Source organism: Phaseolus vulgaris, chromosome 5, assembly GCF_000499845.2.
Source record: "Phaseolus vulgaris cultivar G19833 chromosome 5, P. vulgaris v2.0, whole genome shotgun sequence".
NCBI lineage: Eukaryota > Viridiplantae > Streptophyta > Magnoliopsida > Fabales > Fabaceae > Phaseolus > Phaseolus vulgaris.
In genome coordinates, this window is record NC_023755.2 from 4,094,139 (window position 1) to 4,162,503 (window position 68,365).

At 32.7% G+C, this 68,365-nt stretch overlaps 5 protein-coding genes across 10 annotated transcripts; 1 reads left to right on the forward strand and 4 right to left on the reverse strand.

Annotated features, from left to right (window-relative positions):
• Window positions 1-2,290: 2,290 nt before the first annotated feature.
• Window positions 2,291-2,824, reverse strand: LOC137836152 (uncharacterized). Its single transcript, XM_068645008.1, has one exon. It carries the CDS (start codon window positions 2,822-2,824, stop codon window positions 2,291-2,293), a length of 534 nt encoding a protein of 177 aa, XP_068501109.1.
• Window positions 2,825-9,238: 6,414 nt separating this feature from the next.
• On the reverse strand, window positions 9,239-9,853 carry LOC137836154 (uncharacterized). The gene has a single exon (XM_068645009.1). It carries the CDS (start codon window positions 9,851-9,853, stop codon window positions 9,239-9,241), a length of 615 nt encoding a protein of 204 aa, XP_068501110.1.
• Window positions 9,854-13,211: 3,358 nt separating this feature from the next.
• Window positions 13,212-15,453, reverse strand: LOC137834910 (BTB/POZ domain-containing protein At2g24240-like). The gene has a single exon (XM_068643146.1). It carries the CDS (start codon window positions 14,818-14,820, stop codon window positions 13,486-13,488), a length of 1,335 nt encoding a protein of 444 aa, XP_068499247.1. The 5' UTR covers window positions 14,821-15,453; the 3' UTR covers window positions 13,212-13,485.
• Window positions 15,454-29,613: 14,160 nt separating this feature from the next.
• Window positions 29,614-32,774, forward strand: LOC137834911 (callose synthase 2-like). 3 transcript variants are annotated; one of them, XM_068643147.1, is made up of 7 exons: window positions 29,614-29,840; window positions 30,141-30,192; window positions 30,737-30,972; window positions 31,716-31,816; window positions 32,053-32,171; window positions 32,322-32,415; window positions 32,536-32,774. In XM_068643147.1, exons 3-7 carry the CDS (start codon window positions 30,786-30,788, stop codon window positions 32,644-32,646), a joined length of 612 nt encoding a protein of 203 aa, XP_068499248.1. In that variant the 5' UTR covers window positions 29,614-29,840; window positions 30,141-30,192; window positions 30,737-30,785; the 3' UTR covers window positions 32,647-32,774. The 3 variants fall into 3 exon arrangements, with proteins under 3 accessions (XP_068499248.1, XP_068499250.1, XP_068499249.1); XM_068643149.1 differs by having other exon boundaries at window positions 29,640-29,712; XM_068643148.1 differs by lacking the exon at window positions 29,614-29,840 and having other exon boundaries at window positions 29,901-30,192.
• A 4,375-nt stretch (window positions 32,775-37,149) lies between these two features.
• Window positions 37,150-59,929, reverse strand: LOC137834913 (callose synthase 2-like). 4 transcript variants are annotated; one of them, XM_068643150.1, is made up of 44 exons: window positions 59,667-59,929; window positions 59,315-59,366; window positions 58,538-58,773; window positions 57,695-57,795; window positions 57,309-57,427; window positions 57,065-57,158; window positions 56,834-56,944; window positions 56,331-56,447; window positions 56,152-56,244; window positions 55,963-56,054; window positions 54,761-54,887; window positions 54,055-54,192; window positions 53,880-53,956; window positions 53,702-53,798; window positions 53,137-53,259; window positions 52,927-53,044; window positions 51,997-52,331; window positions 51,697-51,749; window positions 51,543-51,603; window positions 50,761-50,842; window positions 50,634-50,683; window positions 50,462-50,548; window positions 48,765-48,902; window positions 48,362-48,462; window positions 48,125-48,209; window positions 47,872-48,032; window positions 47,659-47,782; window positions 47,478-47,575; window positions 47,269-47,398; window positions 46,975-47,126; window positions 46,610-46,719; window positions 45,563-45,682; window positions 45,369-45,437; window positions 45,089-45,278; window positions 44,859-45,015; window positions 44,399-44,518; window positions 44,195-44,313; window positions 44,007-44,090; window positions 40,900-41,012; window positions 40,573-40,802; window positions 39,700-40,497; window positions 39,535-39,585; window positions 38,487-38,672; window positions 37,150-37,743 (listed from the first exon to the last, which is right to left on the reverse strand). In XM_068643150.1, exons 3-44 carry the CDS (start codon window positions 58,722-58,724, stop codon window positions 37,495-37,497), a joined length of 5,847 nt encoding a protein of 1,948 aa, XP_068499251.1. In that variant the 5' UTR covers window positions 58,725-58,773; window positions 59,315-59,366; window positions 59,667-59,929; the 3' UTR covers window positions 37,150-37,494. The 4 variants fall into 4 exon arrangements, with proteins under 4 accessions (XP_068499251.1, XP_068499252.1, XP_068499253.1 ...); XM_068643151.1 differs by having other exon boundaries at window positions 59,315-59,439; window positions 59,667-59,815; XM_068643152.1 differs by lacking the exon at window positions 59,667-59,929 and adding an exon at window positions 59,526-59,568 and having other exon boundaries at window positions 59,315-59,439.
• Window positions 59,930-68,365: the final 8,436 nt, after the last annotated feature.

Consider the following 68,365-nt stretch of genomic DNA (forward strand, 5'->3'; position numbering starts at 1 on the left):
CGAGGGGATGGACCTTTCCAAGTCCTCAAGAGGATTAATGACAATGCTTATGAGTTAGATATGCCTGATACATTCTTAGGTAGTCATACTTTTAATGTCAGCGATCTAACTCCTTTTTCTGTAGGTCTCCAGAATTCGTGGTCGAATTCTCTCCAACTCGGGGAGTATGATGGAGATCAAGCTCAAGAGAACATGGAGGCCACTCATCAAGCTCAAGAAGAGGTGGAGGCACAAATGGAGGACGCCCATGGAGGTCAAAGTCCACCTCAAAGGATTACAAGAAGCATGTTCAAAGCTTTGGGAGCTAGAGGACATTTATTTTCTCTTTTTGTAGTTTCTTTAGTTGAAGGTGCATAGAGGGAAACTTTAGAAACCTCTTTTGTTATAGCATCTTTTAGGCTTTAGTTAGGAGCTTTAGGGGGGTGTGTTAGTAGATAGGTGTAGAAGTAGAATAGGAGGTGCCAAAGTGAAGGAAGGAGTCACACCTTCCTCATGGCTTGAAATAGGCGCCGGTTTTAGCTAGCTTTGGGAGGGAAATTTGAATTGTTTTAGCTTGCATTTTCAGCACCTTAGGCTATATATAGAGGTGCTCTCTTTGTAAAATTCAGATTGGAATTAATCTAAGAAAACTCTACTCAAATTTTGAGTGACCTTTGGAGAGCTTTTGGAGCCTTTTTCTCTAGTCTTATCTTGATGGATCATTGGAGTCCTCAAGTGGCGGCATCACTCTCATCTAGGAGCATTCCACACTTCTAGTGGCGAGATCATCCAACATTCTTCCATCTTCATGAGCACTCTCTTCTCCTTCCTTTCTTCTCTTTCAATTACTCTTGTTGTCTTGTGTTCTTGAGCATTTTTGGTTCGGCTGTTATTAATTTTCCAGCACCTATGTTTTGTTCTTTGTCTTTTAATTTCATTTTTGTTCGGTTGAAATGTGTTCTTATGCAATTCTGTTCGGTACTCTTTAATTCTTCCTCTTTGTTGATTCAATTTGACAATATTTGGTTCATCCAAATGAGTTTGGGATTTGGTACTAGTAATTGGTGAGTTCTTGTCTTAGAACCATGATCCAACTCTAAGAAAAGTGCCTCTATATTTTCCAGCTCAAGGTGATTCCTAAAAATGTCAAGAATCTTGTTCTATGTGGCTATTGGAATCACATCACAACTCATCTTGTTAAACTTTCATTCTTTTTTCGGCCTTGGAAGCTTTCACTTCAGGTGAAATCCCTCCCGAAAAAATATTTACATAATTCTTTCGGCCTTGGATGCTTTCACTTCAGGTGAAATCCCTCCCGAAAAAATATTTACATAATTCTTTCGGCCTTGGATGCTTTCACTTCAGGTGAAATCCCTCCCGAATAAACATTTATATACTTATTTCGGTCTTCGCAACTTTCAAATTCGATGAAATTCCTCCCGCCAGAATGTCTCATAACGCTCATAAGACGTTTTCATGTCGCATAAAAATCGAAAGGTCCAAAACGTTTAATTATTAAACCTTAAAAATCGCCAAGTCCAAAGCAATAATTTTACAATTAAAAAAACCGAGAGGTAATTAATAAATCAAAAAAAAGTCTCCAATTCCCATGTCATATTTTGATACCATTGCATATTCCAACCACAGTCACATCAATTGCATAAAACTCTTTACAATTCAATCCCAACAATTGCAAAGGTTCAGGTTTTCTTATACTTAACAATTTAAATCAATGTAATTGTACAATAACAATATTGATCTCGTCAATATCAAAGAAGAAAACATAACTTGAATTTATACTTGATGGATTTAAAGATCAAAATTACTTTTACTAGCTAAAACCGAAAACAAATAACAATACGTTAATCACATGATGTTACGCTTTTAAATTCCAATCGAAAGATCCCGGTACCAAGTTTATCAATAAAAGAACGTTTCAAGAAGTTCAAATTAAGTGACCAAAAGGTCAGCACTCGGTTAAAACCGAGAGATCTTTAATATTCATTTATAACCAAAATAAACTTAATTATTCAGACCAAGCAACCGATAGTATCACACTCGGAAAACCGAAAGGCTAATAATTCTCATAATATGATTATAACGGAAAGAAAATTTTCACTAGATAATAATTCGAATGATAAAATCATGATGTTAACCTCAAGCTCATAGTAAGAAGTTCCAAATAAGGAATTACAGCACGAATGCAAACATCAGCTATATTCATTAAACATCAGAGCATCCCAAAACAAATATCCTTCTCAACAAGTAAACCGAGAAGTTATAAACAAAAAGATTAAAAACCTATATCTAATTAGCTTTCGATATTAATTTCTTCAGCATCATTGTCCGGAATCTCATTCGCAGGAACTAATTCACCATTATAGACATCCTTCTTAACATCAAAGTTGCCTTCATCAATACGAATCTTATAAAAATATTTTGCTTGTTGAAGAGCCTTATCAAAGCCAAGTTTATGCTGTTCAAAAATAAAGCTTTCGGCTTCAAAAACATTAACCTTCAGCTGACTTATCTCTTCATCCATAAGTTTGATGGTGTTTTTAGCAGATTCGTCTGCAGAAGATATCTCCGATACCTTTTCATGCAAAAGTTGATTTTCTTTGAGAAGGCGAGCGTTCTCTTTGTCAGATCTTAAGTTTTTACTCTTCAATTCAGAAATTTCCTTTCCGAGATCTTCCTTTTCAACTTCTTGTTCATTTTTCTGCTTCTTCATCTCTTCTAATTGCAAAGATAAAGAACTCATTTTTTCCTTATATTCAACAAGATCATTCTTCAACTTTTCAAACTCAGATAAAGACACACAGTTTCCATTCTTCGCCTTCATCATCTTCCCAATAAAAAGACTTCTACTTGATTATTCAATAATAGAATCCGCCAATGAAGCAGCATCAGTATTTTTCAACATGTTGTAAGATGATTCACAAAAAGAAGTTTGAACAAACTTCACATATTTTGTTGAAGTACCAAAAACTGTTTCAGAAAGAGGTTCAGTCGAAACACTTTCAACATGGCGATGGCGCCGAGAGGAAGAATGTGATCTCTTGCTACTTCTATCTCGTTTCTTTGACTTCTTAGAAGGACCGGCAACATCAGCATTATTTGTAGGTTCAAGCGCTTCAACATGTGCAACTGGTTCCACAACTTCTATTTCCACCACAAGATTCACCACATTCTCACACCGAGGGGTTACATCACCTACCTTGTTCAGCAGCTTTGAAAAATAGGATCGAGCTTTCGGATTCGCGCTTGCCATCAAAGCTGAAAATCAATAAAAAATTTAGCAAAGTTAAAAAACTCATCCTATAAAGCGAGAAAATGTGAAACAACCACGTACCAATGAGATCCTCTCAGGGATTTGATGAAGTGTACAATTGTAGCAAGGCGCGAGTGGGAATCTGGTACGAGAGGTGACTAAAAACTTCGATAACATGGCGATCGGCCACACCCATTGAGTGAAACGATATTGAGTTAAACTTCACGGGATCTCTCGTCCAATACAGGGGAAACTTTGGAGAATCTCCATTAAAAAAATACTCTCTTCCTATTGGCTCTATTAGAATTTTGAAAAATCCTCCCTTAAAATCCTTATATGAGGACGTAAAAGGTTTAAGGAAACAAATATTGGGTTTGCTGATAAGGGATAACCACCCTGGCCGTTTACCAGGCCGAGAGCTGTAATAGTACAAGAAAGAAGCGGGACTAGGAGAAAGTGATATTAATTTACACAAAATACTAAAAGCTTGCATTGAAGCCCAACCATTAGGATGAAGCTGAGTGGGAGCAACATTAAGAAAATGAAGAACGCCCATTTGAAAGTTGTTCAAAGACAGTCGAATATGAAGATCTCTAAAAAAGCAAGCATAAAAATAAAAAAATTCATAGACATCACTGTTAGGATTAACCCAACACGCCGAAAAGAAATAATATCATTTTCAATATCAGAATAATAAATTTGAGAATGGGAGAGAAAACTACGAAGTTCGCTAGCAGAACGATACCGAGAAAAAATCTCTCGGACATTAGGATTAACCCACTGATAACCTGGACGAAGATTTTTCCGAGGCTTAACAATTTCGAGTTCTGAAGGAGCGTTAGCACTAGCAGCCCCATCTGAATCATTCATACAAGAAGGAGTAGAAGACGAAGACTTCGAATCAGGATGATCTTCTTCTCGAACCACTCGGCCAGTTGATTCACCACCCGCGCTTGAAAAATCATCAGTAGCAGAAGAGCTTGAAAGAGACATATTACCTTTACAAGAACCAAATGAGGATTGAAAGTGAACTTCCTTTTTGACAGCAACGAAACTCATACAAAACCATAAAAGGATGAATGAGAAATCTATTTATAACCCAAATAAACCCTAGAATTTGAAACGTTGCAACAATATGAAACCGTTCAAAATATGTCATCTAACGGTTAAAATAGCAAATTCACGTCAAATCATTCAGCCTCAGCAAAATGAAGCACGAAAACCAAGGCATTTAATATCAAATCAAATCAAATTTCAAAATTATTATATTATATTAAGACACAAAAACTTTTCTTTAAAAACTTAAAAAAAATTTATTTCTGTCTCGGGAGCCAGTGTACTGGTAGGTTAAAACCGAGAGGTTTAGGCCGAGAACTAAATACTAAATGCAACCGAGAGGTTTAGGCCGAAAGCTGAAAGGTTATATATAAAAGAATAATACAAAATATAAATATTATTATAATAAGGCCCAATTAAGGTTAAAACCTGCATTAAGGGGTGTGTAAATAATAAAAAAAGGTGTAGAAAGAAAGTCCAGAGGCAAAGCGGAAAGCCCATTAAGGAAACCCTATAAATAGGAGGTCAACATAAGAAAAAGGTAAGAGTGAACATTGTCTGATGATATTTGAAATTATTTTTGACTTTGGTATCAAAGCGCCTTGCAGGTACCCCCAACCTGTGTGAGGGAGAAGCCGAGAGCACCTTGCTGAGGGAGAAGCCGAGAGCACCTAGCTGAGGGAGAAGCCGAAAGCATTTGACCAAGAGGAGTCCAGAACATGAGCCCAAAAAAAAACTAAGAGAATCCGACCCAAGAGTAGAGTATTTGTGTAAAGCCGAGTCTTGTCAACCTAATTTCAGTATTTTCGGTCTTTGTTGTAAAAACATAACTCTACTAAAAAAGACACACATACTAGAAGGTTTATGACTAAATCCAATTATATCTCTTCATAAAAACTTTTCACTTAAAAATAGTCTAATATCTGGATAAGTATTAGATTTTCTGAGTCATAACAAAATACGAAAGTGTGGCTCGTGTTTCTTACGTCTTCTCTTTTACAAGTAGCAAATGAGTGTATGAAATCCTAATAAATCTATAATGGTGACTAAAAAATAATAATAAACAAAGTATCATAGTGATGTAGGGAGTAGTGGTTGTGGGAGAATCTTTTTCTTTAACCTAAATAGTAACTCTGCATTTACAATGCTTTTCATTCATTGTTGGCCAATTTTTTCCTGCTCCATATTTTTTTTAACCCGCACAGTATCATTTTTTCAAATTTTCAAAATTATCTTTATTCCGAATTTAAAAATCCAAAACAGTAAATAAAATTCAAAAATTAAAAATACATTTCACACATAAAAATTTAGAAAAAAAATTAAAAATATATTCTGGATAAAAATTTCCAGAACTCAAAATTGTTTTCCACCAAAAATTGAAATCCAGAATATTTCCAGATAAAAGGTTTCAGAAGTAGTTTTTATCTACATATTTTCGTCATTTAAGAGAGATATTTTTGTCATTCAAAATAACGAGTACGAGGAGAAATTGCCTCATTGTTTTTTTTTTTTTTACATTATATTATATTGTTGGAATTTAAGTATACATTAATAGAAATATTTAGTATGTTTTATAATGAAAAGAGAATGACTTTTATAAAAGCCTTACAATCACCGAAACCGAAATCTACGTAACAGATAACTAAGAAATAAGCACTACTATTAAAATATATAAAATCTGCGGCAGATTTATTTAACTCCTAAAAGCTAGCTTGACTTATTCATCAGACTTTGCCAAATATCCAACATAATTCCTCCCCTTAAACTGATACGTTAAGAGCATTAGTTTAACTTTCCATCCTTCGAACTCTAAGCAAATTCCTGAGCTTCACAAATTGATCCAACTTGATAGGCTTAGTCATGATATCTGCAACTTGATCATTTGTTCCAACAAAAACCAGCTTCATGATTTCTTCATTACACAAGTCTCGCAAGTAGTGATACCTGACATCGATGTGTTTTGTCCTCCGATGCATGACTGGATTTTTAGATAACTTAATCGCCGAGCTATTGTCGCACATGATGTCTATACATTCACCATTTACAGCTCCTAGCTCCTGCAACATCCCTTTTAGCCAAACACAGTGACACACAGAGGAACTTGTTGCAACATATTCAGCTTCGGTTGAGGAGAGAGTGACTATGTCTTGATTTCGAGAACTCCAGCTAACTGTAGCCACATTCAGCAAGAAAACATATCCAGAAGTGTTCTTCCTGTCATCTACATCTCGAGCATAGTCACTATCTGTGTATCCCAACAAATTCATTTTTGACAATCTCCCATAGAACACTCCAAAGTCATGTGTTCCTTTTACGTATCTTAATACTCTTTTGGCAATCAACATATGTTCTTCCTTAGGGTCAGACATAAAACGTGAAATCAAACACACTACAAACATCAAATCAGGTCTTGTTACCGTAAGATACATTAGACAGCCAACAAGTTGCTTGTAAAGCGTTGCATCAGCTCTTTTAATCCCCTCATTTGAAACAGTAGTTCCTGGAACAATTGGATTTTTGACAGAGTTACAGTTCCCCATATTAAAACGCTCCAACACCTTCTTTGCATACTTCTTTTGACATATGTGTATCCCAGCTTCACTTTGATGAACTTCCACTCCAAGGAAAAACTTCATTTTCCCCATGTCCGTCATTTTGAATTCCTTTTGCATTGAGGACTTGAATTCTGCGCACAATATTTTGTCACTTCCAGTAAAATTCAAGTCATCGACATAGAGACTTACTACCAATAAATTTTTTTCTGTTTTCTTGAAGAACAGGGTGTGATAATAGTCACTTTTCTTGAACCCTTCCTTCGTAAAGTAACTCTTAATTCTGCTGAACCATGCTCTTGGCGCCTGTTTTAAGCCATAGAGGGTCTTTTTTAAACGATAGACTTTGCCTTCCTCCCCTACTTTAAGATATCCTTCAGGCTGATCAACATAGACTTCCTCTTTCAATTCACCGTATAGAAAAGCACTTTTGACGTCTAGTTGATAAACACACCAACCTCGTTGAGCAGCTACTGCAAGAATACTCCTAATTGTATCCCATCTGGCCACTGGTGCAAAAACTTTTGTATAATCCACCCCTGTTGTTTGAGAGTAACCTTTCGCCACTAAACGTGCTTTGCATTTTTCGACATTTCCTTCTTCATTCAGCTTTGTTTTGTATATCCATTTGACGCCGATTGTCTTTGCTCCTATTGGCAATTCTGTGAGCTCCCAAGTGTTGTTTCTTTCAATGGATTGAATCTCCAACTTCATTGCTTCATTTCACTTTTCTTCCTTTGCCGCTTCAGAGAAGTTTATCGGATCATCATTGCATATGAAAAAAGCAAAGTTTGCCCAATTATCATCTTCTTCTTCTCCGCTTACAAAATCTTGAATCCATCCAGGTGGCTTTCTTGCTCTTTTTTATTGTTTTTCATGTTCACGCACAGGATTTGCTGCTGTAGTGATCTCTTCTGTTTCTTCTCTCGGAGCATGTATTGCTATAGAATTTTCAGGTCCTTCTTCCTCATATTCGTCCTCATTTTGTTCTTCTTCGAGAACTCCATCATCATCTTCCCATGTGAATATGTTTTGCTCTGGTGTACTCAATGTCCAGTCCCACTACGCTTCTTCTTCGAAAATAACATCTCTACTTATTGTGATTTTCTTCGTGATTGGATCATACAGTCGATAAGCCTTGGGCTCCTCACTAACTCCAAGCTTGATACATTTATGACTTCGATCATCAAGCTTGATTCTCTTTTGTATCGGAACATGAACATGAGCAACTGAACCGAAAACTCTGAAATAGTCAACCTTTGGCTTGATTCCTGTCCATCTCTCTTCAGGCACCTTGTCTTTTATTGCCTTTGTGAAACTTTGATTCAAGACATGAACTATCCATCTAACTGCTTCTGGCCATAGAAATCTTGGCATTTCTTTCTCGGAGAGCAAGCAACGCACCATGTTCATGATAGTGTGGTTTCTCCTCTTTGCTACTCCGTTTTGTTGAGGAGTACATGATGCCGTCAATTGTCGTTTTATGCCATGCTCTCTGCAAAATTCGTTGAATTTGTCTGAGGTGAATTCGCCTCCTCTATCTGTCCTCAGACCACGGATTTCAGTCTTAACTTCTTTTTCAACAGAAATTTTGAACGCTTTGAAAGCCTCAAACGTTTCTGCTTTTTCTGCAAGAAAATGAATCCATGTTTTACAGGAAAAATCATCAACAAGCACGAACAAATACCTTTTTCCACTATGAGACGTTTGGGGTGATTGGACCATATAGATATGCATGAATTAGTTCTAGCTTCTCTGTTGCTCTCCACTTGCTCTTCTTTGGGAATTTTTCTCGTTGTTGTTTTCCCATATTGCATATTGTGCACACCTTAACATCCTCCTTCAAGCTAGGTAACCCTTTCACCATTCCTTTCTTTGCCATAATCTGAATGGACTTATTATTTAAATGTCCAAACCTCCTGTGCCAAAGAGATCCCACGTCTTCTTCTTCCACCTTGAGACATTTCTCAGATGTTGGTTTCTTCTTAGCGTAAACCAAAAACATCTAATTCATCGTCATTTGAGTCTCCATGATCAACCCTCTCTTATAATGATATATCTTGCACACATTATTCTTGATCATAATGGTCAGATTCTTCTCCTGAAGTTGTCAAATGCTCAACAAGTTGTTGGTCAGATTCGGAACATAATAAACATCAGTCAAAACAAGTATTATCCCCTCCACTTCAAATTTGATGTTTCCTTTTCCTTGAACTACCATTTTAGAGTTGTTTCCCAACCGGATAGAATGCTTGAAACCTTCATCTAGATCAACAAACCAAGATTTTTCCCCCGTCATATGGTTTGAGCATCCAGAGTCCAAAAACCATATGCCATTTTCTTTGAGATTGCTCACGTTGACATGCGCCATTAGTAAACATTATTCTTCTTCGTCAAACTCGGCATAGTTGACGTTTCTTTCGTCACTAGTGCACTTGAACTGATAGTGACCTTGTTTTCCACATCGAAAACATTGAATGGTTGCTCTGCGTACAAAGGATCTGCCTCTACCTCTGTAGCTGCTTCTTCCGCGTCCTCGTCCTCTTCCTCTTTGAGCGTTCCTTGACACATTTTCCACTTGCAGAACGTGCTCTTCACTCCTTCTCTCAACCACCTTGCTCTCATGTATTTGTAGTGATGCTTGTAACTCGTCAACAGTAAGGCTATCAATATCCTTTGATTCTTCGATGGAGCAAACCACAAAGTTGAAGTTGTCTGTGAGACTTCTTAAAATCTTTTCAACAATCTTGACATCGTCTAATTCTTCTCCACTATTTCTCATGTCGTTGACGATCTCCATGACTCTTGAAAAATATCCTGTTATTCGTTCTCCAACCCTCATCTCCAAGGTTTCGAAAGTTTTCCTTAGCCTTTGTAGTTGTGCGCGTTTCACTCTAGCATTTCCTTGGTGCTTGATTTTCATGGACTCCCATAGTTGTTTGGATGTCTCCTTCCTAGTGATAGTTTTCAACATGGTTTTGTCAATTGAAACCATATGACGGGGGGAAAATCTTGGTTTGTTGATCTAGATGAAGGTTTCAAGCATCTTGTTCAGTTGGGAAACAACTCTAAAATGGTAGTTCAAGGAAAAGGAAACATCAGATTTGAAGTGGAGGGGATAATACTTGTTTTGACTGATGTTTATTATGTCCTGAATCTGACCAACAACTTGCTGAGCATTGGACAACTTCAGGAGAAGAATATGACTATTATGATCAAGAATAATGTGTGCAAGATATATCATTGTAAGAGAGGGTTGATCATGGAGACTCAAATGACGATGAAACAAGTAGTTTTTGGCTTTGAGATCCTTGAGGATAGCTTCTTCAAGCACCTTTTTCTGAGTCGGAGTAGGTGATTCGATTTTTCTCAGATCGTCAAATCCTGGTTCAATGATGCTCCAGTACTCCTTGGATCGAAGAAGGTTCTCCATGAGCAAACTCCAGTGGTCATAATCTCCATCGAATTTTGGTATGACAGGTGCGGTGAAACTGGTAGTGTTTGCCATTTTTCAGTACTGTGTCTTTCCTCTCACTCTTGTTATGTGTAGCTCTGATACCAGATAATAGAAATATTTAGTATGTTTTATAATGAAAAGAGAATGACTTTTATAAAAGCCTTACAACCACCGAAACCGAAATCTACGTAACAGATAACTAAGAAATAGGCACTACTATTAAAATATATAAAATCTGCAACAAATTATTTGACTCCTAAAAGCTAGCTTGACTTATTCATCAGACTTTGCCAAATATCCAATATAGAGACAAAAAAAGAGAGTAAATACTCAGTTTCATTTGATATAATATTCAACCATAATTCTTTGCAAATCTAAAAGTAGAAGTGTGCAACGATCTTCTATTCACTTCCATAGTTTTTTTCCTGCATCTTTATAAATCTTTTAATTTAAAACTACCCATTTTGACAAATGGTGTATAGTTTATTTATTTTTTTATTTGTTTTTAATTGTTAAAATTTTCTAATTCTAAAAATTCAGAATACAATTTTGTATTTTCAATTTTAGAGTTCAAAATTTTAGAATTCAAAAGAAAGGGACGAAGGATGTTAATAAAAAAGCGTAGAAAAGAACAAAATTATCATTTTACGTTTCTTTAGAGTTCTATGAAGGTGCATGAAGAAATGGCCTCTTTCTATAAAGTAAACAAGGCTGTTTCTACCTGACCCCAACAAATGACTTCCTGCACCCCATGATTTCTAAAAAAGGCCATTTTATCTTTTTTTTAAGTGTCTGTTTGGATCAGGGGGTGCACTGTTCCTGCAGACGGAAGTGAGGGTGCACCCCCTGTTTGGATCCACAAATGGCAGCGTGTGAGAGGGCGCGGAAGGGAGTGAGAGGGGGCTGAGGCTTTCTGCTCAAAGTTGCGGAGAAGTAAGGAGAGAAGAGGGGATGTGATTCTTAAATCTGTAAAATTACCTATATATCCTCATTCTTTCATAATATTTACCATTCACATTCCAATATTTTTAAACTATATTGCACATGTCATAAAACATAAAAAATATTAAATATATTTTATTTCAAATATATTTAAATAATGATAATAAATATTAATTAAAATCATTTAATTTTATTCTAAATAAACTTTAAATATCCAAGAAATATTTAATATATTCATAATAAAAATAAATATATTAAATATGTTTTTAATAAAATGAAAATACCTATATACCTAAAAATATATTTATATATTTATAATAATAAAAATTATTATATTTTAAATTATATATTATAATAATCTAGATTTTGATTTATTAATGTGAATACAAAATTCATTTAAATATTTAACTTCTAACAAGGATTAAAATGTTATTAGTGAGGATGTCTTTTCTTTTTCTAATAAACATTATTATGTTTTTTATTTTTACATAATTTCAAAATTACAAACAAATTAACATGTCTTTGTCTTTTTTCGGATAAAATGTAATGACTTTATATTATATATTTTGACAACTAATTAATGTTCTAAATATCTATTTTTAAAAAATATATATATTTATTGATAATAATGAAAATCATTATTAAAAATAATTATATTTATATAACATAACATAATTTAAAGGATCATAAATAATATTAAAATTATGTAAATAAATTAACTTAAGTAAAAAAATAATTAAATTAATAAAATGTTAAATAATAAAATTATATTTAAATTTTAAATTATAATTCATTATTTCTTTCAATTTTACATTTTTTTGTTTTATTTATAAATTAAACTTTAAATTATTTTAATTAACTAAAATATAAAAAAAATTAATTATTATTTATTCTTCATTTATATAGAAGGATAAATTTGTAATCTTACAACTTTTACTATTCAAAATAATTTATAATATTCTTACAACCATCACATCACTCACCAATTTCAATAAACTTTCTTCACACATCCACTTTAACATACCCCAATCCAAACAACCTCAACTTTCTTCACATTTTCTTCACACTTCTACTCACCCACACTCTCAACTTTCCACTCTCCCACACCCTCTAATCCAAACAAAGCCTAAATGATTTTTGGATTACTCTTTTAAGAATATTTCCGAAACATACTTTCTGGAATACATTTTATGAATTCCAAATTTATCATTCCAGACATTAAAAAAATGTATTCCAGAAAAGATATTCTGGAATGATTTTTTCCCTTCTGGATTTTCTATTCCAAAAACACATTTTACTTACAGAATCCTTATTCTGGAAATACCTTTTGTTATGAAACCTTTATTCCAGAATCATACAGAATTGTCAAAGATAATTCTGTTATTGCATAAAATGTAGGGGTGCAGGAAGAAAAATGTAGGGGTGCATGAAGAAATACCCAAAAAGAAGTCTTGTGGACTGACCAAGAGAGCCCAATCCATCTTGAGTTTTATATTCCCTTCTAGATAATGTCTAAGTTTTATTAAATTAATATTTTGGGACAACCAAAGTATCTATCTAATTGGTGGTTTTATCGTTCACTAACCTCATAGCATTAAGAACTTGGTGGGAGTTATTTATGTGTGGTTTTGAGGAATTTGATGGTGCCGAAAGAGTTGAAGGGATATTTATGTATACTATTTATTGAGAAAGTGACCTAAAAGCGGCATTTCCTGAAGCCATTCTTATTCAAAGCAAATCCACAAGGTGCAGCGGTTACACCTTACAACAACTGCTCACACATGGGAAGGGACTTAACTTGGCATGCTTCCCTTCGTCTTTTTCAGCCTCACTGAAAGAAAAAGGTAAAAACAAAAAGTGTAAGAGAAATGTGTCCTTTAAGAAAGACAAAAGGGGATGCTTCGAAATTAGAATCTGCAAGAGAAGATATCTGAGTGAGGTATGTCACAAAAAATAAACACAAAACAAGCCTTCCATATATCATCTTTCTCTCATTTTTCTATTCAATCATCCCATATAAAACTACATGTATAACATGTTACAAACTACCCATCAATCTCGTATATGTTTAAAACTCAACACTATTATCTAGAGAACCAGAAGCAGTATGGTTTTTATGTGACACTCACACTACTACTGAAACTATGACACCACATGTCAGAATTCAGTATTAATACTTAGTATTCTTAATAGTCATAACAATCAAACCAAGATAAACTAAAACTAAGTCATAGAATTGGTGGTGGTGGAGTCTCCCAAATATCAAACACATTCTCCTCACTATGAAGAGCGAAAAGTCTGTCCCCTCCAATGGAAAAGTCACATATTGAACCCCCGTAGCTTCTTCTGAACCTAGAGGTCACAACCCATTCAGGGCCACAGAACACCGAAATGCAATCATTCATGGAGGAAAACAGCTGTCCCCCATGCAGTGCCAGTTTGGGATAACACGGTTCCTCCGGCATCTTCCCCTTCATCAACCTACTTCTGGAGCTCCACCTAATGCTCGTGGCAGCAGAACTTCTCAAATCCATGAACCCCAAATCCTCAAACTCATTCACCACACAGATGGAACTGTTGTCCTCCATGGCAATAGCATCCCTCACCCGTTTCTCATCCGCGGCAAAAGGAGCCCCCATATCAGACCAACACCACACCATCTTCTTCTCCCTGAAATCCAAAAGACTAATGTAACAGTTGTCCTTCCTAGGAAACATAGTAGCCACCAACAAACAGTTACTCCCCTCCAACCACTGAAGTTTATCAGCATCCCCAAGAGACCACCCCAAAGGCTCGTAGAAAAAATCAATCTGCTTCCCTGTGACCTGGTCCCAAACCCCTACCCCATACTCGTTACTCCTCCCCTTACAACTAGAAAATATCTTGTAATCCGAACTGAAACTCAAAGCCCCAGCAGTGTAACTCTTCACCTGATTTTCATGGCAAACCTGAAACTTATACCTAAGCTCCCCACTGTGTGAACTGAACAGCCCCATCCCACCATCACCCCTCCCGAGGCGTTCGCTCACTCCGACGACAACGTTGTCCGAGTCAACCCACCCAACATCATTAACCCTCTGGTAATCGAGGTTAAGAGGAGGGTGCTCATCCAACATCCAATCATACACATGAACCATGCTGCCATGCGCAACGCAGCAGCCTCCATCAGGGCCTGCTCGAATGGCTGTTCCGTCACCCGGGGCCTGGCCCTGCAGAGACCGCGACAACCTTAACCTGTTGCCGTCGAATGGGCCCCACTTGGCTGCCCTCACGTGGTCCAAGAGGCCGTAGTAGAGGGCCTCCCTGTAGAGGAGCTTCTCCGGGATGTTGGGTGGGATATGGAGTTCCCCGGTTCGGAGCAGATCGAGGAGAATCCCGAAGCAATCCGGGTTGCGATCCAGGAATCTCTCGCCCTCCTTGTTTGATGATAGTAGCAGGTTCCAATTGTCGTCAAACATAGCACCGAACATCGAATTGCTCCCTGCATTGGCGAGGGTCGTTGCGGTCGTTTCCATCACCCTGCCACCCACGTTGAATTTCACACTGTCTTTCTGAACCCCCATGACTCGATTCCTCCCAAGAATGTGGCTTTCGAGAAACCCAGATGGGGAGGGAGATGGGTATTCAATTCAACGCGTCTGCGGGGTTGAATTGAATGGGATGATGGATGAACAGAGAAGAACAGAGAAAAACAGAGAATGGGCAGGAATAAATAGAAATGATTTTGCTGAAGAGAGATGAGATTAGATGAGTGAATGATTACAGTTGAAGAATTGGAATTGAAGCAAAGGGTGTGTGTGTGTGTGTATGACAGGATCAGAGGACAGAGATTAAGCAACCGGAAAATGGTGAGATTGTGGGAAAACTATACATGGGAATGATTACTGTAGTGTGTTGTATTGCAAGAGATGAGGGCTTTTAAAAAAGGGTTTTTTGAAAGTGTGTGTGGGATTTGGTGAAGGAATGAAGATGGGTGGAGCGGTTGGAATTCAAAACCGAATTGACTCAGTTTCATCTCCTTCTACAAGTCAATCTGTTTTTGTTCTCTCTGTTTTCTTGCTTTTCTTTTACTCTTTTTCCTTTTGTCCCTTCGTCCATTTTATTCCTTTGGCTGCGGGACAATAGATAAGGATGGACTGTAATGGAAGTTTATTAATTTTGTCAAATCACCAATCAAATTACTTACGTTAAAAGATTTTACTACATAAAAAGTTGTCATTAAGAAAGCAATTGATAGAACGAGAAAAACACAAACTGTCGTAACCCAAGACTATTTTTCATGCAAACATTAGATTCTCTCGCATAAACTCTGTTTTGGAGAAAAACATATTCATTCGTACTTTAACATTTATATTAAGATTAGACTCCACTAATTAATAATCCACTATAATCAAGTATGTAAGTCACTCTTAATTATTACAAGTAGATAAGTTATTCTTAACTATCTCGTCTTAATATATTTTGAAACTAAGAACTTCAAGTAATATTTATTGTAATTAAGATTAAATATTTTGGATCCATCCCAAATCAATATGAAATAAAATGAAAGTTTCCATACGATATGAAAACCTTGAAGGAAAGGTTCCTTAAAGGTAAGTATTGTCTAAAGCAAGCTTCAAAGTCAAAGAAGATCAAAACATGATGTGAAGTTTCATGCTTAGTTTCCTGGCTAGTATGTGTGGTAAAGGTATGTCTAAATTGAGGTATGTCTCAATTGAGGTACGGGAGGCTATTGCAAGGTGTGTATGCCATATTGCAATGATCCTTAAGGATTTAGGACAAATTCTTGATGAGTTTAATTCAGTAAGAATTGGCAGAAGTTATCTTGGGTTTCTTAGTTGTTGGTAATCTTTGGTTGAAATTTTAGTATTGTATAGCTTGGAGATGGTATTGACATGAGGTGGAAAGTTCTTTGTGTTGTCTATGTGGGAAGGAGGAAGAGTCTCACCGCCATTTATTTTTCGCTTGCAGTTTTGCTTGGCGGGTTTGGTGTTTTTGCTTTAAGTGGTTGGGAGTGTCGTTTGTGTCTCACATTGATCCTTCGTCAAACTTTGTTCAGTTCAAGTTGAGCATGTTTTCTAATTCATTTAATGATGTATGGAGCACAATTTGGGTTGGGGTTGTGGGGGAAATCTGGAATCACAGGAACTCTATCATTTTCAATAGGAGGGTGGCTGACGCGTCAGAAGTGTGTGCATTGGTGCAAGCAAAGGTGTGGTCTTGGATTTCTGCAAAATGTCGTTCTACCTCGTTTTCCTTCTCTAGCTGGTGTTTGGAACCTTTGGAATGTATGAGAATGGTTTCTTGAAGTATGTTAGGTTTTTAGTAAGATTCGTGTTTTGGGTTGGTCAATTTGGTGGCTTTAGGTTAGAAGTTGTTCATTGTATATTTTGTATAAGGGTTGAATCACTCCTGAAGTGGTTCGCATTTATTTAATTTTTATTGCTGATAAAAAAAAATAGAAAAGTTATTGATGATTCTTAGTGAATGGTTGAGAGCTACAAGGATGAAAATTGGGGTTTTGTTGCTTTCTTGAAATGTTTTTTCATGGATTTTGGTGTTGTTGTGGATAGTGAGTCGGGTGAAAAGTATATGTTTTATTTTGGTGGTTCTTGAAAGAATTGAGTGGTGAGAAAGATAAGAGATGAGAGCTTAATAAGAACACAATATAGATGCAAGAAATGGAATGGAAAAATACAATGGAAGATAGTGTACATGGAAAAAAGTAAATAGAATAGGATGATTACCTTACTAGATGTGCACAACACTTAGCTACAAGCCTTGAAAGGTTTCATAAGACAGTTTCTTGATGCTCTAAGAAAGAAAAGAGAAGTTGAGACCACATAAGAAAACTTAACTAAGTAAGCAAAAAATACTTAAGAGAAGAAACACGATAAGACTTTCAAAGCTCTTAAATTGATTTCAATTTCAAAGTTGATTTGTACATGGATGGAGGGACTCCTCGATAAATGAGTCACACCAAGCCTACCTTAAAAGAAGATGTAGGACTCCTTCTTACACATCGACACCTAGGGTTAGCTATTCTAACTCATGACAATTTATACTAACATCAAAACAAAAGAAACCTAAAGAGGATATTCCAATACAAAGTTTATATTTCATGTAAAAATGAGAGTCATTTATTTATTTCACATTTTTATCTTTTTTAAGAGCCCTAAGAGTCTTCTTGACTTGATGAAGCTCATCTGCTAACTTCTTAGCCTTATTTCTTGTTGGAATCCATTTAAAAGTCTCTTGGATTCTTCTCTCCCTTTCTTTGGTTTTAATCATGTTTCTTATAGCTACTTTTTCTTGTGTTGGTGTTTTATGATCCACAATCTCATTAGTTTACTTCACAAGGTGAAAGACATACTCCCCCTTCAAGACATTAAGGGTGTTCCACATTTGTTTTACACATTTTAATTTTGATGCGTGGTATTCTTCTTTGGAAACAACACACATGAGAATGTTTTTGGCTCATGCACTCATTTGGCACCTATGCCTCTATTATTTTGTCCAAACACTCCAAGGTGGTGGATTTTGTTCAACATCTAATGAGATGCAGTTCCCATTCTCCAAGATTTCTAACGTGTCCTTGTGACATGACTTAACAAATACTAATATTATTTGTTTCTAATAGTCATATTCCATTTCTTTAACCATAAGAGCTATGTTGATTGCATGTCCTTCATACTCCATTAGTTTTGTTTAAATATGGCCTATTGTTCTGTTTAAAACTAACCTTGAGAGATTAGCTCTGATACTAACTAAAGGTACATGTAGGCTTTAGAAGAGAGTTTAATAAAGCATACAAGAATATTTCATGTAAACATGGTAGCTGACATGGTTGTCTCTCACCTGGGTAATGTGACTTCTTTCAAAAGTTCATCTTCCTCGTAACCTCAACTGAAACTCTGATACCACTTGTTGGAGAAATGGAATAATTACACAAATAAAATTTGGAAAATAATCAACTCCATTACAAATTATAATTGTTACAAGACATCCAATTTAAACAAACTACCTCTAATACATAACATCCACTTCTCTTTCTTTTTCATTCTTATTGTTATTTTATAAATGATATAGCAAACAATTTACTATATTTTACTTTACGAATGAAAAACCCTCTATTTTCTTTACCTTCTATTTATGCAAAACTAAAAGTTTGATTTACCAATTTAAAAAAGAAAAAAAAATCGCAATTAGTTCTGAAACTTAACACAAACTTCACAATTTGATTGTGATTTGACTCACATATCTTTCGTTATAGGATAATTGATGCAATCTGCAACAATCCCCCTCTCAACAACTGTCCCACTGAAAAATGAAATCCATGACCTTGATAGTAATACCAATAAATGGTTTGAGCATAATTTTTTCAACTTAAGAAGCTAGTAGTCTGAACACTACAATTTGATTGTGACTTTAGTCACCTAATCTACATCACAAAATAATCGATGCAATATGCAATAATCCCACACTAAAAATTAAACTTATGATCAAATGTTTATTATTAAGCCAAAAAGATATTCATATTCTGATAGTTAGAACACAACATTTTCTACGTAAAAGTCCAACAAATAAAGCATCATTATTTAATAACATTTTAAATTTTAAATTTAAAAGTATATGACTTAAAAAATAGAGTAACAGCGAAGTAGTTGGGTTGCATCTGGTTGTTCTTACCGAGTCAACGTCCCTGCGCGGGATATAGAAAGCGCGTCCTAAGACCTCCTATCTCTAAATTTAATGATTTTTCTTTAATTATAGTAAAGCTTCACATTTTATGAGCAACTTATTCTGTTTACTCTTCAATTTTCTAACCAATTCGCCATTCATTTATTCACCAGTAATGTGTCCTCATCATCATTTACTTTACTCCAATGCCTTCTTCCAACCCAAAATCAAGTACCCCAAATTGCACCATTGGTGTGACCCTGAAGTGCTAATTTTTTCACTAATAAAAACAACACACCCCAAAAGGGGTTTTGTAATTGACTCAAATTGCAGTGTTAATCAAGGACTCACTCTTCACCATGATAGACAGACAAACAGATAAGTCTTGAATCAGCATTGGGTTATGCAATGAACATGCATGCATCTAATTTTTTTTTTTCATTTTATTTGTATCTGTTGGAGATCCCATATATCCCATATCGACTAGAGATTAGAATCTTTCATTGTATTAAGTGGGTGCAAACCTCACCCCATGAACCGGTTTTATGAGGTTGAGTTAAGTTTAAAGTCCACTTCGTAATATGGTATTAAAGACATTTTTGAGTTTATGCTAGCATTTGTTAGATTTATCAGGTCACCCGCTATCGACTAGAGATTAGAGTCTTTCATTGTATATAAGTGGGGTGTAAATCTCACCCCCATAAGCTCTGGTTTTATGGGGTTGACTTAAGTTTAAAGTCCACTTCATAATAGTATCTCAATCTTATAAAATAAAGTTTGTATTTTTTTTATCGATAATAAAAAATTAATAAATATAAGTCACTTTAAGGATGATTCAACTCTTGTACATAATGACAACTTTAATCACTCTCAATAGACATACTCCATGTATGACTATACAAAACACTCATAACTTAATTCAGAGAAAGTCACCTTAACCAATGCAATTTGCATGAAACGCAAAACCAAGTCTTTAATTAAACCAATATAAAGTTTACATTTATTTATATATTTTTATTTATATATTATGAGATGTGATTTTTATCTTACTAGATATGAAATATCGATAATAATTAGATAAGTAAAGCATTGTGTGGCAGCCAATTGAATCAAAGGAAGAGGTTGTGAAGAATAATTTAGTTGTTTTTTTGTATGGCATGTCCCACATCGGAGAAGCGGGCCGTAGACGGCAATACTTTCTTTCGAAGTTGATTACTTCAAAGAATTGAGCGTTGCCTTGGACACTTGAAACACCTTTTGAAGTAGTCAATACGTTCCCCTTCCTATTTTCAAATATATTTAATCATTAAATTACTCCTTAGGTATTAATCAATTCAATTTTTAAACTTCTAAAATATCACTTTTACTGTTCAAATTTTATCATTTTAATGTAAACATTTTCTTGCCATATAATGAAAATTTTGGTTCGCTTTAAAAGTTAAAATAAAAAATTTGTATTTTATTATCATGTTAATAAAATTAGTTTTGATTTTACATGTAATGATTTGGTATATAAACTATAACAATGTATATGTTCTCAAAAATATTTTTATTTTTATTTTTTAAAAGTGTAGTTATTATTTTATAAAATGGATCAATTTATAAGTTTATAGCCACTCTAGTCTAAATTCATTTAAGTTATCGGTTAATTAAATTGGACAAAAAAATAACCTAATTTAATTTATACATTTTTTTTAGTTTTAAAGACTATGGAGACCAATGCTAATTAGTTTTAGATAATTTTTAAAAAGAAAAATTGACATGATGTATTTTACATACTTTTTAAACCAACCCGTTAAAAACTAAACTTATTTTAACAATTCTAATTATAAATTTTTCAGGAAAGTTTGTCTATTTTATTCACTTTTAGTTTTTAATATATCTTATTTTTTATAAAAAACTTTATGTTTGACATCACTATACTATTCACATCTATTTCAATAACAACAATTATTTACCATCAGATAAAAAAATATTATAAAAAAATATAAAAACATGAAAGAATTATACCAAAATTCATGCATTAAAAAAACGATAATATTACTATGATTTAGTATTTAATATTCATCTTTTAAAAACACATAAGTAGCTTTTAGACGTAGTTTTTGATATTGAAAACATTTGGTGGGTATTAGATTTTCTTTCATTAATTTTTGAAATTTTGATGACACCGAATGCTTCAGAACAAAGTTTTGGATGATTAAACTTTTTAAGAAGCTTGAAAAATCACATTACATGATTGATTGAATGATTGAAAATTTTCTTAAACTCAAAGGAATCATATAATTATAATTTATATCTTGGTCTTATCATAGTTTTGGTGGGTGCGACCAAACATTTCAAACCAATTAGTGATATGTAGTTTCATTCCATTAAATTTGGCGCAAGCAATGCATCATACTCATATGGTAGTTCAAACGTATGCTGCAATTACTCTTCTTCATTCTTCACACATCTACACTATCTTCCTCTTACTAAAGAACATGCTTTCCATGCATTAATTATAGTAAGGTACAATATACTTTTACTTCTTTCAAATGTTTTAATTCAAGTTTCTATATAACTTTTACTAACATAAAATCATCATTTAATAGCAATTAATTTTAGAGGTAAAAAAATAATTAATTATTATAGTAAGTTAGATACTATGTTATAAATTAGAAAAAAATATTGGTATGTTAAATTATGCTTTTACTTTCTGTTTTAGGTAGGATTGGGCCATCCTTATTGTAAAGGCCCAATCACTTGTTTAGGCAAACCCCAATCACTTGTTTAGGGAAACCCTTTTTCATATATACACACCCTCTGTACAATTAAGTAACAATTTTTTGATTAATGAAGAATTGTATTCTTTTTCTCTGTCACGACTTTTCTTTCCACTCTTTCATTACGTTTTCTTGTACCTAGACTAGGGTTCATCTGATCCTCTTCCATACCCATTGCACAACAATTTCAGGGTGAACCTACATCAAGAATCAAGCATCATCTTGACCATTAAGTGTAAAATGGTATCAGAACTCTTCGCATGAAGAGCTCTGCTGCGCCACTCCGATTCTTTCTCGCACCATTGATTTTCTTGCACTGTTTTCATCTTATAATTGCTCTTTCGTTCTTAGGTCATGGCGAGAGAGCAACCAACGTCATCCTCGTCAGAGTAATCGAAGCATAGTTTCCTCGATCTACACCCTAGCGAGAATCCGGCAGCCTCGTTGGTTTCACCTGTCCTTGATTCCAACAATTATCACTCGTGGAGCCGATCTTTTGCGACAACACTTAGCGCTAAGAATAAATTGGAATTTATTCATGGTTCTCACCCATGTCCGAAAAAGAATGATCCAACGTTCGTGGCTTGCTCACAGTGCAACAATATGGTCGTCTCCTGGTTAGTACACTCGGTATCTGTTTCTATTAGACAAAGCATCATTTGGATGGATGTGGCTTTCGACATATGGAATGATTTAAAGGTTAGATATTCTCAAGGTGATTTTTCTCGTATCTCTGATTTACAATTTGAGGGTTCTTCTTTAAGCCAGGGGGACATGTCTGTAACTGAGTATTTCACAAAGTTGAGAGTTATTTGGGATGAGTTGAAAATTTTCAGACCTAACCCTGTTTGTACCTGTTCTGTAAAATGTTCTTGTTCTGCTAGTTTGGTTATAAATTAACGAAGATGTGAGGACCGTGCCATGCAATTTTTAAGAGGGCTTAATGATCAGTATAAAAACATTTGCTCACATGTTCAGCTCATGGATCCCATTCCCCCTATATCCATAATTTTTTCTTTGGTTGTACAACAAGAACGACAATTATCCGCCACTGTACCTATTTCCAATTTTCATAGCTTGAACAATAGTCATACTGCTCATCCTAGTAATACCCTATGCTCTTTTTGTGGTAAGTCTGGTCACTTTGAAGCTATATGTTTTCGTAAACATGGTTTTCCTGCTACTGATATTAGGACCACAAAAATGTCCTCTAGAAAGCTTTGTACCTTCTGCAATCGCACTGGCCATACTGTAGATATCTGCTATAAAAAGCATGATTTTCCTCCCGGTTACACAATCTGGTTGCTACTAATTCTGTTTATTCTGAGTTTTTGCCTAAAGAGCAGGATATAAAAGGTATCCACCTTACTTCTGAACAATGTCAGTTCTTGACCAACATCTTACGACAATAAAACGCCAGGGATCATATTCCTCAAGCACAAATCAACCAGATTGGGATTGTTTCTGCAAATGTAATCACCAACACTGAACAGTCTTTAACAGGTAAGTCTACTTCCCTTTTATATGCCATTAAAGATTTTTGGATCATTGATTCTGGTGCAACCGATCATGTTTGCCATAACCTAGGTGCTTTTACCACTTGCATTAAAATTAAACCTGTTTTAATAAGTCTGCTTAATGGTCAAACTGTCTATGTTACCTATTCTGGTCTTGTGAAATTTTATGCAAAACTCTACCTTACAAATGTTTTATATGTACCCCAGTTTAAATTGAACTTGATTTTTGTTTCTAAACTTTCTCTTCATCTTAGATGCACCATAACTTTCACCTTTTCTGAATGTGTTATACAGGACAATCTATCCCGCGAGAGGATTGACACAGTTAGTGTTACTGTTGGCCTATATCTGCTTAAACCTTTACCTGTTTTTTCCAATATTACACCACACACACCCATTCCTTTTATTCTCTGCAATATCAAGGATGTGTGGCATTATAGATTAGGGCATCCCTCTCATGAAAGGTTACATATCCTAAGAAAAACTTTTCCTTTTATTACTGTTGATGAATAGCACATTTGTGATACTTGTAATCGTGCAAAACAGAGGAAATTACCTTTCCCGTTTAGTACTTCTACTACTTCAGCTATTTTTGACCTTTTACATATGGATATTTAGGGACTCTGTTCTATTACTTCTATGCAAGGTTTTCGCTATTTTCTAACTATTGTTGATGACTACTCTCGTTATACCTGGATCATCATATTGCATAATAAATCTGAAGTTCGTAACCACATTATCAATTTCTTTTCTTTTGTTGAAAATCATTTTAAAACTGGTGTGAAAACCATTCGGACTAATAATGGTGCAGAATTTGCTATGTCTCACTTTTTTTTGCTTTTAAAGGGATTGTTTATCAAACTACATGTATTGAAACGCCTCAACAAAATGGTGTTGTTGAAAGAAAACATCAGCATATTTTAAATATTACTTGCGCCTTACTTTTTCAAGCAAACCTTCCCCCTACTTTTTGGGAGTTTGCCATTAACCACGCTGTCTTACTAATAAATTATATTCCTACACTCTTACTAAAAATCTGTACTCCTTATGAAAAACTTTTTTGGCAAACCATATGATATATCTTGTTTAAATTTTTTTGGTTGTCTTTGTTATGCAAACACTATCACTGCACATCGGAAAAAACTAGATGATAGATCTGTTAGGGGTATTTTTCTTGGTTTCCCTCATAACACAAAAGGTTATATCTACTTGAATTTAAAGTATCATAGCATTAACATATCCAGGAATGTAATCTTTCATGAAAACTGTTTTCCATACAAATTGGATTGTGGTTTGACTAGGGGCCCTCACACTTTATCTCTACCTATTCATAATGCTTATAACACTGCTTCTGATTTTTTTTTTCTGACACGTTATCAACTGGAGACCATTTCCATCATCCTGAATTCAGCACTCCAACTCACACAGAGCCACTGGAAGTTGCAACAGAGCAATCAGAAGTTACAATAGAGGCACCACACACTGTACCAGTGCCAATGGATGCTGCTCAATCACCAACCTTTCCACCTCGCAGATCCACCCGCTCACATCACCCACCTGCATATCTTGAAGACTTTCATACTACCAACACTACTGTAAGTACACGTTATCCAATAAATAATTACTTGTCCTATCATTCGCTTTCTGCTTCTTTTAAAACCACTATTTCTTCCATTAATTCTGCTCATGAACCCCGTTCTTACAATGAGGCTTCCAAAAGCGCTTGTTGGCAATCTGCCATGCAACCTGAGCTTCAAGCCCTAACCACCAACAACACATGGATTCTTACTCCTCTTCCACTGGAAAAGGAAACCATTGGTTGTAAGTGGGTGCACAAAATTAAACATAATTCTGATGGCACCATTGATCGCCATAAAGCTCATCTTGTGGCAAAGGGTTTTACCCAACTAGAAGGTCTTGATTATCTAGATACTTTTTCTCTTGTTGCAAAACTAACCACTCTTGGTCTGCTTCTTGCTGTTGCTACCACAAAAAACTGGCCTTTAAAACAACTGGATGTTAATAATGCATTCCTTCATGGAGATCTTCATGAAGAAGTCTATTTGGCTCCTCCTCCTGGTCTTCCTCTCCTCCCCGACATGTCTGCAAACTTCAACGCTCTTTATATGGCCTTAAGTAGGCTGGTCGCCAATGGTATGCTAAACTTTCTTCCTTTCTTGTATCTCACAAATATTTCTTTTTTGTTGCTGACCATTCACTTTTTCTTAAATATACTGACAATAAAATTATTGTCATCCTTGTTTATGTAGATGACCTTGTTTTAACTGGTGATGACACGGAGGAAATTGATGCCATCACTACTGCCCTTCATCAAACCTTCAAAATAAAAAACTTAGGTAATCTTACCTATTTTTTGGGTCTTGAAGTTGCACGTAACAGCACTGGCCTTCACCTAAGTCAACGCAAATACACACTTGACCTTCTCCAAGAAACTGGAATGTTGGACTGTGCACCCATGGCTACTCCAATGACCCACACTTCTCGGCTCTCTGCAGATCAAGGAATTCCCCTAGATAATACTGCTGCCTCTGAATACAGGCGCCTCCTAGGCCGTCTCATCTACCTCACAAACACCCGTCCTGATATTACTTTTCTTGTTCACAACCTCAGTCAGTTCATATCTAACCCCACTACCGTTCACCAACAAGCCACCTCCTGTATCCTTCGCTACCTCAAAAGCACTCCTGGTGACAGTCTCTTCTTCCCACATCAGAACAACTTCACACTTTGTGGATTTAGCGACTCTGATTGGGCCAGCTGCCCCACCACTAGAAAATTAGTCACTAGTTATTCTATTTTCATAGGCAACTCCCTTATTTCATGGAAATCGAAGAAGCAACAAACAATATCACGCTACTCCTCTGAAGCAGAGTATCGAGCAATGGCTACCACGACGTGTGAGCTGCAATGGATTGCTTACCTTCTTCACGATCTTCACATCCCGGCTACCCAACCTGCGAATTTATACTGCGACAATCAATCTGCTATTCAGATTGCATCGAACCAAGTTTTCCATGAACGAACGAAGCATATTGAAATTGACTGTCACTTGGTTCGAGAAAAGCTCAACACGGGTTTTTTGAAGCTCCTCCCTATTACCTCTGCCATGCAAGTTGCTGATATCTTCACCAAGCCACTAATCTCTTCATAGTTTTGCATCTTGAAGTCCAAGCTAATGACAAATATTTACTTCCCAGCTTGAGGGGGTGTTAAATTACGCTTTTACTTTCTGTTTTATGTAGGATTGGGTCAGCCTTATTGTAAAGGCCCAATCACTTGTTTAGGCAAACCCTTTTTCATATATACACACCCATTGTACAATTAAGTAACAGTTTTTTTAAATAATGAAGAATTGTATTCTTTTTCTCTGTCTCGACTTTTCTTTCCACTCTCTCATTACGTTTTCTTGTACCTAGACTAGGGTTCATCTGATCCTCTTCCATACCCATTGCACAGTAATTTCAGGGTGAACCTACATCAAGAATCAAGCATCACCACTAAGTGTAAAATCTAAAGTAGTTTTTATTACTAATAAAAATTTATAAAGTTTTTAAATTGGTCACTACAAAAAAAATCATTAAATAAAAAATGAAAAAAAAATAGTTAGTCGGTATATTGACTAAATTAAATTCTATTTTATAGACTAAAAAAAGTTTTATCTAAAGTAGTTTCTATTATTAATAAAATTCATAAACTAGTTTCTAAATTAGTATCTAATTAGCTACTAAGATTTTAGTTCATAATTACTTTAATTCTAAAATTGATAGCTAAAATCTTAATATCTAATTAGATACCAATTTAGAAACTAATTTATAAATTTTATTAATAATAGAAACTATTTTAGATATTAATACTTTTTTTTAGTTTATAAAATACTATCTAATTTAGTTAATATAGTAATTAATTATTTTTTTATCTAAAATTGATTTATATTCAATGATTTTTTTAATGGATATACAACCTATCAAGGTTTTAACTAATAACTATTTTATATTCTTAATTAATATTTTACTTAAAGTTCCCTTTGTAAGCCCTGCTCTCGGAAAGTTCCCTGCCGAGCAATCCTCTCTTGACCTGCAATTAGAATCTTTAATTTATATTATTATGTTATTCTAGTGTAGTTAAAGATTTATTTTATATAACTAATAGTTGCTAGTTACTTTGATTTTATATTTTTATGATGAAATATTTAATTTTGCGTTTGTTTTTCTTTAAAACTATTATTTTAGATAATTTTTATACATAAAGACAGTCAGAATGAATGTAAAACAATTTTTATTTTCAAATTATAAATTAAAAAAATAATTTAATTTTGAAAGATAAAAATAAATTTAACTTAAATTTAAATAACCAAAAACAACATATAAGTTTTGCAACAACAAGAAAATGTATATATCATGAGATAAAAAAAATACATTCAGATTCCTTCTAATTTTTAGATAAGCAACATATTCCTTATATTTTTAGTCAAGTAATAATAAAGTGATGTGCGCCTCTCGTATTTTATTTAAAAATAATAAATTTATTAAAACTTAAATAAAAAAATATGAAAACTAAAATTAAAGTATTTTACAATGTAAAAATTAAATATTTTCCATAAATAAGATAATTAAATTATTTATTCCAATTTTTTAATAATTGGGCTAATAACGATCACAATATTGGAAGTGAGATAATTTATTACCTTGTAAGATGATATTAGAAAAAAAACAGGTTAGTCTGAGAGGGATTAATTGAAATTTTAGTTAAATAATTTAAAGACTTTTTGTTAATGAATGAAGGGTTAGCTTAGCTGTGATTAAATAGATATTTTAAAGAAAAACAGTTTTAGCTAGAAGAAAAACTATTTTTTCCATTATTTTTTAATCTTCCAATTTTTTTTATCAGCTAAAAAATAATAAAATAATAAAAGTATTTTAGGATACTTCAACCTTTATATGGTAGATCATAACAATATCATCAACTTCTACATGTCCAACTTAATAAAACATAAAAAATAAATAACACTTCAAGCATAACCTGCGGATCTAATATTTTATAAGGACATTACATGACATTCAAAACCTTACTCTACATTCCAAATAAAAGGTTCTAAACCGAACCAAAAATAATCTCATACAAAAGCCCAAACCACAAATAGTTCTTATACAACTTCCACTTTTGAATTCCAACAAGGCTCCTTTACTTCATAGTGATTCTTCTCTCCTAGTAGACCAACCTAGGAACTTTGATCCTACAAACACTGCACATCCTTTCCGCTCCAAAGTAATTGACAATATTTTGCACTTAACAAATCAAAGAAAAGAACTTCCTCCAGCCAACAAAACACAAATCAAGAACCTCCCGCATTCAACAACCAGTAAGAAGAAAAACAAACCACGATCTTGTCTACAATAAGCCAAATAATACTACTACATAAGGCACAACAGAAGAAACAACTCAATTACCTTTTCTAATGTATCTCATACATTCCAAAGGTTTCAAACACCAATCTAAATAAGAAAAATCGATTACATATTCCTTTGTTAGTAACCACGACTAAAAACTTTCAATTGTGCGATGGTGAAAATTTCCACATCTATAATTTTTAAAAAATACAATCATTCTTATGTTTCCAAATCTCCCCAATTATTGATATCCAAATACTCTCCCAAACTCTATTGCTCGTAGCATTCAAAAAAAAGAATTTGTTATGCATAAAATGTGATTTCACATCGTAATGACTACCCCCAAGTACACAATTCTTTAATTTTTTCTCAATAAGTGTTCACTTCATTAAAGTATAAAGGATAAAAATAACTATTTTTTTTATTAAATACCACTATATGTTGACAATTTAAAATCTTTCATACAAACATCTAATTTACAAATCATTATATATAGAAATAACTTTGATGACAAAAGTTGTATTTAGAAGTGTTAAAATATGTATTCAATTACTATGCATAAAAATTAAAATTAATTTCATTAATGTAATTTCATATTTAAAGGCACAAACTTTTAAATTTTAGATTTAAAATTATCTTTTATTTTTAAAATTATGTCGAAATATTCAAATATGGGACCACAATGAGACTAAAACTCATAGACTTTTGGAATATGGGGCGAATTAATTGATTGTATTTTTACTACTTGACTCATAGATTGGATCATGATATAATTTACTTTTACACCACTAATTGTATTATATAGAAATATTTATAAGAAGTATATTAAAAAATGATATGGATAGTATTCTTTTTTAAATAACCTAATGAAAATGGCTATAGAAATCAAATATATGCAATTACTAATAGCTCCCCGACACCTTTTAGATTTTCTTTTCCTTGTTTTAAGCAAGGTGTTTTGTTTTGGAAGAAGAAACCACACAGAAACTCAGTGATGACGTGGCCTTCGTTCTTTGGAAGAACATTACCTGCTAAAATGCATTGACTTTAAACAACCATCATGCAGATGATGCCACCAATCCTCGGTTAGCATTGTTCTCTGTCTTTGTTCATTCATTTGTGAGTTGTTGATTGCACTCACTCACCCATTCATTCCAACAACTACTGCTGCACTTTCACTTTCTCTGTCTTTCTCACACTCTCTAACTCCCATGTAAGTTTCTTAACTGGTTTTTCCTTTTCACTTTCTTGTAAAGGCTTTGTTTTTATTTATTTTACTGTCACTTGGACTGGTGCTGATTGCAGACACCCCCCTGTTTTATCTTTTGAAAAATATTACCATGACAATTAAGAGGTGAATTTGATCTTCCTGGTCACACTCCCTTGCACATGCTTAGTTGTTCACAACATGATTCGTGTAAAAGTTGATCCTTTTTTCTGTCCTGCATGATGGGTTGTTCTGAGATTGTGGGGACTGAAAGAAAGTTTATTGCTTGATTTGTGTGTCTTGCAGAAACCAAGATATCACTGCCTCTTCGGCAGAGTTTCATCCATGGCCTTTTGAGGTGTGTTTATTGGCGCTTTCTTGCAATTGGGATTTTGTTTTTTCTTTCAAGTTCTGAATTTGGAAAGCTGGTTTCACTTCTGTTTAGTACTAATCATAGCAATCGTGGTTTTGGGGAATTTTCCTTCCCTGGTAATTCCCTATTCCAATTCGTTTGCATGTAGTTCATGTGGGGTTTCATGGATATTCAACTTTTCAGGGCAAATAGAATAGAATTTTCACTTTGTGATCGATCATAAGAATAGTATAATCACATCCATCCTTGTCTTCTATGCTCCCTCCAATCTTAATATCTCATACACAGAGGAACAGTGAGAGAGAAGGGGTAGTGAGGAAAGAAATTTTTTTGATCTCTTGACTGTGACAAATGACCAAACATCATCTGTTTGCGTTTCCAATTATTGAAAAGTAATTATTATAACAGAATTATGAAGGGTCAGTTTTCTGATTTGATTTGCCATCATTTCCTATAATCGTGATCAATACTTTTTTTCCTGAAGGTATTTGCTATGTACTTCAATGATTCACTTCTTTACTTCTTACAGGAGTGATAACATTTAGAAGTGAAATAGATTGATAAATTGAGGTCTGAAGATGTCTTATAGAAGGGGGTCTGATCAGCCTCCGCAAAGGAAGATACTACGATCTCAGACTGCTGGGAATTTAGGAGCGGACCCAATCTTGGACAGTGAAGTGGTGCCTTCCTCACTTGTTGAGATAGCTCCCATCCTCCGTGTTGCTAATGAAGTAGAGGCTAGCAATAAAAGAGTTGCTTATCTCTGTAAGTTTCTGTACGAGTTGCGCATATGAGCCATGTAATGTGTATGTTATTTGGCAAGTTTGGTTGGATAACTACATGATAAGTTCTTGTTCTGTAAGGGTGTGCAAAAGTTGAAGTCTAATATTGTTTACAACCTTAAGTTTATAAGAAAATGGATAACATGACGCTAATCTCATTGAAAAGGAAAACAAATGTGGTTGTTAGCTCTCATCGATGAATTTGACTTACCAGATTCCTGGTTTGATGGGGAAATGTTTGAGGGATGTTGTAAAAAACGATTTTCTGTATTTTGGGATGGGAAATTCCTCAGTAAGTTCCAAACCAGTCTTTGCATGAATGCTTAAGTTTATTTGCAAAATACTATAGCGCATTATGTTTCTCTTCCTTAAAATTTTTTGCTTGGACAAAACTTTAATGATTGGTAATTTCTGGTATTCAAAACTATTTGATATCTGAGCTTCGTTGCTTCTTTCCTCTATAGTGGTTAAGTCATCAGTTAAATGCTTTTCATATAGCTAATAGTTTTTCAGTTCTTTTTAATTATTGTACGTTTACTTCTTTTGTATCCAAAACTAATATGTTGCAATTTTTCCTTCTTTTGTTATGTTTGCCTTGTTACCCTTCTCTTTTGATTATTCTTTTTGGATATATGCTAGTCTCATAGGATGATACAGCCATGAGATGGTTTCTGAATTTTGATGTGAATGTTGTTTATCTAATGCTTTTGTCTTTATTATCATTAGGTCGGTTTTATGCCTTTGAACTAGCTCACCGACTAGATCCCCAATCTAGTGGACGTGGTGTTCGCCAATTCACAACTGCTCTTCTTCAGCGTCTAGAGAAGGTGAACTTCTGATTTCATTTGTTAAGAATTTGTTCATTCAATTCGTTTAGGATCATTCCTACCTTGACTAATTAATGCCACAATTAAGAGATTTGAAAAGGCTTGCTTAATGATTTCTAGTTAATGGATCGGTATAAAACCAAAAAACAAATGCTTCCTATGTTAGAGTAGAATATATTGATATTCAGTTCTTTGGAAATTTGAAGATATGAAAGTGCTCTTCCATCAAATTACAGGAAAATGTCACAACATATGAGGGAAGAAAAAAGAGTGATGCTCGTGAAATGCAGACTTTTTATATGCAGTACTACCAAAAGTATATTGAAGGGTTACAAAATGCTGCTGATAAGAACCGGTGAGTTTACAATATAATTGAATCAATAATTTGGTCATTGACCTGATTTTATATTACACAATTATCTGAGTTATACTAATATCTCTTAATCTATTTTATTTTTTAATTTTAAAAGAAAAATAGTGTAATTAACTTCATTTGATTCCCCAGTGCTCAGCTGACAAAAGCATATCAAACGGCTGCTGTTTTATTTGAGGTATTGAAGGCAGTTAATCGAACTGAAGATGTTCCAGTATCTGAAGAGGTAAAACTACTTTGTCTATTAGTTCATAAATAAAGTTTACATATAAAGAGAACAATGTATTGATTCTTCGCTGATTGTTTTATTTTGATTATTACATTCTGTTTTTGTATTCAATTGCAGATTATGCAAGCTCATACTAAGGTTGAGGAACAGAAACAATTATATTCCCCTCATAATATTTTGCCACTTGATCCAGAGAGTGGAAAAGAGGCTATAATGAAAATATCATGAGGTCTGTTCTTTATAGTTATGTTTTAATCCCCTTTTCATTTGAGTTATAATTTTCTCATCCCTGTCAGAACCTACTTATGATTACTACTTTTAGCTGATGAATAACCTCTGCTGGCATTTTGTTTTCATTTTGTTTTCTAAGTGTTGATTAGGTTGGATGTGCTTATTTTCTTTTACAGATTGTTTCGAAACTTTTTTTATTTATTTATAAAATATTATCTAATTTAGAGTGATTAATTATTTTTGTATTTAAAATTGAATTATATTTAATGACTTTTTTTAAAGGGTATAGAACCTCAACTATCAAGGTTTTAACTACTAATTACTTCATATTCTAAATTAATCTTTTGTTTAAAATTAGAATCTTTAATTTATATTATTATGTTATTCTATAGTGTAGTTAAAGATTTATTTATATAACTAATAATTGCTAGTTACTTTGATTTTATATTTTTATGATGAAATATTTAATTTTGTGTTTGTTTTTCTTTAAAAGTATTAATTTAGATCATTTTTATACATAAAGACAGTCAGAATGAATGTAAAACCATTTTTATTTTCAAATTATAAATTAAAAAAATAATTTAATTTTGAAGGATAAAAATAAATTCAACTTAAATTTAAATAACCAAAAACAACATATAAGTTTTGTAACAACAAAAAAATTGTATATATCATGAGATAAAAAAAATACATTCAGATTCCTTCTAATATTTAGATAAGCAACATATTCCTTATATTTTTAGTCAAGTAATAATAAAGTGATGTGCGCCTCTCGTATTTTATTTAAAAATAATAAATTTATTAAAACTTAAATAAACAAATATGAAAACTAAAATTAAAGTTTTTTACAGTGTAAAAATTAAATATTTTCCATAAAGAAGATAATTAAATTATTTATTCCAATTTTGTAATATATGGCCTAATAACGATCACAATATTGGAAGTGAGATAATTTATTACCTTGTAAGATTTTAATTAAATAGGTTAAAGACTTTTTGTTAATGAATGAAGGGTTAGCTTTGATTAAATAGATACTTTAAAGAAAAACAGTTTTAGCTAGAAGAAAACTATTTTTTCCATTATTTTTTAATCTTTCCATTTTTTTTATCATCTAAAAAATAATAAAATAATAGAAGTATTTAAGGATACTCCAATCCTTATACAATATATCCTAACAATATCATCTACTTCTACATGTTCAAATTAATAAAACATCATAAATAAATAACACTTCAAGCACAACCTGCAAATCTAATATTTCATAAGGACATTACATGACATTCAAAATCTTACTCTGCATTCCAAATAAAAGGTTCTAAACCGAACCAAAAATAATCTCATACAAAAACCCAAACCACAAATAGTTCTTAAACAACTTCCACTTTTGAATTTCAACAAGGCTCCTTTACTTCATAGTGATTCTTCTCTCCTAGTAGACCAACCCAAGAACTTTGATCCTACAAACACTGCACATCCTTTCCGCTCCAAAGTAATTGACAATATTTTGCAGTTAACAAATCGAAGAAAAGAACTTCCTCCAGCCAACAAAATACAAATCAGGAACCTCCTGCATTCGACAACCTATAAGAAGAAAAACAAACCACGGTCTTGTCTACAACAAGCTAAATAATACTACTACATAAGGCACAACTGAAGAAACAAATCAATTACCTTTTCTAATGTATCTCAAACATTTCAAAGGTTCCAAACACCAATATGAATAAGAAAAATAGATTACATGTTCCTTTGCTAGTAACCACGACTAAAAACTTTCAATTGTGCAATAGTGAAAATTTCCACACAATCTACTCTATCATTTTTAAAAATACAACCATTCTTATGTTTCCAAATCTTCCCAATTATTGATATCCAAATACTCCCCCAAATTATATTGCTCGTAGCATTTAAAAAAAGAAAATTTGTTATGCATAAAATGTAATTTCACATCATAATGATTAACTGTCGACATTCCCAACCAATTAAAACACATCCCCCAAATAAGCCAAGCAATTTTACAAATAAAAAACACATGATTTATAGACTCTTCTTCCACACCACACATAACACACAAATTATTTAATAAAACAACACCACGTCTAGACAAATTATCCTTTGTATCTAAAGTATTTTGTAACACTCTTCAAAGATTAAACTATATTCACCATGTAATTCTTTTCTTAAAATTACATAAGCAAACTTAAAATCCCCCTCCCTCCAAATGTAATTATCAACTTTATCACAATCAACAGCTTCCTTGACCACTTCCTTATTAACTAACAGAGACAACAATTGATCTACTTATCGACTATCAAACAAACAAGTCCCTTTTCTATTCCAACTAACTATTCAATATGAATTCAATTTAAATATGTTACTTATAAAAGAGTTATACCTAATTCTTTAATTATCTAAATTCATTTTAAGTTTTATAAACACAAAAATACAACACACCGTGATTTTGAATCCAATAAGATCTTTTACGACCTGGTGTGAAACCCTATCAAAAGAGAGAACTCTTTTACAATATTTAGTATCATATCAAATGCAATTTACAAAATTAAAAAAAGCTGAATAAATATATATTTAATTAAGCACGTGTTTTTTTAAAATTAATCTATTATGAATTCTTCATTCGTAAGCACTAATAACGGTGTAATTCCTACATAAAACGTAGGATTAAAAAATGTATTTACTGAATATAATTGTATAATTAATATATCTATAAAATTAGTATAAAATTTAGAAAGACAAAAATAATATAAAAAAATTGTTAGGGACGTAATTAATATTTTAGTAATTTTACATCAACAAAACATATTTCACATGTATTTTAATTATCAAAATACACTTAATTATTTTGTGTTTATAATATATAGTTTCGATTTAATTTTTAAAATTAAAGTTTATTTACTCAATCATATAAACTCGTTTACGGGTTGTTACTCCTTGAACTAGAAAAAAATATTTTATATAATTTCGTCTTTTTAATGTTATTAAAATAAAAAAAAAACATAAAATATGTTGAGATCAAAGATTTAAGTAAGTTTGAGTTAATCGACTAGATATTTCCAACCACTTAAATTTGATGATGATGAATGTGTTGAAGAATTGATCTTGAAGTTTAGATAATGCTTAAGTTTAAATTTTAATGTTTTTTCATTTTTATTCTAATTATATTTGATAGAAATAATTTATAAGTGTTAAGAGTCTTCTTTAAAATATTTATATATGGTTTAATTTATTAAAAAGTGTTTCAATCAATTAAAATACTTTTAACTTGCTAAGTTTAGGAACTAGAACATTTTAGTAAACTATAATCAATTAAACATTTTAAGAAATGAAGTTGATTCTATATTATCTAATTAATGTATTTTTAATTGACTTGATTAGAAGTTCAATTTGACGTGATGACTAAAATTTCGTTTGACTCAACTAAAAAGCTATGCAACTTCATAGAGCTTTCTTGACTCTTTCTTCCTACACCTCCATGTCTTCTTGTGCTACCCTCATACTAAATATAAAAATACCATTTTATCTTTTTTTTTTCCACCCCTTTGGATTTGAAATAATAAGCCTATGGATTATGTAATCCGGATATATTCCGGATTACATAATTTGAAAGTCAATTTCATATTTAGAAAAAACTTCCGAATTATGTAATGCAGAAGCTAATAACACATCTGAAAAAAAGGCTTTTGGATTACAGAAGCTAATCTTATGTATAGAAAAGACTTCCGGATTATGTAATCCGGAAGCTAATCACAAAAGACTTTTGGATTACATAATCCGGAAGCTAATTCTGAATCTAGAAAAAGACTTCTGGATTATGTAATCCGGAATATTGAAAAGGGTATTTTTGGAATACGAAAATTTATGGAGGTGGCACAAGAAGGTATGAAGGTGTAGGAAGAAGCAACCAGCTTTCTTTGGGTAATTAAAAGCGATTTTAATTGACTAAAATTATCAAATCTGGAAAGTTAAGCTACTTTTCTTTTACAGAAAAGATCAAATTGATTCAAAGTTGAATGCACGTGAAATCTTTCTATACACTTTGGATGAGAGCTTTGTATTATGAAAAATAATTTTTTTTACATTATTTATCAAGAATAATTCAATCAAGATTCTAGTTTAATCGTCTTACTTGAAAATCACCATTCTTTGTTCTCTACTTGGTTCGAGATCAAAGGGTGATGATCATGTTAGGTTATCATTCTTTCATTGAAATTTGGTAATTAGAAAGTGAAATGGTGTGTCATTTGCAAGTGATGTCAATAATTAGATATCCCACAGAATTTTGACTCAATTTCCATGAACTCAACATTGTTGCATTGTTCCCCAAGTTGGTTTTCCTTAATCAAAAGATTTTTGGTAAAGTCCTATGCTTCTGTTTAGGTTGAGTTGCTAGAACATGGATGTTTTAGAAGTTGGTAATTACATTCTTTCTTTTTCTGTGACATATTTATGATACTTTTCTCTTTTATCATTTTCCTGTAAACAAAATGAAAAGAAAGAGAGAAAGAATGAGACATTATATGTGGGTATACAAATTACAAAACCTAGTACAATTTACAGACTAGAGAGCCTTGTTTTTTCTGATACAACTTTCAAACTGTACAATGTTCGACATCTGAAGAGGTAGTAAAACAGCATTTACAAAATAGCAAGTATGAATATAGAAATGTACAAAAAAAACATCATATTATCTTTCATTAATCATTATCATCCAACCATGTGTGGTCACATTATTTAAAGAATATGACATGCAGTCAAAACTCTTGAAACAATGTAACCAAAGGTGGTTGAAACGTTTGATAAAAGATAACAGATGAAAATGAGGGTCTATGATCACTCTTTGTGGTTGGAGGAGCGATCACTCCTTTGTCCACCAAGGATACGAGAAATCTGTAAACCTCTACTGAAAGCTTGGTTGAAGAGCATACGTGTTTGAAACTCTGAAACAAATGGGAACCATGCCAAGAAAGCAACTGGTGTGAAGAGAAGCAAGCCCATTATTACTTCATATCCACGAGCAAGTGCCCGAATTGACCCCCAAAACCCAGATTTTTCAATGACAGGCTTACAAGCTTGTGCAATCTAGCAGAGAGCAAAAACAAAGACAATCAAAATCAAATGAGTAGATATATATTAGATAATAAATATGATCTCATATAATATTTTAGATTTTCAGTTGACAGTTGTGACGGTTTTATCAATTATAATTGTTCCTTTCTTTAAATGAGATATATAAAATTAATATGGTATCAGAGCTTTTTGGAGCTTTGAACCATCCCTTTTGTTTCTCCATCATGCTCGTTGCTCCTTACTTTTTGAGGTGTCCCTTTTTTATATTTTGACAATGAAATTTCTAGTTTGCACTGACAAAACAGAGAGACCATATAAAGACATTTATGAATGATTTTATAAAGAGTGGCAACATGCATTGCTTTGATCCCTAAAGAGCTTTTTGTGTATGCTAAGATTGTGAGAACAAAGGGTCCGTCAGTTTCAGGTTTTTAAAATAACCAAGCTTTTAGAGAATCTAAAATCTAAACAAAATCAGAAGCCATTTTGAATAGCTTTCCAAAACATAAATAGCTATTTTCATGATTGCAAACAAACATCAACTAACTTATGTTTTTTTTTTTCCAATCCGTGGAATGGTTAGCAACTTTTACAACTTCACAGGTAAAACTACTTAGCATGTAAGCAATTTTGGAGAAGAATTTTGTTAGATGTGCACTCTCTTAGGGATCAAAGAAACACAAATTGACATGGATCAAACTATACAGTGACTTGAAAGAACATGTGAGTAAAGGAAAAAAAGAGTATTTACTGACCAGCAGCAAACCCCAGCCTGTTGGCATGACTGCTAGGATGCAGACTATTATGTCCTTAATTGTCAAACCAGCAACTGCTATTAAGACTATGACGACGGTAAGAATTGCTATGAAAATTGAACCCTCAATCAATCGAAATAAAAGCTGGAAGTCTGCACTGAGGCGTCGCCTGCCGAGAGATAAACCCTGCAAAAAATCCAATATTGTTATATCAAGGGCAGAGTTATGGGTGTAAGAGAAAAGGGGAATGTGGATATCATCACTCTACATCTCAAGTTTATTATCTATTATGCAGTGAGAAAAGATACACCTCAATATGTCTAGTCATGGTAAAAGATAACATAAAGAATGTATGAGGAGGTGAGTTTAAGCTTAACTCATCTTCCAAAACTGGGTTAGTAAGATGAGGTTTGTCTCCATTTATATAGTAAATTAGTATTATCTCTAGTTGATATGTAACCTCCAACACACTCCCTTACGTTGAGGACATTCAACATGGGGATTGAGGGGGACTTGATAGTGGGTGACACTATAGGTCCAAATCTCGACTAGGATAAACTTGGAATAGCTCTAACACCAACTTGGAAAATTCTTTTATTGATATTACACAAATTACATTCTTATTATCTCTATTTATAATAACCAAAATCTTTGAAAAAAGGGAAAAAATATGCTGAAATAAATAGCTAAAAGATATTTTTACCTAATTATAATGAAGATACTAGAGACTATTTTTTATCCTAATAATCTGCTATTTACAACATAATGTATTTCGAAGTTTAACTGAACCAAACACAGGAGACAATCAGAGAAGTGTCTCAATTATTTTAGTAATGCAGTGTTAAGACCTCTACGAGGTGAATCATGATTGTACCATATAACTTCTTTGTTTATTGTTTTTCAAGTAACATAATACATAAAACTCATTGATGGTGTTCATAAACAAAACATCTTTTCAGCTAGTTTGCATGCGAGCACTCAACAGCATCCCTGAAAAATGAATACACCAAATCTTAACTATACAGAATATAGTAGTGTGAAATCTCACCTTCATTAAACCCAATATTACAAAGATTATCATCCATGAAATACCATAAACCTGTAAGCCAATAGTAACGACAATTAAACTGAAATTCTTGCAGCTAGGAATAAGGGATTTATAAGAAACCAAAAAAGGAGTATTCGTAGAGAGAACTGGGTAAGAAAGAATTACCAGAACACTTTGAGTTGTGTTAGTAATTGAGAGGTGATATACAAGGCCATATTGATATATGAAAAAGCGGAGGGCTAATATGATCTCGATAGCAATACCACGCTTTCCGGAGTATCGGAGATGGTCACGTTCCTTTTCCCACCAGGATTCCCAGCTTCTCTCAGGAGATACACCAATGCCTCCACGGTTGCTTATCCATTTATGCCAATCTGTCCAGTCATCAACTATCTTCTGCCACTCAAAGCCTGATGGATTGAAAAGGAAGGGAGCAAAAAGCCATGTTCCTACCATGAACCACATGGTTATAGTAATGAAAATATAGGCAACCACTCCTCTGTATGCATGACCAAATATATGGTAGACCACAAGTAGAATCACCAATTCAATTCCTTTAACAAAATGGCTGCGAGAATAGAGCCTATAGTTATCAGCAAATTTAGCATGAAACACCACAAAACCACGACCAGTGCCTCTGTACTGTGCACCTCCATGAAGCAATGTCCTTCCATAATAGTGTGTTTTTGTTCCAAGAGAAAATGTGAAAAATACAGGTGCCAACTGTAGTTGCATCAGTATAAATTCACTTAATGCCTGACGGAATCCCCTCTCCAAGCCAATTTCCATCAACATAGGCAATGCCAATAAAAGTCCAATTTGCACAACTGACTGAGAAGCAAGAGCTACTTGAAGAGCTTTGTTCTCTCGAATAGTTTTCTGTTTGTTCAAACTTTCTTCAAGTCCACTAAGGGAAAGATAGAGGCGTCCATAAAGGAATACATAAACTGTGAGGACAGTCAACTGTCAAAATCAAAGTCAGTATTTGCAACAGATCATATTCATATATGCTACAAGTTAGGTAGGTTCCATGCATACCAGGGTACTGAAATAGAAGCCAATTGTAGTGAAATAACAAGATAGCATTCGGAAGAAATCAAAACGGTGTCCAAGCCTGTATATGTCTCTACTCATTGTCTGCTCACCATTTCCAGCAGCGATTTTTGCTTCAAACATTGATATCTGGTTAAGACCCACATCCCTTCCTTTACCAACTTGTATGTACTCATGATGAGTGACATTTCCTTCACGTAAAGTAGAATTGAAACCTGCACATCATAAATAAACTTTTACTATTAGATAACTCTTTGAAAGAAACAGAAACAAGTTGCATACATGATACAGGAAGAGAACTAGAATACATGCCTGCAAATATATCCTCACTCAAGTTGATGACCCTAGAAGCCTTGCTTACACCCCCTCTTGTCAGGTGGAAAAGTCTATCAAACACATCTGGATGGCCATAATGGAACCGCACTCTGAATGAAAGGAATAAAATCATTACTGATATCATCAAACAATAATTGACACAGCATTGGAGACATGTAGACTAAAATTTCAACTGAATAACATCTGAATTGTCACATCACAGCACCTTGACCGACCTTCACACAGAATATATCTGAGAAAAAGTAGGGAAATATTACTAATATTCATACTCTTGCTACTCCTACATTTCAGTAACTTTGATTATATTTTCAGAACTAGACTCCTATTGCTAAAAGGTGTTTTTTATTTCTGAAATCCATTTTCGCTTTCAGATAGGCTAAACACTGGTGGTGACCTTAGTTATACCTTTTATGGTAGAGTTTAACCTGAGGTTGAAAAAACATTTGAGAGGTTTGCAAATGGCAGAACAGTTAGACTACATAATATACCCATTTAAGTATGGAACACAATTTTAGAGGCAATTTTATTGGCTCACGAGTTGGCAAAATATTAGAGGAACACAATTTTACATACTGTTTTCATGAGTTGGCAAAGGCTTATGATTGGGAGCCAAGAGAGGTATTGTTAAAGCCCTCCGAGTTTTGGAGTTCATACTGTATATATTCAAGTAACTAAGATATGTATGAGGGAGTCATTCAATTAGGCTTTTAGTTGGGTGGAAAATGGTTAGTGCAGTTAGTTAGTTAACTATAAGAATTTAACCTGAGGTTGAAAGTTCTCAATAAAAATCATTTCCACAAGGTTCCCTCTTTTCTTTATGTTCTTCGACTGGGGGTGTAAAGATTCAACAATGAAACATGAGTCAAACTCATATACGAGACTTGACACCACCTCCTACTCAACTTTAAAACAATGGATTTGTGGGTCCTCTTTCTTATAAAGTGTTCAATCTTTTCATTTCTACTCAATGTGGGACTCAAACTCACACTTTGACTCCTAAAACTTTAATATGATTTTGAGGGGTCAATGTGACGAGGGCATGATCAAGAGCAAGGAGTTTGAAATTTGCTCAATGGGGGCAGCCAGCATCTTTTATTTATTTTGGTCCAGGGTTGATAAACATATCATACAAAAACAACCATATTCTACCTATTAGAAAGTGTTTATTGTTGTGCTTTTTGCAGTCTAAAAAAGTATATATTGGATTATAGGTGGACCACGGACTTTTAGCAAAAATGAGTAGTAAAGCTTATGAAGTTTGATTTCTTCATTGAATATATGAAGGTCAAGACAATGTGGTAGTTGATGCTCTTTCTAGGATTGATGTTGTTGAATGTAATAGTTCTCTTCAATTACAATCCATATTGTTGGTCTTGGGTTGCTGATTTGAATCTGCAAAAGTTAATCAAGGAAGTTCAGGGAAATTTAGCTCCTTAAAAGCATTATAGCTTGCAAAATGGAGAATTGAGAAGGAAAGGAAGGTTGGTGTTAAGGAATGATTTTGTCCTAAGTATTAGGAAGTGGACTTTAAGCCTAACTCAACTCCATAAAATCAGCTCAAAGGGTTGAGGTTTGTACCTAGTTATATACAATGAAAGACTCTAATCTCTAGTCGATGTGGGATCTCCAACACTAAGAAATAATCTTTTGCAATGGTTAAAGGTGGGCATTCAGGGATCAGCGTAACCATGAAGAGAGTAAAAGTTGTGGTTTTTAGGAAAGGATTGATCATTGATGTCAAGCATTTCATCCAACATTCTTCTATATGTTAGTAGTGTAAGTATGATATGTTTATCAACCCTGGACTACTACAACCTTTACTTATCCCTGAACATGTATGGCAACACATAAAACAAAGGACTTTATAGAGGGTTTGTCTAATTTTCATGTAAAGTACGTAATTTTTGTCACTGTGTATATATTAAGCAAGGTTGCTCCCTTTATGGCTTTGTCACATCCTTATTCTACCAAGGAAGTGGCTCAATCCTTTTTGGATAATGTGTTTAAGCTACATGGGTTTCCAAACACCATAATCAGTGATAAGGATTATGTGTTTATAAGCTAGTTTTGCAAGACCTTATATCATTTCAAGGAGTTCAGATTCAACTTTTCATAAGCTTACATCCTCAAACTGATGGACAGTCTGAGGTGATTAATAGATGCCCTGAAACTAATTTGAGATGTATGTGTGCTGATTCACCACAAAACTGGTTCAAGTAGTTGCCTGTGGCTGAGTGGTGGTATAATATTAATACTACTTATCACATTGCTATTAAAACAAAACCCTATGAGGTAGTGCATGGGTAACCTCCTCCTTCCATCTGCCTTACTTTCCAAGGAAATCCAAGGTGGAACTAGTAGACAAAAGTCTTAGAAAAAGGGAAATGTTGAGACTGATCAAGTTTCATTTGAAGAGAGCTTAGGAAAGGATGAAGTAGTTGGCTGATACGATAGATCAGACAAGTATAAGATCAGTTATAATTTATATGGTTTATGTAAAACTACACCCCAAATTTTTGTGTGGCTCAAAGAGGCAATGTTAAGTTGAGCCCAAGTACTTTGGTCCTTACAGAATCATTGATTGTATTGTAAAGGTCCACAATGTATTTCATGTATCACAACTTATAAAACATGTTGGAGATGTAATAACTTCAACCATGTACACGGAAGGGTTTATGTCATTCAATTAAGGCTTTTAGTTGGGTAGAGAATGGTTACTGTAGTTAGTTTGTTAGCTATATAAGTACCAAATTAGCTAATTGATCCTAATGCAATTCATACTTTGTAACAAACATTTCTGTAATTCCTAAAAGTTATTCAGGACTTTCCTTCCATAAGGTTCCATCTTTTCTCTATGTTCTTGGAGTTCATGCTTAAATCCTAGAGCTAGAAATTTTCATAACACATGCATGCTTTTCTGCAGATGACATAATTTTGGTTGTAGAATCAATTGAAAAAATAAATAGGAAATTAGAAATACAACAATGAGCTTTGAAAGATTAACTATAACAAGGGTTAGTATTCTGCAGTACATCTCATTATAAGCCTCCATTTAAATACTGAAACCAATAAGAAAAACTCACTTCAAGGGGTAAGCCAATAATCTTTGTCCAATTGTCACAAAACTATGCTCCTGATTGGACATAAACCACGCAAGAGATGAAACACTGCAAGAAACATAAGGTACATAAAGATAAATGGAAAACATTAAAAGATTACAGTTTATATCAGAAATGATAAAGTAATTTGAAATTGTTACAACAGATCATACCTGCCAGTAAATATATACTCTCGGAGTCCAAGTATTGTTGGCATTCTTGGACCATCAGTTTTTTTGACAAATTCCTGCAGCAAATTCCTCATTTTGAAAGCTTCTTCCATATAGTTATCCTGTTACAAGCATATTTAGCAACCTGATTTTTTTTCAAAACCTGTCGTTCTCCTCTTTTATATATACATAAATAATGCAAAAGACCTGATTCATATCAATTGTTTGCAAGCCTTCCCCACGTGTGAAAATTATGGCATGGTTTTGATTTTCTGGCTTCCCCTCACCCAATATTGCTGGTCCAGGAAGCTTTATCCTGTAAATTACCTACACAAAATAACCAATCAACAAATTGAAAAGCATTGCTACTGTAAAGAATATATCATAGAGATGGACATGTTTGAGAAGAATCTATCCGTCTAGAATTGTTTAGATTATTTTACACAAACAATTAGAAAAATACAAAAAAAAATCATTCTACTAATTTTTCCCCTTGCAACAAGAAAGATACCACTGGATGTGCCAGATGCTTCTTGTATGAATTTTCACTTATCTTTCAGAGCATTCAAAGTAGGCTTTACAATATAATATAATGTGCAGGATTTTCATTAATTTCAATATGTTGACTTGAGTTATCATAAGTTCACGAATGCTCTACAAAGAGTACCTCGTCTAAACTCTGAACTGTTTCAGATGAATCATTTGATTTTGTTGGTAATGCTGCTTTCACTAGAGCTGAATAATAAACCTTATCTGTTTTACGGGACGAATCTTTGGTATGCTCTTCAACCTCATCAATGTAAGCAACTCGAAGAGATGGGTACCTGCAATTGGAACATTAGCACTGAATGTTTGCATAAGCTATGACAAGTGAGGAGGTTGATTTGACAAACATACTTAATCATAAGCTTTAAAATTTCTTTTGCCCTAGGATCACCAGATCGCTTATGAATACTATATTGTTGACATGAAACTACATATGTGAACTTCATGTCAGCTAATGATTGACATTGTGTCCACAGTGACCGCTCACTGGTTGAATTTTCCCGGCTCTCTAGTTCTGCAGCCTTGTAACCTTTCATTAATTCTGTGAAGTGAAATGGCAATATTAATCTTAGTGTATAATAGATAAAGTAATGATATCTTCCTCTTTCAATGAATCATTTGGAGTGTGTACCTTCATCCTTCGCCATGTCAAGAAAAGCCTGTAGCTCCAATGCTTGTCGTATATACATCATTCCTCGAACTTCACTTGGTGAGAATAAAGTGAAAATGCTTAGAGGAAATGCATAATTCTAAAATACAAAATATAACCTTAAATTTTGTGCATCTGAAATGAAAAATGTTGGAGGGACAGGAAGCAATTCGTACCAGTTTTGGTCAATGTTTGTCCTCTATATGATGCCCATAAACGAAGTTCTTCTTCATTCTCTACTCTGAGTTTGTCTTCACTTTTATAATCAAAACGCTGAACAAAGTTTTTCCATTCATCTGCAGTAAATCATGATCAGGAGCAAAACTAAAGTACAAAATTGTACAGACTGTGGTATGAGAGGAAAAAAGGTACATCATTAGCAAGGATGGACCAAGCTCTAGCTAATAGAGTTATGTCCCCTCTAAATTTTAAATATTTTTCAATTATTGTGGTAGTATTTGGTCATTGCTCCCATTATATTTCAAACTGACGTCATTAAATGGTGATGAACAAGTATATTTTAAGAAAACTTGAAGCCTACCCATGTATACTGTGCTTTCTAGACCGTACTGCTAAAAATTTTGGATTTGTTACTGATTATTAGAATTACAAAATCAAATGTTTAGTCGTAGCCTGACATTTTACGATTTCATGTTAAGTGGCTTTAAGCCAAGGTGACCATGTGTTTGAGGATTGAATCCATGACATCAATCTTCTAATTAAACTTAGTTAAGTAGTATTTGGTTTCAATATGTTAGAAAGTGAACTTTAAGCTTAATTCAACTTTATAAAACCAACTTATTAAAGTGAGTTTTACACCCACTTATATATTATAATTTGGTCATATCTCTAGACAATATGGGATCTTCAACACACACCCTCACGGCGAAGACATCAAGCATGGGAATAGAGAGGACTCTAATAACAGATGGCACGATAGACCTAATAAACTTTCTTAGGATAGACTAATAAGTTTTGAAAATATCTCAAAATGATGAATTTTAAGACTAACTCAACCTTACAAAACTAGTTTACTGAGGTTATAGATTATAATTTGATCATATCACTAGACGATATGAGATCTCTAATAAAATACAATAAACTTTACTACGTCTCAAGCCCAACTCTAGCATGGAGGCATGCTAAAGTCTTGATGTATCAATTCAACATAAGCTTTAAGGTCAAGCAATTATTTGACAAACATCAAGAGAAAATGGGGAAACCTGGAAATATCTTTTGCAAGTAAAAGAGGATAGACACTCCATCTTCATTTGGCTCTTCCAGGTGCTTTAAGGAGAAAAGAACAGCTTCATCAAAGTATGGTGTCAAAACACTACAAAATCAAGATATATAATGCCATTAGTATAGTTTATCTAGAGATTATGTCCAGGGGATATTTGTGGCACTTCAAAAAGCTCCTTAATCGTTATTGTATATATCAGAATCAGACAGAACTCATGTAAGTCACTATTATAGATTTGTTATCCTTTTCAAAAAAACTTAAGATATGGAGTGAAATTTGCTCAGTAAGAAATCATAAAATGAATGTTTTAAGATGCTTTATAAGTTGAACATGAAATGAGCTTACGAGAAGGACATCATGTTCCGAACTTTGGGAGCAGGTGGCATATCCATAAACAATGAATTGGAGAAGAAACTTATACGCCTCCGAGCATCCAAGTTCGATGGAACATCCATGGCAGACTCCTTGACAGTAAGCAGTAATTGAAGCCTTTTTATCTGTAAAAACCAACAAGCCAATAAAATGAACAAAACACAAACAGAATTACGGAGACTTCTGGAATCTGGGAAAAGTCAGGTTGAGAACAAACACATAAATTTTATTTTACTTAATAATAAAATTTATTATTCTGGAACTTACTTTCTCTATCCAAGCGTCAATATCTGTTTCAACAGGAAATTGAAGTTTACCAAAAAACGTATATTGTTGATCAAGGGGTGTAAACCTTTCATCTTTCCCATACGACCCACCATGGCTTGAATCTAGCAAACTACAAGAGAATAATAATTAATCCAAATGATCACAACTTATGAAATAAGTAAGGGAAACAGAATTTCAAAATGGCTTACCCCTCAATGTCTCCTTCCATTATGTCTCTGGTCACAATCTCTAGCATGTCAAGCAAGAGTATCACAATTGAGTCCTTGTCCTCCTCTTTGTTATCCAACTGAATAAATAACAACAAAATTTAATTAAAATTCACTCTTGATCAAAGAGAAAATGGAACATTACTAGTTTCAAAATAATTACCAAACGTTCAATCAGTTGAACAAATCGAGCATACAGATTAGGGACAGCACTAAGATTCAATTCATTCAGCAGAGCTTTGTTGTCTATGTGCTCATCAACTCTTTGAAAAATATTTTGTATAACCCTGCATTTGTGAAACCATATACCATGTTGGTGTATCAACTTTTGACAATCTTCTCTTTTCATGCATACTTCAGATAATATGAAACTTACAATTTCTCACGTTCTCCAAGAACCAAGAAGTTAATAATGCTTTTAAAAGAAGCATAGCCTTCTTCAACAGCAGATTTCATGTACTTGTCTCTTGAAATTCTTTTTTCCAGTTCTTGCCCTTTTCCAACACTGTCTTTGGCCATGGACACCGCTATAGGGATCTGTGCAACAAAATACAGAATTTTAAATGATTTAAAAAGGATCTAGATTATTTTCTCACCCACTCAAAGCAATTTAGCACAAGTATATGAACCTTGCTAGCAAGTAAGAAAGGTGGCCACTGGATGAGGTTTAAAGAGCGGTCGGCCGAATATGGTACGAGCATGAGGTCCATCTCCCTAGCATTTCATTTTAGTCAGACTTATTTGCAACAAAAAATAAAGGTCTCACATGAAAACATGAAAACTAAATATTATTAATTTATTATATTTCAAGCTTCATCAAAAGCAAAGAATCAAGATATAGAGAAAATGTTCAGTCAAAGAACTACCTGTTATCAATTAGGTCCTCCTCCCTCAGACTAGTGATTATTTTGTTCCATAACTGTGCAAACCGTGCAGATTCCTTCTCTTTATTAGAATTAGAAGAGACCTGAAACAACGGTTTATCTAAGAATCAATTTGATATTGATAAGAAGACTACATTTAGAAAACAATTCCAAGACAGGTAATATGCACACAAAAAAGAATTCAACTCGTTAGTGGATATACAAAGGTCACTTTTACACTACTAAACCTCAATAATAGATAGATTTAGTTAGGAATACATGTTCTCCAAAGCTACTTACTTGCAGGTTCCTCAGAAATATGTTGTAAATCTTATTATCAAAGCTTTCTGGTTAATGGTGAGTACTAGATAAAAACTATCCATATAATGTGGAAAAGTTTCAAAACCTGTTCAAACTTGCGAGAAAAGTGGGCCTTCAGGCCCTTCTTTTGTTTTCTCTCAGTCTGTTCAGCGGGAATCAAGCAACCATTAAAAGCTCCAGGAATTTTATCAAAACGAGACCTAAGTAAATCCAGCGTTCGAATCTGAAATTAAAATGAAAAAATGAATTATGTATATCAAGATCCATAAATCCACAGTTAAAGTAGCAGAAAAAACATGCATGACTTTTCTTTACCGTGGTCTGTACAGCAAAAATAACATAAGCAAAAATAAGAAATCAATCCAAATTTGAACATTAAATCCTGGATCCTTTCATAACTTTCAATGATTTTTATACTTTGCTAAGATCCAATTGCAAGATATGGTTGAGTCTAACATTAGAAGTATGGCATTCTAGCATGAGGTTTATAAGATATTGGACTCTCTAATTATAGTGGATAGCTTTGGTGGTGTGGTCCTCCCAAGGTTCCTATAATTGTCTAAGGTTTTTCCTTACCAATCAGTTGCAAATGAGCAGCATAGAGATGTTTGCTCTGGACTAGTTGTAAGACTAGTGCACACAGCCAACATGAGTGGCTGTTAGTGCTGAGGGCTGTGGTGGGATATCAGGATCCAATTGTAAGGTATGGGACTTGAGTCTTATGATAATTTATTACATTTCTAACTTATAAATTCCATTTTTGAGTTTGAAATTCCTTGTGCCACCAGCCATATATGCCAAAATTTGTAGGTTTTGTCAATTAAAGTAAGTTATTCAAACACCACACAGCGATTGGCTGCTCATTAGGCCCTAACATTGTAAGTCAGCAGTCAAGCCAGAGTTATCATCATCAAGGAGGGGCAAGATCCAAATGAAATTGGAAATCTTAGAAGTGTTAATAAAAGTGAGAGATGTGTGATATCGGCATAAATCTTTCCAGCACATAGCACATTTCAAGTCTAATTGCGAATTTATACATTCCATGAGTCACGTACAACCATGCGCCATAACAATGTCTCTATTGTAAGCATAAAAGAAAAATATTTTAGTGAGATAACAAATTAAACTTGATAACTAGTTAGTTAGGACTGTTATTACAGTTAGCAGAAGTGTTAATCAGATAGAAAGGATTTGATAGGTAAATAAACATGAGGGGGATGAAAGGAAGAGGTATTCTATACTGTATCATAGGAGAATTGAGCTTTGCTCTTTGTTAAAGGGGAATTCTTTTTGAGAATTGACCTTTTGGAGGAACCTGTATTCAGTTCTTCGGAGATAAAGCAATAACATTTTAATTTCTTTTTCCTATTTTCTGATTTGGGTTCCTGACATAATTAAAGAATAATTTAACACTGAAAAGAGAAATAAAATACAACGAAAAAGAAAGGCTTCTTCACTATGTAAAGGGGCTTCTGAGAAGTGAAATGAGAATAAAAATAGTAATATAATGAACAAAATATAACAGAATCAAGAGTTTCTGAAAAGGAAAACAAGAAGAGTTAATTGGAAAAGACAGAAATAGTAATATTATTTTTTAATTGAAATTTTGTACATACGCTGAAGATTGTTAATATCTAGGCTTAGCTACATTAACTACACTAATATTAAAATCTTCCAAATATGGACATTATGCATTCTAATAATCTGCACTTCTAAGAAAATGTCAATAGGCAACAGGTGTTCAAACCAAAAAAGAATACTTAATACACACAATAGACAAACCTCTCCCAATCGTCGAAATGCACCATATATGCCTCCTACTATTGTAGAGAAGATAGCATACCAAATCTGTGTATCCATAAAGTAGACCTGCAAAAGAGAACCTCGTTGCTATTAAACACAGAACAAAAAAATAATACAATTAGTGAGACGTGACAGAAAGATAGAAACGTACAAGTATGATAGGGGACCATATAGCAATCACTACACCCATATTGTTTTTGGCTGCATGTAGTAGAATATCATATTAAGAACAAACATTATATAAACTAGAGTCATTTTTCATTTATTCCAAGTGTTACCATGAGGGAAGAACTCATGCCATCTATAATCTGATACATGAGCATTCATGATAGCTTTTGTTGGAGCCACAAGAGGCATAATCTGCAGTTTGAAGAAAATTAAGCTAATGATTTCAACGAGAATATAAGATGCTATAAAAAAAAACTCTGCATCTTTGCAAATATAGATGCACTCCTAAACTTGTAAAGATTCCTTAGATTATTTACAATAATCCACTATGAAATTCCTGATTCCTATACACAGAAGCACGTACTAGTATTGATATGTATACAATGAAATTGGGTAGAAATGAACCAGTTAGAAAATGGAACTCGGATAAAAATAACTACAAAAGTGAAGAGAAAGAAGAAAATAAGATCAAATGGAAATATGATATGATAAGAAAATATTTTCCAATAGTCAGTCAATAAACCTCCTCCAAGCAGAAATAAATGGAACTTACTGAAAAAGGAACTTACAAGAAAGAAAAAGAAAATAGGATCTAAAAGTTACTATGAAATGATAAGATAAGATTTATACATATCAATAGCCAAATAAAAAAAGGAATTATAGACTCGCTATTGAATGCCCTCTTCTACCTAGTACACTTGATGTTCAAATCCCCACCTTTTTTGTGTTTTTTTTCATTTTCTTTTATGTTATTATGCTGGGGTACTCCAAATGATTATTGTTGTTTGTGGTGCCCATGACAAACAACATAGCGATCCAATAGCACTACCACTTTCAGTTAAAATAAGAAAGATTGAATGAGAAATTTTATATTTCTGGATCTAATCTTTACCTCCAGGTAGTAACTGAATGCTAATTTAGATAGAATTAGGAGAACCCAGAAAGAAGTGTACCTATAAAATTAAGAAAGCAACAGTTTAATCAACAGATCTGACTAGTGAAAATTATCATAGATGAGGATTGAGAAATTAACTTCATTCTCTTACTTCAGCAATGAAAGTGGACCCTCCTGCATTCCTCTTCCAACAAAGAGGCGAGGCTGCAAATTGTTCAAACAAAAATTAAGAGAAAATAAAATAACAAATACTGAAAAAAATGTTGGAAAAACACTAAATATATGTTCTTTCTCATAAACCAGTGTCTCCCTAACATCTACAAGAAAAACTAGATAACACATAATATTTGTCAGAAGTATTTCTTAAGGAAGATAAAAAGGCATTGGTTTAAAAGAAAGTACACATCATTATATATAAGCATAAATACAATCCAGATATGCCTCTGTTTACCTGAGACCACCACATCATGAGCTTCACAACACCATTGTTAGACCTCTCAAGATACCGGCGAATGAATGGGAACACAAATAACAGCGCAGAGAGAATATTTGGAGATAAGTAAATGAAGATAGCCAAAATGAACAAAGAAGGGGAACCTGTACCATTGCCAAACCAATTTTTTATGGTTTGTGCAAAGCCAGATGGATTTTTCCAACTGTAAGCATAAGTGACTGGTAAAATTATGACCCATGCTGCTGCTAAAACTGCCTTAGATATATACCGCAGCTTGACATGAAGCGACATGACGTTCCTTGCTTTCCAACTAAGGACTATGTCCAGAACGGCTGGAAAAGTATAAAGACAGCATAATCAAGTTCCAACTTCATAAAGAAAAACGCATTTTTTGTTTGATAATTGAACTTAAAGATAAACAAATGTGGGAATTTATAAGCTAGAGTCATCCTAGAGTCCCGACAAAAATTCTCAGTAACTTCTTGAAATCAAATTAATTAAAACAAGAAACAAGAGACTCAAAATTTTGTGAACAATTTGAATAAGGATTCCTGTTATCTTTTATGGTCTTGCTTTGATAAGTCTATAGTAAGATCTGAATAGTCTCAGAATACTATTTCTGAATACTTCTGAGATTGGCTGCTATGAAATGAATCCTCTAGGCACAGATAATGAATTAATCTCCAATGTTAGTTAAATGAAATAATCAGCATCATAAGTATGCTAGGCTTCATTTTCAAAAGTTTGACACCTGAAACAAATTTTTAACATTCATCTGCTAAAAGGAAAAAATAAAATGTAAAGTGTAAAGAAAGACGCATTTTGGTGCTGAATAACTGAGTTATATAGTGCTTTCTCTCCATATCTGCTCCAATACTTTAAGTCAGAAAAATGATATGTAAACAAAAGTTGCACATTTTTATCTACCTTGTGCAAGCTTCAATATTGCAGCAGTTATGAAGATGCTAAGAACTTTCTTGAAAACATCACCCTCAAATACAGAGCTTAATTCGCCAGAACCATTCCAAGCAATGATTATCATCGCCTTAATTGAAAAGCACAATGAGCACCCTCATTAGATTGAATGGATGCCGAGTGAAGTAAGAGGTTGTATGTCAATATATATGAAACTATTACCTGTAAACAGAGTATATAAAAGCTCCACATTCTATCGAAACTTCTAAATACATGCCAAAATGTGCGTATTTCAACAAAATTAACTTTTCCACTCCACCGATCTGCGGCATGAACTCTGTTTTCCTACTTTCCAAAATCAAGCACAAGGCACAAGCAGTTAGGTTATGATCATGGACAGAGGTTGTTTCATTCATGTTTCATGTTTGAGGAAAACATTTGGATTGTTCAAAATAACTTTAAGATGGAAAAACTAGACGTATGCATCTCTAATAAATATTTTATTCCTATGTATGAAGTTCTGAATACAAGTCCTATATGCACTTGTTGTGATCATAATTACAGTTTAAACCACAAGATAACCTATATATGAAATTTTGAATCACAGAAGGCTCAGAATGACCTAGACAATAATCAGTTTTCATCACGACACAGTCTCTAATTAAGCTTTTTCTTAATGGTAATAGACTGTTTCTTTTGAGTTCCAGTAAAGTAAGAAGTCTAAGTTTTCTCGTTTCATGATCCTATGTATAACTCTAATCACATACCAGACATGAAGTATGCATACCTCATCTTTGTTAACTTGATGTTGCTGAGGAAAAGGCACAGAGAAGAAATCAGAGTCAACACGCATAGGCCAACCTAGGCGAAAACAATCAACTGACCTACAATTTGGGAAAGATAATCCATCTTAGGATAAAAATTAGTACAATGAAAAACAGCCAGATAAAAAAGAAGCATAATACCAAAAATATTCATTTAAATCATCATAGTTTCTCCACTTAGAATGCTTTGATTTTCCCATATTACTCCTCTTAGATTCCTACAATACACAAAACACCCATGAAATAGTTAAAACAAGGCTATCAAATGTTGAAAGTAAATAAAAACAATTCTTCAGATTATAATAACACAACTCACCTTGGCTATTACATCATATATTGGTTTTATCACTTTCATAAGAAAAGCCTCATTTTCACCACCATAGGCAGGCTTTACTGGTTCACCAGTCAGTGGACTAACATTCCCGGCTAACATCCCATACAACTCGAATGCCATCTAGGCAGATGAAGAGAAATTATGCTTAGGTTTTGTTCATAATTATTTTTACAGTCAAATCAAGCATAAGAAAGTTGATTTTACATCATAAAATGAAAGATTCGTTAAAATTCTGAACTAACAAAATAACCACATGCAAGTATGTGCTTGAGAGTCGGTGGTGGTTTAGTCCCACATCAACCTAGTATATGACTTAAATAAAGGTTAATAATTTTGGCTAGTCCTTACTTTATACTCTGGTTTTGTAATTCTTAAACCCAATTTCTAATAGTATGCAATGTACTTGGAAAAATAGATAAAAACATCTTGGGTAGAGAATGTCAAAAGAGCTTCAAGTGGAAATGAGTTTTCTATTAAAAGGTAGATTTAGGTCTAATTTAACCTTATAGAACCAACTTGTAAGGTAAAGATTGGGATATTTATATAATGACTTTTGATACTATCTCTTGTCAACATGGGACTTAAGTTTTTCTCAATATTTACCATCAATGAATGGAAGGGGCTAATTCTCTAATTTTAGACTGGAGAAATATTTTTATTTAATATTTTTACTTTAAATAATACTTACGTGATGGTAGATATAACAAAGGCATTCTGGCATAAACCTCAAGTTTGCAGCTTCTCCCCATATAAGAAGATATAGGCCCATGTATAATAATTTGCGCTGTTGCATTTCCTGCTGAATAGTTGGCAACCTAGCAATCATTTGAATAAAAATTAAAACTTTAAAAAAGAGTATATAACAAAGGCTGAAAGTAGTTGTTTATGCAATTCAAGTACCTAACTTCATCTTGTACCCAAATAAGGAAAGAACAAACAAAAGGCCTTCTCAATACCAAAAACTATGCTAGTTTAAGTACCTAAACAACTAAGTAAATGTTGGTCTGTACTTAAGAAAATCTATAGCCAGGCCAATAGTTTCATCGGCTTAGCTCCCATAATGACATATTCAAATACGAGTAAAATTGTATGATATATAAATACAATTTTAAAATACTATCATGTATCCAACATTAAATGTACTTTCTATATATGTAACTTGCTTTGTTTCATTTAACTCACTCAGCTCACATAGGTCAACCACAAGTTTGCAAGCATCCTTGGGGTTGCGGAATCCAAGGTATTTCTTGTTTTGGAACTCAATGGCCTCATCTCACTTTGTGTTGAAACGTTCATAGGGTTAAGAAGAGAAAGTGTTTAAGAACTAGATTTGGTCTCAACTCCTGAATAATGACACCTTATAACTATTGAAACAAATCCCCTAGGTAAGGTTAAGGAGCAAGAGTGGCCAAGAGCATAAATGTTCTGACCTCAAGTTTGTTAGCATTATTAGGGTCACTACATAAGAGGTATTGTTTGACCTTGACAATGTCAGCAAACTTAAGGTCAAAATATGGGCGCTAGAAGGATGGTCTTGGCCATTCTTGTTCCTTAACCTTGACTAGAGAGTTTGTTCCAATAACTAAAAAGTTCAACATTTTCTAGGAGTTGAGACCAATGGTAGTTTACAAACACTCTTCTCCTTTAACACACTGAAATGACTTTTTAGGACAAAATCATAATGAAGCCTAAGCATGAAACTGAACAATACATTGAATATGGTGATTCTAACAATGAGACTACCCAAAACTCACTAGGTATTTTTTTTAATAAAAAGCTTTCATGTTAGGCATCACTATGCAACTTGACATATAAGACCATAAATTTCAATTTGACACTCACATAAACTAGCCTTTGAAGTAAATACTAATTGAGATATGCAAATCTCACCAGAGGCTACTTTTGCGACCCAAATACTTGCACCATTTTTTGTAGTTTCTAAAGAGTTTCTTCATCACTTCATTTAAAGCACGATCCTCCAACTAAACAGGAAAGTGCAGTATGTAAGAAACAAAGGGGGAAAAGTATGTTTATATCAGAAAATAAAGGCAGAAGCCATAGTAACAGATAAAATCAAACCTTGGGTTGTTGATCAGGTTTTGGAACTTGTCGTATATGTACATTGGCAAGCAAAAGAATCAAGTGCTCCCTTTGATTTTCCACATTGTCCTTCTGCACAAGTGTGAGAAAGATAACCTTTAAATGATATATAAAAAATTAAACATCAAATGGTAGACACAGATCAGTTCAGTCACTACCTGGAAACCAAACATCAGCTGAAGCCAGTCCAGAATGTCTTCATTTACTTTGTTAGCATGACCCTTTGTCCAAGGCAAACCCCTTATATTACGGAGTGCCGAAACAGCAGCTTGAATCTGTAAAAGAAAATAAGCACATGAAACCTAATCAACACTTCAAAAAAAAACTGCAAGCAGAAGTTATTCATCAGCTAAAAGTAGTAATAATAAGTAGGTTCTGACATGAAAAGGGATGAGAAAATTATTCACCATATATTGTTTCATTACCCAATATTGAAGATTTTTTCTTTCTGTGTTTGTAACACATGCAATGCTAACCCACTAAAAGACTTGATGTTTCTAGGAAATCAGCTTCAGCGATTCTACAGCCTTTTTATAGTTTTTTTCATTAGCTTAAACAGGAGTTTCCAAGTTCTACTACATGGTTTTACCTCTTCGAACCTTACGTATCAGACATTAACTCAAATGAAAAGGGGTCTAAAACATAGCTACAGAGAACAGACCTCATGATATTTCATTATAGCCTCTTTTCCACTCTCTGGATCAAGTGGCAAAATATTATAAGGGGAATATAATTGCTTCTGTTCCTCAACCTTAGTATGAGCTTGCATAATCTGCAATTGAATACAAAAACAGAATGTAATAATCAAAATAAAACAATCAGCGAAGAATCAACACATTGTTCTCTTTATATGTAAACCTTATTTATTAACTAATAGACAAAGTAGTTTTACCTCTTCAGATACTGGAACATCTTCAGTTCGATTAACTGCCTTCAATACCTCAAATAAAACAGCAGCCGTTTGATATGCTTTTGTCAGCTGAGCACTGGGGAATCAAATGAAGTTAATTACACTATTTTTCTTTTAAAATTAAAAAATAAAATAGATTAAGAGATATTAGTATAACTCAGATAATTGTATAATATAAAATCAGGTCAATGACCAAATTATTGATTCAATTATGTTGTAAACTCACCGGTCCTTATCAGCAGCATTTTGTAACGCTTCAATATACTTTTGGTAGTACTGCCTATAAAAAGTCTGCATTTCACGAGCATCACTCTTTTTTCTTCCCGCATATGTTGTGACATTTTCCTGTTATTTGATGGAAGAGCACTTTCATATCTTCAAATTTCCAAAAGAACTGAATATCAATATATTCTACTCTAACATAGGAAGCATTTGTTTTTGGTTTTTTACCTGTCCATTAATATACTCAAACTATAAATCATTAAACAAGCCTTTTCATATCTCTTAATTGTGGCATTAATTAGTCAAGGTAGGAATGATCCTGAACGGTTTGAAAATATTAAGCAAAGAAAAGAATGTACAAATTCTTAACAAATGAAATCAAAAGTCCACCTTCTCTAGACGCTGAAGAAGAGCAGTTTTGAATTGGCGAACACCACGTCCACTAGATTGGGGATCTAGTCTGTGAGCTAGTTCAAAGGCATAAAACCGACCTAATGATAATAAAGACATGAGCATTAGATAAACAACATTCACATCAAAATTCAGAAACCATCTCATGGCTGTATCATCCTATGAGACTAGCGTATATCCAAAAAGAATAATCAAAAGAGAAGGGTAACAAGGCAAACATAATAAAAGAAGGAAAAATTGCAACATATTAGTTTTGGATACAAAAGAAGTAAACGTACAATAATTAAAAGAACTGAAAAATTATTAGCTATATGAAAAGCATTTAACTGATGACTTAACCACTATAGAGGAAAGAAGCAACGAAGCTCAGATATCAAATAGTTTTGAATACCAGAAATTACCAATCATTAAAGTTTTGTCCAAGCAAAAAATTTTAAGGAAGAGAAACATAATGCGCTATAGTATTTTGCAAATAAACTTAAGCATTCATGCAAAGACTGGTTTGGAACTTACTGAGGAATTTCCCATCCCAAAATACAGAAAATCGTTTTTTACAACAACCCTCAAACATTTCCCCATCAAACCAGGAATCTGGTAAGTCAAATTCATCGATGAGAGCTTACAACCACATTTGTTTTCCTTTTCAATGAGATTAGCGCCATGTTATCCATTTTCTTATAAACTTAAGGTTCTAAACAATATTAGACTTCAACTTTTGCACACCCTTACAGAACAAGAACTTATCATGTAGTTATCCAACCAAACTTGCCAAATAACATACACATTACATGGTTCATATGCGCAACTCGTACAGAAACTTACAGAGATAAGCAACTCTTTTATTGCTAGCCTCTACTTCATTAGCAACACGGAGGATGGGAGCTATCTCAACAAGTGAGGAAGGCACCACTTCACTGTCCAAGATTGGGTCCGCTCCTAAATTCCCAGCAGTCTGAGATCGTAGTATCTTCCTTTGCGGAGGCTGATCAGACCCCCTTCTATAAGACATCTTGAGACCTCAATTTATCAATATATTTCACTTTTAGATGTTATCACTCCTGTAAGAAGTAAAGAAGTGAATCATTGAAGTACATAGCAAATACCTTCAGGAAAAAAGTATTGATCACAATTATAGGAAATGATGGCAAATCAAATCAGAAAACTGACCCTTCATAATTCTGTTATAATAATCACTTTTCAATAATTGGAAACGCAAACACATGATGTTTGGTCATTTGCCACAGTCAGAGATCAAAAAAATTCTTTCCTCACTACCCCTTCTCTCTCACTGGTCCTCTGTGTATGAGATATTAAGATTGGAGGGAGCATAAAAGACAACGATGGATGTGATTATACTATTCTTATGATCGATCACAAAGTGAAAATTCTATTCTATTTGCCCTGAAAAGTTGAATATCCATGAAACCCCACATGAACTACATGCAAACGAATTGGAATAGGGAATTACCAGGGAAGGAAAATTCCCCAAAACCACGATTGCTATGATTAGTACTAAACAGAAGTGAAACCAGCTTTCCAAATTCAGAACTTGAAAGAAAAAACAAAATCCCAATTGCAAGAAAGCGCCAATAAACACACCTCAAAAGGCCATGGATGAAACTCTGCCGCAGAGGCAGTGATATCTTGGTTTCTGCAAGACACACAAATCAAGCAATAAACTTTCTTTCAGTCCCCACAATCTCAGAACAACCCATCATGCAGGACTGCAAAAAGGATCAACTTTTACACGAATCATGTTGTGAACAACTAAGCATGTGCAAGGGAGTGTGACTAGGAGGATCAAATTCACCTCTTAATTGTCATGGTAATATTTTTCAAAAGATAAAACAGGGGGTGTCTGCAATCAGCACCAGTCCAAGTGACAGTAAAATAAATAAAAAACAAAGCCTTTACAAGAAAGTGAAAAGGAAAAACCAGTTAAGAAACTTACATGGGAGTTAGAGAGTGTGAGAAAGACAGAGAAAGTGAAAGTGCAGCAGTAGTTGTTGGAATGAAAGGGTGAGTGAGTGCAATCAACAACTCACAAATGAATGAACAAAGAGAGAGACCAATGCTAACCGAGGATTGGTGGCATCATCTGCATGATGGTTGTTTAAAGTCAGTGCTCTTTAGCGGGTAATGTTCTTCCAATCAACGAAGGCCACGTCATCACTGAGCTTCTGTGTGGTTTCTTCTTCCAAAACAAAACACCTTGCTTAAAACAAGGAAAAGAAAATCTAAAAGGTGTCGGGGAGCTATTATTAATTGCATATATTTGATTTCTACAACCATTTTCATTAGGTTATTTAAAAAATAATATTATCCATATCATTTTTCAATATACTTCTTATAAATGTTTTTATATAATACAATTAGTTGTGTAAAAGTAAATTATATCATGATCCAATCTATGAGTCAAGTAGTAAAAATACAATCAATTAATTCGCCCCATATTCCAAAAGTCTATGAGTTTTAGTCTCATTGTGGTCCCATATTTGAATATTTCAAGATAATTTTAAAAAATAAAAGATAATTTTAAATCTAAAAATTTAAAAGTTTGTGCCTTTAAATATGAAATTAATTTTAATTTTTATGCATAGTAATTGAATACATATTTTAACACTTCTAAATACAACTTTTGTCATCAAAGTTTTTTTTTCCTATATATAATGATTTGTAGATTAGATGTTTGTATGAAAGATTTTAAATTGTCAACATATAGTGGTATTTAATTTGTAGTTGTTGGTTTATTTTTATGTTATTGTTGTGCTTTCAATAGATAGGATAAAAGGGGAGGAAAAAGTTTAAGCCCTTGATCATTATCCTCTTGAAAGAAAAAAACATGAAAGTTATTGTCATATTTTAATGTGATTTGGACAGTGATTTTATCATACAAGTCAATATAACTTGTAGAATGGGTGTCCTTTTGGTTTGTGGCAATTCATCTTTTATAAATGTGTTGAATGGATTCTCTTTTTAATTCTTTTTTCCTTATCTTTATTATGTAGCTTTAAAGCTTCATGTGCTACCTTCCACCTCTAAATTATAGTGCTTTTCCCTGTCCTCTAAAATATAGTAGTATTTCATCTTTAGTCATGAATCACTCTACTTTTTTATTAGGAACTTGTCCTTATATTTTACTATTATTATTTTGGCACACATGAAAGTTCAGATTTGATATTGTATAATTAAAAGTTGGACAACGAAAGTATGGTGCATACTTTATCAATTTCCTGCATCTTTAATTAACAATCATTGACTTGGAGACTTTTCATCTCTAATGAGATCGACTAACGTTTTGTTTTTATGTATTATTGTTGTTAGTTTATTTCTTTAGTGGTAGATTGTGAATGTTAACACATAGAATAAAACTATGAAAAAGAGTGAATATTTTTATGTGTAACAACATGTTTAAGACAGAGAAATAGTCAAATTTTTTCGGAGATATTGTTTTATTAATGTGTAGAATGAATTAAATAAATTAGGAAAATCTGAAAATCAAATGATGAAAAGTTATGGTAGTGACCAAGATTATTAGACCAGAGAGTTTAAGTAGACTTGTGATATATCTATAAATTTGACTTGTAAATTTGATTCGTAGACTCGTAAGAGTCTATTTTATATAAAAATTTGATAAAAAAATAAATACTCATCATACCAATTTCACAATATTAAAATTAATAAATCCATTCATACAATAAACAAATATTTCACTTTTTTTTCATTTCCTAAAATATTAGTTTTATAATTCCATCCAATATTTTATATATTTTTCCTAGTATTTTTACTTCTAGATGGTGGTGTGGAAGTGATGAAGATGTACTACCATTACCATCATTTGAACCGGATCTTATAACTTGAATTTTCCGAAACATAACAATAAAAAAACAATTTATGTCAATCTTATTTTAGCCACTCAAAATAAAAAAAAAATCAACCCAAAATAAAAAATAACTTTAAAAGAAATCAACCTAAATATTCCATTTTCAATTTAAGATTCACCCAACCCAACCAACCTCAATCACGAAACCCACAACCTTAATCGTAAAACCTACAACCATAATCGTGAAACCCACAACCGAACTCCAATTGCAAAATCAAACTTGCAAACTAAAGGCTACATGAAAATGAAGGTAGAACGCGATGGCAGCGGCCAGACGAAGGCGAAGACGAGGGAAGGAGAGGCGACAACAAGGGAAGGCAAAGCAATGCGATGCGATTCTTGGGAGATGCGAGATGACAAAGCACAACTGGACAATAATGAGACAACGACGAGGTGATGACGATGAACCCAAGTGAAACGTGAATGCAGCAAATCCAATACAGGTTGGAACGAACCCTAAAATTCTTGACACTAAGGAAAAGTGGGTTATTTTGGGCATTTCTTCATAACTCGTTCACTTAGTCTCCAACTCGTGAGTTTGCACCGAGTTCATCGAATTTGACCGAGTCTAGTTCGGGTTTACGGTAAGGGTTTACGGGTTAAACCTGGAGTTTGATAACCTTGTTAGTGACTATGAATCTCACTCATCAATATCATAATAAAGTCTAACCATCTTTTGTACTTCAATGTACTTGAAAGGGTTAGTGACTATGAATGTTACTCATCAATATCACAATAAAGTCTAACCATTTTTTGTACTTCAATGTGCAACTAAAAATAACAAACATAAAAGAAAAATATAGACTTAATTGTATTTTTTTTCTTATATTAAGGATCAAAAGTAAATTTTGTTCTTCAGTTTTGAAGTTGTTCAATGGGGTCCCAAATATGTTTAAAATGAGTTAAATTGATCTCTTCTATTAGATTGTCTTTAACAGCGTTAAGTGAGTGATGACTTGATACATATATAGTGGAAAAATCGCTAGGTTGAGGTTTGTCCCTTTTATATAGTTGTCTAGGTCATCTTCTTCCCTTATTTTGAGTGTGTTCTTGTTTCACTAATCATCAATGTTTGGGTACAAATCTTCATCATCTTATTGTCATAATGGATGAGATTTGCAAAATTAGTGGTGGTGGGAGTAAAAGTTGCTTCTTTGCACCTATTTGCCATTGTAGAGATTTTTCTATATTGAGAACAACTACAACTGTTAAGAATGCTGATAAATGATTTTGGGGTTGTCCTAAGTATAAAGTTTGAGTTATGGAACTTTGTTTTGTTAAACCTACATTTCTTCTTTCCAACTATTGATTTGTTTAGTTTTATGGTTTTATTAAAAAACAGAGTGGCAATAGTGTTGGGTTGCAATATCTTCAAATTATGCATTCAAGAGGTTGGTGATTAAAGAGATGTAATTATTGTAAGACAAAGGAACAATATATATAATCTAGAGAAATGTGTCAAGGAGTCCAGAAAATAAATTTAGTTATTATTAGTGGTGTTGTGTTTACTTGTTGTAATTAACATTATTATGTTGTCAGTGTTGTTAAAATTTCCATGACATATGTTGTATTAAGCGTAATGAAGTTGTGAAGTTTTTGGTAATGTAATGTTAAATGACTTTATGTAATTTTTAGTTCAAGCAATAAGTATTTGAGGTTGTTGTCATATTTCTGTTCAGTATGTTATGAATGGAAGGAATGAGAAAGTGGAGTTATGATGTGAAAACCAAAGATACTTAACAAATTGTGTTGGAAACATATCCATCTAAAAATAACATATTTCAATTACAATTGTACTTCAAAATACATTCACATAAGTAATTGGTGTGAATAACATAACTATTGTATTTTAAAGTACAAGTTAAAAAATAAATGTACTTGAAAATATATATTAAAAAGTATATATGTTAGTGGGAGAAACTACAATCCTAAATAAATGACTCAATAGAAGTTTTAACCTTAAATAATGTAAAAATAAATTCACATTAAAATATTTTTTCTTGTAGTAAATAGTTTATTTTATTTTATTTATCTTATTCTTATAACTGCTTGTAGAGAGATTTCATGAGACTTCTGATTAATACTTATGATTTGTTTATTTTAGGATTAAAATAATACTTCAAATAAAAATAACTTGAATTATTTATTTAAGGATATTTAAAGGAAGAATAATTTAAAACAGATAAGACTTTTCATACTATTTTAAAAAAAAAATTGTATTAATCAAATATCTTTAATTTTTATTTGTTGTCGAATTATTTTACTATTTTTTACTCTCATTTTATTTATTTCGTGTGTACCTAATAGGACATTAGAGTTCCATTAGATTATATTAATTAGGCTACCTTTTCAATTAAAGAGGGGTTTAAATTTCACCTGCTTCTGCCTTTCGGCTTCTTTTGTTCGACACTTTTTAATTCTGTCAGAGTCGTTACTTATTAAATTCGACTTGGAGTCAATAAAAAAATAATTTAATAATATTTTCATCAATAAATTTTATTTATTTATTAGCTTGGCAATAAACGTTTTGAAATAAGTTTAAAAAATAATAAATTACTTTAAAAAAACTTTGAATAAATTCGAATAGACTCTTCTAAATGAGTTTGTCTAACTTACAAGTTCAGTCAAAATCTTGATCTTAGATATAAAAAAACGTAAGTTAAATTGCTATCAAAATTTTTATTAACAAAATTTGGATAGACTTTTTTTATATGTTCATCAATTCTCGAGTGGGAGAAAATTAATAAGCTTGAAATCAAATAATTTTTTCATTTCACTTTTATTTAATAGTGATAATGTTTAAACTCAAAAGAAATTAATTTGTTTTCTAAATTATCTCAAATAAATCAAGAAATTTTTTATGAATTATAATATATATAATGAATTACTCATATATTTAGTTTAATATTTAGTACTAATGTACTATCATATCGTCTTCAACACACACGCACACTATAAACAAAAGTTTAAATAAATTTTAAAATTATTTTTAAATCATAAAAATAGATTCTCTCTCTCTCTCTCTCTCTCTCTCTCTATATATATATATATATATATATATATATAATATTCAAGTATAAAAATATTTTACAATACTATTTAATCATAAATTATTACTATTAACTTTTGCAATATTCAATTTAAAGTTCATATTTACCATAACTTTGAATTAACTAACAATATAACAGAAACAAAAAATGAATTCTTATAATATACAGTGAAGTAATTGATTGATGGTGAAAAACAGAAAAAATGGAGGTAACAGGGAATATCATTGTGAAAGGTTAGGCAGATGGATGAATGAGGTTGAAGCACATCTGCATAATAATGGGTTCAGTGGAAAAGAAAGAAGACAAAGACAGTGTAAGTAACCATCACCATCACACCACCTTCGACTTTGATTCGAGTTCAGGTTTAATAATTAATTATTATGGTAGCAGTGTGCAAGTTTTCATCGTCCTCATACATGCATGTTCATATTCTGGTCTTTCTTTGTTTTTCCAAAACGACAAGCCACAATGAAGACACTATGACTTGGCTATTATTTTGCATTATTTTCAACCTTACATAATAATTCTCAAAACAAACAAATTTTCCACCAATTTTTGTTTCAGGCAGAGGGATCACAACATCAGGTATCTCCTTAGACTCTTGTCCCTTTCTCTATCTATATCTATATCTATATATATAATATAATATATATATATACTTATTCTAAAATAGTAAATGAAATTATGTACTCCTCCATCTTAATTAATAATCTCTCTGAAATGTTAAATGTGTGTCAGCAAGTATATTATAATATTTTCTTCTCCTTATTAATATATTTAACATATTAAAGACAATTATGTACTCATTTATGGCATTAATCCATAATAATTGTTAAAATAATAATGATTTTAATTAAAGTACAGATTTCTTTTCTAGAATTTGTACTCAACTGTGATTTTTTTTTCACAAAAAAGTTGATTACTTGCATTACTATATATAATATATCTCATATCATTGTTCTGAATTTTGATTTAAACAAAATATTTTTTACTTTATTACTTTTATTAAATGGAGAGCAAAAAAAATGTTATCCCAACACTCCATAGATACCAATCAAAACAAATATTTATAAAAAAAAAGCTGATCAGAAAAATAAAAATTAATGCTAAATTATAACTTATTTAAATAATATATAATAAATATTTCCTCATTTTCTTTTTGTATATATTTCATATGTATTTTAAGATAATATTTTTTTTGTTGAATATGATAATCATCTTATGTATGTATAGTAAAAAGGAATACAAAGAATAATTGCACAATTTAAATTATCACATGCACAACTATTTCACTTGTCTTTTGTCTTTAATATTTTTTTTAATATATTATAAAAAGAAGAGATAGAATTACATACTTAAATACGTATTTCACTATAAAGTAATATATATATATATATATATATTTATTTAGAAGACTAAGCAGTAATATTTATATATAATTGATTAGTGTTGAGTATTTTTGTAAGTATATTTTGTAAGTAGAGACTCCAAGTTAATAATAGAGAAAATTTGCTTAGTGAGATTCTAAGAAAATTATTAAATAAAAATTAATTTTAAAGATAAAAAATAATTAGTTGCTATAGTGATTAAATTAGAGATCAATTTAGAAACTTAATAAAATTTGTTTCTAAATTAGTTTCTATTATTATTAAATTATTTTTAAATTAATATCTAATTAGCTGTCAATGTTTTTGTTACCAAATTTTATTTTAGAATCTAAACAATTGGTAGTTAAAACCTTTCTAGCTAATCAGATACCAATTTAGAAATTATTTAACAATAATATAAACTAATTTAGAAATTAATAATATTTTAATCTCTAAAATGATTTCTAATTTAAAATTGATTTTTATTTTATAAATTTTTTTTAGGGATTACTATTGTTTTACTTCTATGCTAAGGAATATTGTGGATGTGACTAAGGTAAAGCTTTTGGAAAAATTGTAACTTTGGAGAAGAGGAGATAAAGGAACTTTGGATTTGATTTATGTGATGTTAATGTTTTGGTAGAAACCATAGAAAGCGTGCCAAATTAGGACTTTTCCTTAACAACACAAAAGCAAAGCCAATCTGAGTGATGTTAGGCATATGCAGATGAGTGAGAAAACAAAAAGATCACTCCCCACGTAATGTTTCTTCTTTCGTAAACTTACTTTTATATATATTTTATCAACAACAATTTTCTATTCAGAAGTTAGCACAATTCTTTTCCTTTACTAAAGAGAGGTTGAAGTATTTTCAAACCACCATGTTTGTGCAAATAAGAATAGACAAAAAAATAATTATGATCATACTTGGGTTAGATGTGTATAAGTACAAACAAATTAGACTTTAGTTTTTTAATTATATTGGTGTAATCACTTGGATGTTATAATTTAGGGTTTTTGACCATGATGGTTTTTTTTATTTTTTTTATTTTTATCAAAATGGGGTCTGTTTAAAAAAAATTACAAATTTAGGTAAGTCGTGTCAACTTAGCACAACTTATGTTCTGTCATACGTCATATTTTTTATTTTTTATTTTAAATTTTATTATTTATATATTGGGTAGTAAGTTATGTAATGTTAAAAATTAATTTGATACATAACTTTCTAAGAGTGTCAGTTTTAAGGAACAAAAAATTGGATAATCGTATATGGATAATGTCCGATGCCATTAAATGTCAAAATATCAAAAAATTTGCATACATGAGACATTAAATATCAAAATAAACTTTTTGGCTAGTGGGAAACCATGTCCGGCGGCAATGTCCTCAAGAGTTAATGGCTCAAAGTTTGAATAAGCTGATTATCCATACACGATTATCCAATTTTTTGTTCCTTAAAACTAACACTCTTAGAAAATTATGTATCAAAATAATTTTTAACATTACATAACTTAGTACCTAATATATAAACAATAAAATTTTAAAAAATAAATAAATAAACATGACGTGGCAGAAGTCGTGCCAACTTGACACAACTTCAATATGATAGGGCAGAAGCCGTGCCAACTTGACACGACTTCAGTATGACATGACAGAGTCATATCTAATTTGGACGAATTGTGCATATGAAGTCGTGCCGAATTGGCACAACTTGCCTAAATTTGTAATTTTTTTTAAACTGACCTCATTTTGGTAAAAAACAAAAAAAAAATAATCCCATCATAGTCAAAATCCCTATGTACCTAGGTTTTGGGAAACTTTGTATTCAACTTAATATTAAAAAAATAATAATAGTGTATTTGGATAAGAATAATTTTATTGCATAAGATTTCCAAACTATTAATTAGAAAATGTTAATGTTTTCTATTTGGGCTAAATAGATTAATCATAAACATTAGTGTCAAAAGTTTTTTATTGACTTGGGAGGTTTCCAATCTACAGGTTTTAAGAAATTTGTTAAACGTTGTGAAGTATTACATAGCTTGATTTCGTAATGTTGAATTTTGGAGAACTAAGTTCATATCTTGCATTGTTCCCCATATGCCATAGGCAATTGCAAAAAAAAAAAAAAAAGTTAATGTAAAATTTACCGAATTGTATAATAATTTAAATGAATTAAACTTTTGATTTGAGTAAATGCAACTAAATTTTGAACTATTCTAAATTGTTTCAAGTATATTAATTGTTTAAACTATTATCAATAGATATTCTATTTATAAGTATATTTTATAATTCCACGGGATATAGTTCAATTTAGTTCGAAGTACTATTTAGAGCAATTCGAATTTTA

Bases quoted from the DNA above. Each gene is read 5' to 3' on its own strand.
- LOC137834910 (XM_068643146.1), bottom strand. From the start codon at position 14,820: ATGGGGGTTCAGAAAGACAGTGTGAAATTCAACGTGGGTGGCAGGGTG.
- LOC137834913 (XM_068643150.1), bottom strand. From the start codon at position 58,724: ATGTCTTATAGAAGGGGGTCTGATCAGCCTCCGCAAAGGAAGATACTA. The intron at 57,428-57,694 runs GTGGACTTTTGA...ATCAAATAACAG, and splicing joins TTCTTCAGCGTCTAGAGAAG to GAAAATGTCACAACATATGC. The intron at 40,498-40,572 runs GTATGCATGGAA...TGATTTTGACAG, and splicing joins GCTTCTATTTCAGTACCCTG to TTGACTGTCCTCACAGTTTA.
- LOC137836152 (XM_068645008.1), bottom strand. From the start codon at position 2,824: ATGATGAAGGCGAAGAATGGAAACTGTGTGTCTTTATCTGAGTTTGAA.
- LOC137834911 (XM_068643147.1), top strand. From the start codon at position 30,786: ATGTCTTATAGAAGGGGGTCTGATCAGCCTCCGCAAAGGAAGATACTA. The intron at 32,172-32,321 runs GTGAGTTTACAA...TTGATTCCCCAG, and splicing joins AATGCTGCTGATAAGAACCG to TGCTCAGCTGACAAAAGCAT. The intron at 32,416-32,535 runs GTAAAACTACTT...ATTCAATTGCAG, and splicing joins ATGTTCCAGTATCTGAAGAG to ATTATGCAAGCTCATACTAA.
- LOC137836154 (XM_068645009.1), bottom strand. From the start codon at position 9,853: ATGGTTTCAATTGACAAAACCATGTTGAAAACTATCACTAGGAAGGAG.